Source organism: Notolepis coatsorum (genome assembly GCF_963971535.1).
Source record: "Notolepis coatsorum genome assembly, chromosome: 1".
NCBI classification, from domain to species: Eukaryota; Metazoa; Chordata; class Actinopteri; order Aulopiformes; family Paralepididae; genus Notolepis; species Notolepis coatsorum.
Genome location: NC_140165.1, coordinates 34,253,674 through 34,325,762, shown reverse-complemented (window position 1 = coordinate 34,325,762; position 72,089 = coordinate 34,253,674).

The window sequence follows — 72,089 nt, the reverse complement described above, 5'->3', positions numbered from 1 at the left end:
GTTGAACGATGGATAGTTGATGTCAAATGAGCCATAGTATTGTCTCCATAGCTATAATATAGAATATAGATATAGCCCTGCAAACACCGCCACGCATCCCTATCTCTTAAAGCGGTGGCCCATTGAGTACAAGGATGGCTTACACCGCTGGCGTCCAAAGTGTTAAGGGGTGAGCTCCTTCTACATGTGCACAGGGTCAGTCCTATGGTCCCACAGCCCTATGTTCCCACATTTCTAAGAATTATTTTTCACTCAAAATTAGGCCCAATGGTCCCACAGCCCTATGTTACCACATTTCTAAGATTTTTCTCAAAATGAGGCCCTATGTTCCCACATTTCTAAGATTTTTCCAAAAATTAGGCCCCTATGTTCCTACAGCCCAATGGTCCCACAGCCCTATGTTCCAGGACGAACCCTCTACTATAGTTGGATAATAGGTTGGGTGTAATTGGCTACCAAATTAAGAGAAAGGGGGATAAAATCAGATACAAATGTATGAAAAAAGGAAATATGGGAACATAGGGCTGTGGGAACATAGGCATGCTCCCCATTTGCACTAACGGGTGTTATGATGTTATGGTGTTTACTTTATTATACGGATGTGTGCTAAATTACTAGGGATGTCCGATATTATCGGCCTACCAATATTATCGGCCGATATTGGCATAAAAATGTGATATCGGAAAATATCGGTATCGGTTTAAAAAAAAATATTTTTTTATTTTTATTTCTTTTTACATTTATTTAACCTTTATTTACCCAGGCAAGCAAGTAAGAACAAATTATTATTTTATTTATTGTCAAAGTATGCATAATGTTGTGTTAATTACACGACAAGAGATATGTAATGTTAATTACCTGAAATTATTCCGTTTTTGGGGGGGGGGGGGGGGGGGGGGGGACCCTGCATATATCGGTATCGGTTGATATCGATTGATATCGGTATCGGAAATTAAGAGTTGGACAATATCGTATATCGGTATCGGTAAAAAAGCCAATATCGAGCATCCCTATTACTTTTTAAATGTAAACTTATTGTGAATGTGTTGTGATGCCGAACACAAGAGATTGGCTCAAGGTAGCGAATCTCCAGAGAAGTCAGGTAAGAATTCTGAAAGTAAACTAAATAATATTATTCTTTTACAGGGCAGGGCCTGTTGCTAGCATCAGCATCAATGTAAGCCGTGAATCTGACATTGTTGCATTGTAAGGGCAATGTTAGGTTTAGGTTCATTGTTATAAGTGTCTTCTTAGCTTATAGATAACATAAAAGTTAGGGGCTTTACAGTAGCTTAGAAGACATTATGCTAGATAGATTACACATAATTTACTGTGTACTGTTTGTTTGCACTGTGAATGTAACCTATAAGAACATTTTAAGGAAAGAAAACACCTCCCAATATATTGCTAATTATGTACAATACTGTAAGGAGGGATGTGATTGGTTCAACAGTTTCAACAGAAATGTTCATATTGAGGCTGTATTTCATTAGGTCATTATACCATGTAATATCAGACCAATGATGACAATATTTATTTTTTATCACAAAATAGTATTTTTAGGCTATTTTTATTTCTTTATTTCGCACCATTTCAACAAAACAGTAAAAAACATTGATCATGACAGGAAGTATATAAAGGTGCTGAGTAAGGATGAGTAAGGATTTAGTATGCTATACAGGGACGCAGGAAGTGCTCCAGCACCCCCTGCTGGCGGGGAGTTGTAACTGCCTGCAAGCAGCGTCAAAAGATTTACTAAAAATGAATACAAAACTTTAATTTTAGTTAGCATTTTAGTGTAAACAGTCTAAAACATGGTTGTTTTTTAAAATGGTTGAAATCCACTATTTAATGATATTTCCTGTGTATCTGATCTGAGTCTAACGCACAATTGCAGCGCACAGACAGTCACACACACATCGGCGACGCCTACTACGTGAGGGAGAGGGGAGTTGGGAACTGCGGCGGCGCGCGAGGGGCCGGAGCCACCCCGCGCTCAGGTTTTATGGTTCTCGTTAAGTCGGGCTCGCCCCGTCTTCCCCGGCCCCGGCTCACCCATCCTTTCGGGGGGGATCCGGACACCGGTCGGGACAGAGCCCTGGGGACTACAGGTATTCACTCTTGGTCGACGGGAAGGGGAGGGAGGCGCGCGCCTCAGCTCCTCAACAGACCCGTCCACCGTCTACCTCGGAACGGGGGACGGCAGAGGTAGACACTACTAATATTGATCTTTCAAATTAATGGAAAATCACGAATGATGCGCTTCGCGCATGCATTTAATATGACGTTATTATATTATTTATCTCCGACTCCGACCGCACCCCCAACTCTGACTGACTTCCCGCGGCCCTGATGCTACAGTGACATTTGTCTGAGTGGCCACCATGTTGATGGCAAACCATCACAGTGTGAGCATGTAACGTTCTACCAGATATGAATGACTTTGGTTTTGCAAACAAAAGATAGCAGCGCTAATGATGTACGTAATGTAATAACAACAGTAATTAGCCAACTGAGTAACCTGATGTTTGATTTGTCTTTTCCTTTACTGTATGTTATGTAGCTTGTGTTGGTTGTTGGCGATTCATATCTCAGATATTTTGCTGATGGAGTCGTGAACATCGCCTGGTCGGTCATGCCCCGTAATACAACAACGTTGTGTCTTGTGGTACTTGTAATCAGTAGGGGTTGGAGCAGGGGCGGAGTCACAGGCAGATTACACGGTTACAGACCATGGATCGAATGAGTGGTTCAATGTAGGACAGTGTCTAGGACCTCGATCTTAGATCTAGACCTAGCACTAGAACTATAGAGAACAGCACTGAGTAGGATGAACGCATCAGTGGAGGACAGGGGGGTAGTGTTAGAGGGAAAGAAGCTCCAGATCTGTCCTTGTGGCTGGCAGAAAGTAACAATAGTAAAAGGCTTCAGAATACATCAGGGATGTCACGGTGTGGAGGTGTAATATGACCCAATAGCAGACAAGTGGAGGCACGCAGCAAGTCCAAGGGTTTTTAATGAAAAAACAAGACTAATAACAGAACAAGGGAACAAAACTAACTAAACAAAACCTCTCAGTGACAACTGGAAGAGGGGGAAACAAAAGGTAAACACAATCGCAAACTCTAACTACTAACATCTAACACGTAGAACACTTATTTGAAATATGGAATTAGAAACATGGAACGTGTAACAACGACAGAGTAACAGAGACGATGAACCGACACAGAGAACAGGAAACAGGGAACTCAAATACACATGAACAAATGACAAACGAGAAACACCGGGGATGATTACAACTGGAGACACCTGGGAGGGGAAATAGACTGAGAAGAACTACAAGAAAACAACACAAGGAACTACAACTATGGTAGACAAGACAACCAACACCAGACACTGGCACAAAACAAACACTAAACTGGGAACCTAATACAAGACAGAAACACTAGACTAACAGGGGAACATGAAGGAGAGCAAGAGAGAGAAAAAGAGAGAAAAGAGAAAGAACACAAAGAGACAGAGAGACAAGGAACACACATCCATGGACAGGGAGAGGTAGAGCAAGGGAGAACAGACCATGGATGGGTGGAACGTCACAAGGGAAGGAAGAAGTGCTTGGTAGAGGGAGTGCAGCCGCACTGATCAGTACATCTTGAGAAGTCAGTCAAGTCAGTCAGATTCAGATTTTATTTAATTGCCATTATGTTTACCAAACACATAGGAACGTGATACGGCATATACAGTTTAAACAAACACACTGTAGCACCCACTCCCCACACTTTATATTTATTGATGAAGGATTGCACTACAACTCGTACACCTTACTGTAAATTGTACCTAAATTGTACCTCATCCCATTTCTGCTTTGCACTATATAGTACTGTACATTAGTACACTGCATAGTATTGTATATTATATGGTAACTCAGTTACGTCTATTCTGCATCGAACATTGTACATATGTCTATACTGAACACTGTGACCTCATTTTCTACTTCTAAATTACATGCTATACTATGTTATTTGATACTATCTTGTCTAGCACAGTCTCTGGAGCGTAACAGTAAGAAGCATTTTGTATGAAAGTATTCTGTACTTCTGTATGACAACTATTAAAGAAACTTGAAACTTGAACTTGAACTTGAAACAGTGCATAAACCTTTTTAACAAATAAAAAAGTGCAAAACAGGACAAAACAGTTATACAACGACAAGACAATGAAGTGCAATGGCTAAGGACATTCCTGGGCAGCCGTAGCCATTTGCCGTGGGGAAGCAGGGTGAAGAGGTTGTGACCTGGGTGGGCGGGGTATGCCATGATCTTCCTTGCCCTGCTCAAGGCCCGGTGGAATGTCGGGACTCAAAGGGAGGGAAGGGAGCAGCCGATCACCCTCTCCGCCGAGTGTATCACCTGCTACAGCTTGGCCTTGTCCCTGACCGTGGCCGCAGGAAACCAGGTGATGATGGATAGGGTAAGGATGGACTCAATTATGGAGGTGTAAAACTGAGCCATCATGGTCCTCGGCAGCCTGAACTTCCTCAGTTGACGCAGGAAGAACACCTCTTCCGGGCCTTTTTATTGAGAGCGTTGATGTTCACCTCCCATTTCAGGTCCCGGGAGAGTGTCATGCAGAGGAAGCGGCAGGACTCCACAGAGGCCACCGGGGTGCCTCCCAGAATGATCAGAGTGAGGGGGGCTGCTTTCCGCCTGAAATCCATCACCATCTCCACTGTTTTCTGGGCATTTAGGTCCAGGTTGTTGCAGCTGCACCAGCTCTGCAGCCTCTTGATCTCCCTCTTGTAGGCAGACTCATCCCCCCTGGAGATGAGACCCACCATCGTCCGCAAACTTCAGGAGCTTGACCGAGGGGTGCAGAGAGACGCAGCTGTTGGTGTACAGGGAGAATAGTAGGGGGGACAGAACGCAGCCCTGCAGGGAGCCTGTGCTGATGGACTTGGGATCAGAGATGTTTTTTCCCAGGAAGTCCGTAATCCACCTACAGGTAGAGTCCGGCGCCTGCAGAAGGGACACCTGATGCTCCAGGATGTGCGGGAGGGTGGTGTTGAAGGCCGAGCTGAAATACACCAACAGAATCCTGGCGTAGGTCCCTGCAGTGTCCAGGTGTTCCAGGACGTAATGCAGAGCCATGTTCACAGCATCGTCCGTTGCATCGGTTGGCTCTGTACGCAAACTGCAGGGGGTCCAGCAGAGGGTCTGTGATGGACTTCAGGTGGGCCAGGACAAGGCGCTCAAAGACCTTTATGACTACAGACGTCAGGGCAAACGGTCTGTAGTCATTAAGGCCTGTGACCTTGGCCTTCTTTGTGACAGGGATGATGGTCGAGGCCTTAAAGCACGATGGGACCTGACACAGCTCCAGTGAGGTGTTAAAGATGTTGGTAAACACTGGGGACAGCTTGTCGGCGCAGTGCTTCAAGGTAGCAGGTGTGATGGAGTCAGGTCCAGCCGCCTTCCAGGGGTTTTGACTCTTGAACAGGCGGTTCACCTCCCTTTCTGTGACAGAGAGGGAGGAGGGGAGGGGGGAGGGTAGGGGGTGCGGGAGAGGGGAAGGGGTGCGGCATAGAGGGGGGAGGGGGTGTGGTAGGGGAGACAGTCCATCCCCTCCCACACCCCACAACAGTCGGTTGATGTCCAGCGGCAAGTAGAGAACCACAGTAAACAGGATAACACTAACCCTGTCACTGAGGAGGATGGGGAAAGTGCTGTAGGAGGGGATGGAGATGGTACTGAGGTAATATTGTTATCAGGAATAGTTCTGTTTTAGACATACGGAAGAAAGGAAGTTCTGCATGGTGGGTATTATGGACAGTGGGAGCTAGTATGGAGGGGAGTGGTTCTGTGATGCTGGAGTGAACGGTTGCGCTAACGGTTGCGCTAACGGTTGAGACTTCCTGAGGTGTCGTGAGCCTAACTTGAACATCGGTGAAGGGAGGTGCCCACTTGTTAACCCTGGTTATATGCTGGCTTTCATTGACTATCTACATGTTGGGTTTTGGTGGCCATTAGGGGCCATGTGGTATGGTATGTATCATCTATCTATCTCATGTTGGGTTGTGGTGGCCATTAGGGGCCATGTGGTAGGGTATGTATCATCAGCATTGTCAATACCTGAAGCTCACATCAGTGCTGTTTGGGGGCCATTATGGGCCATGGAATACATCCATAGTGTGTAGTTCCATAGATAGGCATGTTACACACACCATCTCGTGTGTGTGTTAAACTGCATGACAAATAAAAGACTTCTAGTCTAACAATTATTATTATTATTATATTATATTAGACTCTCTTTTTGCAATGGCATTGGGTTTCTTCATTGAGCGCTTATCCTTATCAAGTGTCTTGTGTTTTTTATTATAGATAAATACATGGATGTTTGTAGACCTAACGAGCGTCTAGATCCTATATGACCTCTATGGAACGGCTGTGATTGTCTGTAACGAAACGCAGACGGGACACCTTGGCTCCACTGAGTCTTTCCTTTGGCCTCGCGTTTCACTGTTAAGGGGAAAACAAATCATGATTCCATGTGACGGTCCAGACACAAATCACAGGGCCAAATATCAGATCTGTATCAGATTAATTCAGTCAGACAACTCGCATATTGAAATAAGAATTTTATTGAGCATGAATCTAAACAGATTTAAGTTTGGCGTCAAGGCTCTGTTCGTAAATCACTCCCTGCTGAGCCTGATAGAGAGCCAGCTAAACGTAAGATTAGGGAGTTTATCAATTACAACGCCCACCCTCCCTTCCCAGGGGGAACCACATAGAGTCATGTCCTTCTTGGACCATAGAGAAACAGAGCCCGCAGGTGGATTCCGGGGTGGTGATGGGAGCAAGATAGCATGAGCAATAGCAGCAGCAGTCTGGAGGCAGCAGGTAACAAGCAGCAGAGCCTGCAGTTTAAGCCTGAGCGGTCCGGTGGTGGACCGCAGATGACATCACGCCATAAATCCATCTCTACTGAATTAATGTTGCATTTTTTTTTTTTTTTTTTTTTTAATGTAGCCAACAGTAAAGACCCTATCCCTGTCAAAACAGCAGTCATAGTGTATATTTTCAGCAATGCGTTTGTTTACCAATAGGTTAAAGTGTTATTATTGAAATATGAGTTTGGAAAATGTATTCGGAAACCGGCAAATATAGACGTTTGGAAATGCGCGCCGCTATTTTGTTTGTAGTCATATGAGGAGAGGGCTTTCAATGGGCGTTGGAATTTTTGAAAAACGACACTATCCAGCTCAAGCCAGCTCATGTCAATCAAATTACTTGTGGATTAACTTTTTTATTTCTCTTATTTTTCGGGATTATCTACCACAAACCTGAACATTATTGCCATAAATTAGACGGCAGTTAGTTTCTCTACCTTTCTGTGAACGTCTGGCAAAAAACTGCGTTGCAATCTGATGAAGAATGGCGGAGAAATCGTCATAATTAAAAAGTAACTGTACTTACAGTAGATTTCATTCACGGTCTTTGCTGCTCACCTGGTGATACCAAATCCAGATTGAACTATGCCATTGGAAAGAGGAGATTTGGCCCGATCCATAGATGTGTGACTTGGCTATAATAAGGTAATTTATAGGGCTGCTATTCTATATTCTATAATCCTATTTCAAATAGCATGTGTCCGGATGGCAGAATTCAATACTGTATCTACAAAACCTTCTGTTTAATCATCTTCCCTTTATTCATTTGCTTAGATTATTTTTGCTGAACGAGCTCAGTGGCAGTTTTTCATGTCTGGTCATATTTAGCATATTCACTGTCAAAGATGAAAAATAAAAAGATAAAATATATAATTGATATTCTCCTTTGGTTCATTACAATTTACTCACGCCTACAGTAGTAACAGACACAATATTTCTGACACTGGGAATACATTCCCTGAGATCCATAGATGGCCCTACTGTAGATAGATACCAAGAACATGAAAATGGACCTTGTAGAAATGGAGCAATCTTCCATTTACTTAGGTATGTATTTTTAGGCGGATTTTTTGAAAATAGGGCTAGGGCTCAAGAGGTTAAATAAACCGCCTGTTAGATGACGTAGTCGTAGTGTGTGCAGAGACTGGTGTGATAGGCTCACTGACACATGCAGACTGGTGTGATTGGCTAGCTGACACATGCGGACTGCTGTGATAGGCTTGCTGACACATCACCACTCCAGTTGACTGCCTGAACTCACGTCGCAGGCCACGTATAATTTCAAGTCACACAAGTAAGTCACGTAATTGAAATGAGAATTTTATTGAGCATGAATGTAAACAGATTTAATTTTGGCATCGAGGCTCCGTTTCTAAATCACTCCCCGCCGAGCCTAATTTAAAGCGGGCCAAACATAAGAGCAGCGGGTGCTAAATTACAAAACCCACAGAACCACAGAATGAGAACCAGAACCCAACACCAATGACACTATATGTGTACCAGTGGAGCGCCCACCGTACGTGTCTTTGCTGATGTCCCTCTCTCTCTCTCTCTCTCTCTCTCTCTCTCTCTCTCTCTCTCTCTCTCTCTCTCTCTCTCTCTCTCTCTCTCTCTCTCTCTCTCTCTCTCTCTCTCTCTCTCTCTCTCTCTCTCTCTCTCTCTCTCTCTCTCTCTCTCTCTCTCTCAAGGGAGACAGTGAAGAAATGCAAAGCCAAACCATAGTCATTCTAGCCTCGTGTGAAGCCCACAGACATTGTAAGCCAAAGTAGACCTTTCCTCAGATCGATGCGAGCCGTGTCACCAAGCGGAATTAATAGAACCATGAACCATCTACCGGTGAAAATGTGTTCTACTTTTAAGAATGCGCTCTGGCAAAACCACCCGCTGTGCAGCATGAGCAGCAGAAGACTATACAGCACGAAATAGCTCACGAAATTCAGATCAAACTGTTAAACTATAGGCGCTGCAGCTCAAATATGAATCAAGATCCAGCAATTGAATAGCCTAAAATGTTGTCGGAAACATAATTTGAGTGAACCCTTTAGGTGGAAAAATAGAATGTTTATGATTATTATGAGCAAGCCTCCAGATACACCTATTGTCAACACCACTGAGTATCGAGTTTGAGGCCACTCCAGCATCACCCCGGTGTGATAATAGGCTATAGCGGACACACGTCACCACTTGGTGATGCAGCGCCACTGGAGGCCACTGCCTGAACGTTAGCGCTGTAGGCTTCACATCATATACACTGTAGGGGAGAGTGGGGTAAGTAGTGCCACCCCTGTTATCTAGAAAACCATAGAAGAAGTTGGTCATCTGACAACATATTTTTGAAGAGGCATCCATTTCACTCAACCTGCAAAGAAGGGAGACACATTTAAGAACATTTAAGCACATTTAAGCACATTTAAAAAAAAAAACATGGTTTTGCCCTCCAAAGTAAAAATGGTATGATCAAGGTTTTTTTATTGCTGTGTTTGAACAATTATAGACAACTTTGAAAACAGTTCACACATGTTTTAGTGCTTTAGTAAGCTACACCATGAGTCTATACAGTTAGCATGATGCTAGCTCAAAACAGCTGGGGGATGTGCAACAGGGGTGCAACAGGGGAAGACTATACGTCAGGTTGGAAAGGAGATGAAGATCTGCAGGATGCTTTTACCGCTTTTGAGATTAAAATTATCTGTTTTACTAAAAAATTATCAATGGCACAATTTACCCCAGTGTGTTCTCTCTAATGGCACAACTTACCCCGCACCGGGGGCAAGTTGTGCCACAAAACCACTTTCTTTTCTAAAGCTATATTTCTGAAACAGTTTATTTAAGATCCAAAGTGATTGTCCCCAGGGATGCACAACATCCTAAACTATATGTACATATTTTAGTTGGGGGCATTACTGTAATCACCTTGCTTTAAAGGCACTTAGGCAATAGGCACTTCTCACCCCACTCTCCCCTACACATCTGATACCCAAGAAAACATTAAACTACGTCTGTTTAGACAGCAACGAGAAGATCAAATCTGTGCCACATGTAGTCAGAAGACCATGTGTGTGTGTGTGTGTGTGTGTGTGCGTGCGTGCGTGCGTGCGTGCGTGCGTGCGTGCGTGCGTGTGTGTGTGTGTGTGTGTGTGTGTTAATCCATCTTATTACATTAATCAGAAGTCCATGTGAATCAGACCACATGACATTACTGTTTATCTTGTGGGATCAAGAAGCAGACTGTTAATAATAGACACTTGATTCCTCATAAACTCTTCTATTTCTGTCTTGGTCACTAGCGTTAGATCTAACTGATCTGGATTCAGTCTGAACCAAAGTATGTGGGTGACTTTACCCATGATTAATAAAATACATTGCTGACAGGTGTGGGCTTTGATGTGTCCACCTGAAAAGTGTGAACGCTAATGTTTGGGATTCAAACAAGCCACTTACCAGGGCGTTCCAATTCAAAGACATTTTTAGCTAGCGGGCGACGCCCCACTTTATGTAATGTGTATGAGAGCAGAATATTAGAGCAGCCAATAAAGCGATGCCATCGGTACAGACAGTGTTGTGCGGCGTTCACACCGCTACAGACACTGCTCAGTCCGCAAATATGCATGACACGCGTCAGCTGTCACTCTCTGTGATTTATTACAGGCCGCCTGTCGAGAGAGATGGGGAGGCGGACGCCACCCTCAACCGAGCGGGTGATGGACCTGTTGGACTGTGGCCTGCATGGGCTCATGTGTTACGATACACGCTTAACTTCAGGCCAGGCAGCCAGGGATTCTGTTCCCGCGCTGCGAGTGGTAGTGTTCACATGGTATAATGTAGCCAGTGAGACAATGTAAGGATTTTTAACGGCAATCTGTACTTAAAGGAACACTCCAACATTTTGGGAAATTAGCTTACTGTCTTCTCCAGAGAGTGACAAGAAGATAGATACCAGTTTCCTCTCTGTATGTTCAGTAGAAAGCTATCTGGCTGCATGTTAGCCTAGCTTAGCACAATGAATGGAAGCGGACATGGCCGGTTAGCCTTCGGGAGAGGTGTTAGTTGGACAATGCCTAGGCTAACCGGCCATGCCCGCTTCCATTAATTGTGCTAACTAAGCTATAGGCTAACGTGCAGCCAGATAGCTTTCTACTGAACGCACAGAGAGGAAACTGGTATCTATCTTCGTGTCTCTCTCTGGAGAAGACGATAAGCTAATTTCCCAAAATGTTGGCGTGTTCCTATTAAGTACAATTTTCGAGGTACTTGCACTTTACATGTACTTTGACTCCTCGTTACATTTCAATGGAAATATTGTACTTTTTACTTCACTACATTTATCTGAACCCATCAGTTACTAGTTGTACTTTGAAGGAAAATATTTTGTACTTTCAAATTTGAAGCCTGACAACTTCAAGATGACATAATCAGAGCAGCTAACTGGACCACATACCACTTTAACACAACCTTTAATCAGAGCAGCATAACTGGACCACATACTGTACCACTTTAACATAACCTTTAATCCGAGCAGCATAACTGAACCACATACCACTTTAACCCACCACTGGGCCCAATTAGTAATTTGGGTAATAATTATTTGTATTTTCAGGCTGTATAGGCGCCTATACAGCCTGAAAATACAAATAATTATTACCCTTGTGTGTCGTGTCATCATCACATACCGCAATATACTGAGCACACATTAGGAACAAACACATTTTCAAATGTAAAGTTAGCGGCGCCCACCACATCAAGTATACGTCTACACAACAAGAGTTGTAGGTCGGAAATGATGGAATAGATTTACCAACAAAAAAGGTGTTTAGCCTGCTCATACCTTAATAAAGTGGGGCAGCACGAATAACTTGGCTCTGCTAATATACAGTATCGTGCTTCCATTCAAACAGACGGCAACAAACATGAAGTCAAGTCTCACTCGCGTGAGACTTCCATCTACACCCTGGCCAGGGTACTCCTGGGTCATAGTGCCCACCCACGTTACACTATATCTCATGCACATGTATTTTATATGTTAATAAAATTGCATTTATCTATAGTCCTCCTAATTCTGTCACTGTTTGATGTCACAAAGAAGGGTGTATCCGAAAGCTGTCTACAATATTTGTAACAGGTGATGAAAAAGTAAACAAATAATTAACTATTAGACATTTGTTAATGATGAATAGGCTTCACTTCAGATTAGGGCACACAATAGCATCTGCAAATGATTTATAGATGTTTTATAATTGTCTTAACAAATCATTTGTTGAACATGAACAAATAAATGGAGGTATAGTATAGTCGTTTTTTCATTAAAAATTTTCAAAGCATCTACAAATGTGTTACTACACATTAAACAACATTATTTAATGATGAACAAATCAAGTACAAAAAATGTTGACAATGAGTTATAAATAATGTAGAACTAATTTGTAAATGTTATACAAATATAGTTATAAATGATAATACCAAATAATAATTTACGAATGTATATAAATTATTTGTTCATGATTAGTTCCTTATCTACAAATACCTTATAAAGGTCTTATAACTGAGTGTTATTATAAAGTGTTACCCAACTCTCTTAACCAATTAAAATACAGGTCTCCTATATTTTACAAATATAAACAAACCTTTTACAACCACAGAATGAATATAAAACTCATGTTTAAAGGGGGCAAAAAATCCAATAAATCAAAAGCCAATAGTGGGCCATACTGCAATCACAAATTGAACAAAGACTGTTTCAGAGAGGAGAGGAGGCGGAGGTAGCCCATGGCAGTGTCTGTCAAGCTTGATAAGAACTTTGTGCCAAAGATCAGTGATATAAATATACTATTATTCATCATGCACATTGTGCGTGCAGGTTGAGTAACAGCACCTTTCACTTCATTACATTTCCAAGAAGATCTCAAGCGATGACACGGCAATAACAATTTATTGCCCGGCATTATATTCTGGCAGCCATATGTATCGTACATATTTCAAAGGGTTTCGTTTGATCGATGGCAATATTTTCAAAGAACTTCTATTTGGAAACCATTTAATGTGAGGCAGGCAGAAAATGGAAACATACAGTATAGTGTCTGAACTAAGCCAACCTCCCTATATGCATCACACACACCTTAGTAAGGTGGTGTGACCAATCTTTAACCCACTCTCAGGTGTAGAAGCTGGATGTTTATTGCATGTGTGGAGGTTAGCGTTCCACCTTGGTTCCAGGTGCTTCACATCCAGAACAGTGTGAGTGTGCATGTATGTGTATGTTGTATGTGTGTGTGTGTGTGTGTGTGTGTGTGTGTGTGTGTGTGTGTGTGTGTGTGTGTGTGTGTGTGTGTGTGTGTGTGTGTGTGTGTGTGCGTGTGCATGTGCATGTGCGTGTGTGTGCATGTGCGTGTGTGTGTGTGTGTGTGTGTGTGTGTGTGTGTGTGTGTGTGTGTGTGTGTGTGTGTGTGTGTGTGTGTGTGTGTGTGTGTGTGTGTGTGTGTGTGTGTGTGTGTGTGTGTGCATGTTGGAGTCAGGAGTCTTCTCTCCAGACCTTATAACGCTGTAAATCCATCACGTCCTGACCTTCCCCTCTCGGAACAGATACCTGCCCCTCACACAACAGAAATATACGACAGTCACGCTCCCGACTTCAACCACAAACCATATGGATCTGAACAAAGTTTCTATTACTACATTATGTTGGAGTCAAGGGGACTGTTGTGAAGAGGCCAGATTTAACTGTAAATCCATCACACGCCGTCCTTAAGATTCCTTTATGTACTCTAGCTCTAACTGGCCTTTTTGTACAACAGCGTGTTTGCCCTCAAAATGGTTTGGCATACTCACAAAACTAAGTTTAATGTACAGCCTATCCAGAATGATGGATGTAGTGCAGACAGACCATCGGCATGGGTCCTTCAGGCCATTCCACTGCCTTAAAACTCAACAATGTGTCCTTTTGAAATCAGTGTTGTTGTTTTTTTGTAAATATCCTGCTCTAATTCGACGTCAACGGAGAGCGTGAATTAATAAAGCTGAGTCGTTCTTTCTATCAGGCGTTCGCCATCGTGGCCCATAGATCCCTGTGGCCCCTCCACCCGCCAGAGGACTTCAGGCTATAGCCAAGTCAATATCGTATTTGACTAAAGACATTCTTAGTCAACTAATTCATAGTATTCTCTGATATTTTGAGCTCCGAGCCTTGACATTTAGCCTTTATCCTATTTTCATACTAGCGCTCGTTTTCCCTATGCTTTCTCTTTTGTTGTTGTTGTTGTTCTTAACTCTATTCTATTTAAATCTTTCAAAAATGTTCTTATGTACCCCAGTTGCTATTGCATGTACATATTTGTATTTTATTACATGTATATTATGTACATACATACCAACTATTTTGCCTGTTTTATTCTCCACCTATCGATCATCCATAGCAAGCAACACTACTATCACCGACACATCCAAGAAGGGGGATCCCCCCTTGAATGGCCCTTCTAAGGTTTCTCTCCTCCACATTGCCTGAGGTGCTTTTTTCCTATTATACTAGGTTTTTAGTGAGTTTTTCATTACCTTCGCTGGGGTATGTCTGGGAGTGTTGCATTTATTTATTTTACATTTATTTTGGATTTCTTTTTTGTTCTTGATTTATTGTGATGTTTCTTCTTGACTTGTTTAAAGAAGACTTGTCTGGCCCATGGGGACATTAACGTGTGATTTGATTTGATTTATGATTTGATTCTCATGGCACTTTTAACTTTTTTTTTGCCATGCTATAATATGGCACAATGCCACAGCTCATTGGCCACGGTTGTCATTTCATGATGATCACCTGTTATTTGATTACAATCAAGGTTGGCACCTTGCATGGTTGCCTCCGCCATTGGTGTATGAATGGGTGAGTGAATGGGTGAATGTGAGGCATAAAAAAACGCTTTGGAAAAAAGCTGTACTACTACTACTACTACTACTACTACTACTACTACTACTACTACTACTACTACTACTACTACTACTACTACTACTACTACCAGTACTCGAGTTGTGAAAAAAAAACAGGGGGGATGGTCAGGGCTGCAGATCTGCAGAGTTTGGGGGGGACGCAGAGAAGGGGGTCCGGGGGCATCGTCCCCTGGTAGAACATTGTTATGATTTTAATACACAAATGAAGCTTTTAGGAGTATTTTGAAACTAGAATTATAGAGCGGGAGTAGATACACTACTCTTGATAGCACATATTATTGGGGGGGACAATTCATATTTTTTCAAATTTGGGGGGGACATGCAAAAGTGGCTGTAATGGAAGTATATGGTCTTGTAGGTTAACAGTCCCAATTTACCATTTTGTTCAAACCAACAAAGTAAAATGTGTTTCTAGAATATTGAATTATAGTGTATTTAAAAAAAACCTGTTACTGGTATATGATCAAAACTGGTATCTAAAGGGTTGATTTTCAATTGTGATTAATTAAATCATTATGTAAATTAAACAATAACCCCTTCTGAAAAAAGGAGGAAAACAATGAGAAGAATATTGATCCATCATCATTTTATTGCAGTTCAAATACAAATATTTGATCTTACCATTCCCAAAGTTAGTTTTTTTAACAGGGCATCAAATGCTAATTGAAACTGCTTAGAAAAACAAATTCAAAATATATTCAAAAGTATACAGAGAATACAAAATAGGACCAATCTTGTCAATGGCTACCTACCCCACTCTCCCCCATCTCATAGAAGTTTCCAAAGATTTCCATAATCATGCTTTTCGTCCTCAATCTTTCTTTCGGTATAAAGATTCAGCACTATGGACAATGTCTGCTCAAAATAATTTATTTGTGGATGACAAACAAATGCAATGACTAAATACAATACGGAATAAACTAAATAAACACATTTTGCATATCATATCCCAGTCTGAGCGCAGTTGGTATATCCAAACATGGCAGTGGAAAAATATGGGTGATTTTGCGCAAGCTCCCACACACGCGCCCGTATTCCGATCCGCGCAATAATATTCACAGGGGTAGGTATCCTCGTGGGACACAAGTTGCCAATGCATTGTCCTGTGGGATAATGCCCCCTGCGGCGATATTAATTGAGGGCCGGTTTTGCGGTGGAGAAATTTATCAGAATCAGATACAAGGAATTTGCTTTGGTCATTTTCGGTGCGACATTACAGACAGACATTTACAGACAGATAATACAATAAAGATGTGGAGTCAAATTAAATGAAATATGAACTAAGTTAAGCACAATAGAATAGAATAGAATTATGAAATCAAATATAGGCCAGAGTTGTACAAAAGAGATTGAATCAAATTAAATGGGATATCAACTAAATTAAATATAGCACAATAGAATATAGTACAATTATAATAAAAAAAAAAAAAATTGGAATAGGACAGACAAACTGCAATGATGAAAGATAGTGAGAAAAACAAAGGACGCAGTGTGTCATGAAAATACAAATTAAGCAAGGTCTATACATTATGAAGTAAACTAAATAGAATACAAAATGAACGGAATACTAATGGTAAAAAATACTGTTATGTCTATGCCTCATTTCGGGTTTATTTTTCCTCTTCCTGATATCTGCCAACAGTGCTGTCAGGTGCAGACTGCTCCACGAGCCAACTGCGCTGGAGCAGATCAGGAGCAAACTGCACACATTAGGGCATGTCTGCGCTAGTACTTGCTATACTTATTTTATTTTATTTTATTTTATACTTATCTTTTTTGTCTAGCACAGTCTCTGGAGCGTAACAGAAAGAAGCATTTTGTATAAAAGTATTCTGTACTTCTGTATGACAACTAATAAAGAAACTTGAACTAGTATTTCATCCGTCCTTTGTGGATAGCTTGCAAAGACGGAGCAGATAACGCGCACTAAACTCACGCAGTTATTGGTGCAATTAGCACCGCACAATCCATTCTTTGTGGATTCTGCCCTGAATGTTGAAATAGCAGTAATACCATGTTCATTGATACAATGACATAAGGGATGGAAGGGATGGAAAGGGGGGATGGCCGTTTTAGAAGGGGGATGATATTGACTGTTTTTATTTCAAGGGGGATGCCATCCCCCTTCATCCCCCCTCAACTGGAGTACTGACTACTACTACTACTACTACTACTACTACTACTACTACTGCTACTACTACTACTGCTACTACTACTACTACTGCTACTACTACTACTGCTACTACCGGGGGTGTAAAGTACTTGAGTAATTGTACTTTGTTACAATACTTAAGTACTGTTTTTGGGGATTTGTACTTTACTCAAGTATTATTAGGTTTGTATACTTGTACTTTTATTCAATTATTAATCCTGCGGCCGCACTTTATTTAAAAACAGCCAATCAAATCCCCATCAATGGAAAATTAACCCGCCCATACCCATGCTGATTGGTCCTTGTGCAAGACTAGAAAGCGGGGATCTTTGATTAAACACCTGCTATCAGAAAAATAGACAGTCAGAGTGACAAGCTACAGAAGGTGGCCACAAACGATAGTACAAGTGATGAAGAGGACGAAACGGAACATTTCATTGCCCCCGAATAAAAAAAAATTTTACTTTTACTTTTTAGTACTTAAGTACATTTAAAAGTAGAAACTTTTTGACTTTTACTCAAGTGTGTTTTTAGCCAGATACTCTGACTTTAACTTGAGTACGATTTTGAGACAGTACCCATACTTTCACTTAAGTATAATTTCTGGGTACTTTTTACACCCCTGCCCCTACTACTACTACTACTACTACTACTACTACTACTACTACTACTACTACTACTACTACTACTACTACTACTACTACTACTACTACTACTACTACTACTACTACTACTACTACTACTACTACTGTAAAGATTTACCATGGAATATAAAACCTTTTTGCTGAATGGTAAACTACTCTTTCCAATGAACTTATAGTACAGTTACACGGTCGGACTATCGCTATTCTGTATAAAGGTGAACACATTCCAGAGGAAATGTCTTCCATCTATGGGAGTCGTCTCACCCAGGTTTGACCTTCCCACACAGTCGGTTCCGTGGCTTTGGAAAAACCTGACCGTCGGTACATGTGGACGCTATTGGAGTGTAAATACCTAAACAAGGGAAAGTTCCCACTCCGGCCTTATCAAATGGAAACATCAACCCTGTTTGTTTTGGGTTGCCGCTCGTTATCTGGTATCTCCCAGTTTTTCTTTTCTTTTTTTGTGTTTTTTTTTTACAAAGTCGGTCTTGTGTATCTTTTCGGAAGAAAGCAAAAAAGATTAAATGGTTTAAACACACAAACAGGTGCTTGCTACAAAAGGTCCATTGTTTATGTTTGCCTTTCAAGATAAAGTGTCGTGCTTTACTGTTAATAGATTTATGGGTAATCAGTTGTAAAGGTAGAATCTGTAATACTGTCAAACTGCAACCTTTAGGCAAATGTTTACATGTTCTGTTTTGATCTGATGTGTGGGTTGGAGTTGAGTGGTGATGGGAGAAGGCTTGCTAGTGCTGGCTACACCTCAGGTTCTGCCAGGAGAGGTCTGGAGGAATTCACAGTATTAAAAGTGACTAAACTCCAGGGGCACAATTGGCAGTGTAGAGGTCTAAGCACTCGCCTAGCAACACAGAGACCCGGGTTCAATTCCCGGCAGCAGTACCTCCGACTTGGTCTGTTGTCCCTACGAACACAATTGGCAGTGGTGTTGGACGTCGGTGGGGTATGAGTCCTGGTTGTTGCAACAGTGACTCCTACTGGATGTCTCACGGCACTTGTTCAGCAGGGAGGGGGAAAGAAGCGGCTGGCAACTCCAGATGTATCGGAGGACGCATGTGGTAGTCTACACCCTCCTCAGACCGACAGTAGGGCACCATGTGGTAGGTGGTAGTCTACACCCTCCTCAAACTGACAGTAGGGCAGCATGTGGTAGTCTACTCTACACCCTCCTCAGAATGACAGTAGGGCAGCATGTGGTAGTCTACTCTACACCCTCCTCAGAATGACAGTAGGGCAGCATGTGGTAGTCTACTCTACACCCTCCTCAGAATGACAGTAGGGCATCATGTGGTAGTCTACACCCTCCTCAGACTGACAGTAGAGCAGCATGTGGTAGTCTACACCCTCCTCAGACTGACAGTAGGGCAGCATGTGGTAGTCTACACCCTCCTTAGACTGACAGTAGGGCAGCATGTGGTAGTCTACACCCTCCCCAGACCAACAGTAGGTCCACATGTGGTAGTCTACACCCTCCCCAGACCGACAGTAGGGCAGCATGTGGTAGTCTACACCCTCCTCAGACTGACAGTAGGGCAGCATGTGGTAGTCTACACCCTCCTCAGACTGACAGTAGGGCATCATGTGGTAGTCTACACCCTCCCCAGACCAACAGTAGGTCCACATGTGGTAGTCTACACCCTCCTCAGACCGACAGTAGGGCAGAATGTGGTAGGTGGTAGTCTACACCCTCCTGGCCTCCTCAGACCGACAGTAGGGCAGCATTTGGTAGTCTACACCCTCCTCAGACTGACAGTAGGTCAGTGCAACTACCAGGGGGGAATTGGCCTAATGACTAAATTGCGGGATGGGAGAAAAAGGTAACATAAATAAATAAAACTCCAACTCCAAACTCCAACCCATACATCAGACCAAATTTAAACAAAGCTCAATACCAAGCGAGGCTCTTTTGCCTAGAGATCATTGATAGATGGCATTGTTGGCGACATTGGCTCGGGGGGTAGAGCAGTCGTCTGGCAATCCGGAGGTTCCCAGTTCGATTCCCGCTCCTCCCGGGCAGCGTGTCGATGTGTCCTTGAGCAAGACACTTAACCCCTAATTGCTCCCGATGAGCAGGTTGGCACCTTGCATGGTTGCCTCCGCCGTCGGTGTGTGAATGTGTGAGTGAATGGGTAAAAATGTGAGTAACAAATTGTAAAGCATAAAAAAGCAGCCATTTACCATTCCAAGACACGTTCTAACGCTATAAAACCGACTGTCACCATCACATACAGTAGCCCCAGCTATCCGCCATGAGCTTTCATTTAACAAACTCCATCTTTGGAGTCGTATGGCTCAGATCCTCCATGAAATATCCATGTGGATAGATGTCATAATGGCAAGTTGTGCAACAAAATCAGATGGCGGAGAAGATAAAGGGCATGCCAACAGAAATACATTCACAGGAGGCATGTTGGTCGAATCACAATTTATTTGAAAATTAAACCCTATATACATAGAGAATGGATTTGAAGAGAATCCTCCACAAGCTAGGCTCCTTTGTTGGCGGCCGGGTAGCGCAGCGGACTAAGCGTCTGCCTACCACCGCAGAGACACTGGTATCGAATCAAGCTGTCAGTGGTGCCTCCGGCTTGGGCGGTCGTCCATACTGACACAATTGGCAGTGTCAGCGGGTGGGAAGCCGGTGGGGTGTATCCTGGTCGTTGTAAACAGCGACTCCTACAGGTCGGTCGGAGCGCCTGCACAGCGAGGGAGGGATTCGGGGGAGGTAGTGTGATCCTTCCACACGTTACACTCCCCCGGTGAGAGTCCTCGCTGCCAGGTGAAAAGAAGCGGCTGGCTGACTCCGCATGTATCGGAGGAGACATGTGATAGTCTTCAACCCTCCCTAGACCGGCAAGTAGGGGGCAAACGCGCGCAACTACCAGGAAAGGATGGAAGGGAATTGGCATAATGACTAAATTGAGATGGGAGAAAAAAAATACAGAAAAAGGAGGAGAAAAAGTAGATACAAAAAAAAAGCTATAGGCTCCTTTGTAACCCTTTCACAACCACACTACAGTTAACCGTCTGTAGTGTGGTAGTGAAAGGGTTACGCCTTTGGTAGTGTGGCAGTGATGAAAGAGTTAACCTTCTGTATTGTCGCAGTGAAAGGGTTAACCCTTTGGTTAGTGTGGTAGTGAAAGGGTTAAACAGAGCCCCTGAGAGCTCATCATGGCATTGCCTCAGTCTGTGCTGTTTTCGTTGGCAGCGAACCTTTAATAGCCCTGCAAGTGCTCGCTGGCCGGGTGAAGATTTGATTTAGGTCACTTGCGAACGGAAAACTCCCTAAATGCCGGTCATATCCGGGACTTGACCGATTCACAGCTCCTGAGGGTTTCCTTACGATAACAGTGGTGGGTTTGGGCTAATTAGAGGTGGAAACAGGTCCGCTCCGGGGCCTCTCTCCTCCTCACATCCACATGTTGATCAGGAAGGAGCCAGCGGCTCGGAGGCTGAAACGGCCCAGCTGTTCTCCTGCCAAAGCTTCTCTCTGTCTCTCCGTCAGTCTGATACCCCCCCCCCCCCCCCCCTTCCCTATCCTGCCTTCACCGCCTCCCACAGGGTACAGACCGCCGCAGTGAGAGGTCACTGCAGAACACTGGAGGTACCCCCCCCCCCCCCCTCTTAGGGTTACCATGTAGCGTCGACCACATTCTAAAGAGCTGTGTGTGGAGTGAAGGGGATGCACACAATTCCATTCATGCGGTTGCGAGGACCCCACACAGGCATTTGGGGGGGGGGGGGGTAATTCAAGCAACAACAACAACAACAAAAATAAATCCTGCATCTAAAATCTTTAACATGCAGGGGTGGTGCTCCCTTAGGGTTCCTCTGTCTTAATAAACAGACTGTATATATCCCCTATTTTAAGTGGAGATGATGGTAAGTAGTAAGTAAATTCCATATGCAAAAAAACATTATGCCTGTGTGGTTTATGTCTTGTGTTGCCAAATAATGTCATATTTGGTACGTTGATTTCCATGTGATGTATTGTAGGTGTTATTAGCCACAAGCAGTGTTCATTAGTGTTGTTTAGACTAGAGAGTGCAGTTATAGTACTACAACTGTAATAGCATAGAGTACAGTTATAGTGCACTTAATTTAGTTTGTAAACTCAGTATGCATTTATAATTGTGGGAGCAAAACGCATAAAAAAAAATCCCCAAAAATAAGAAAACTATAGATAAAATAAACCTCCACATTTTTAAGTTGATTATGAAGCCCTTGATCAAATAATCTAATAATTGATTATTAAAGGGGTGTGAAAATGCGAGCAAGTTTTAGGATACCTTTAATGGAAAGTGTCATAAACACACAACAACAACAACAGCAACGACAACAAAAAAAACAAGGAGCTCACTGTTTCCAAGGTAACACCCCACTAATAAAGGAATTCCAACCATTGCCGGAATGACACACTTGACACATGGTCTACACGGAGCACTGGAGAAAAACAGGGTGGAGGTTCACACGCTCCAATGGAATGCACCGCCTAATATTGGGGAGGGAAAAAAGTGGACTTTCCTAAAAGCAAATATTCCCTGAACTGAGTCATGGCAGGCAGTGGCGGAAAGTATTTTAACTTGAGTAAATCTTTTTAGTACATAAATTGTATGGAACTTTGTAATGTGTACACCACTACATTTCAAAGGAAATATTGCACTTTTTTAACTTCTACATTCATCAGAACCCGTTAATTACGATTTACTTTGGAGAAAAAGATGTTACATAGAAAACAGGGCATAAGTTGATGAATTTCGAAGCCTGGCCACTTTATTAAGAGGATGCAGTCAGAGCAGCATAACTGGACCACATACCCCTTTAACATAACCTTTAGAGGTCAATGGATTGAGGATTTTAATGCTCCCAAGCGATGAAATACAATGTCTAGGCTACTTTTACTTTTTATACTTAAGTACAATCAATATCAAACACTTATGTTCACACTTTAAGCCTTAGTGCTCAATTCTGATTTATTGCTCAGATCAGATTTGTCAGATCTGTTCACAGTCTTTTTTAAATGTGGCCAAGATCAGATTCCAGTGCGAACAGGTCACGCTGACCTGCATTGCGCAAAATGAACAATAACAAAGATGGAAGTAAACATGGAGGACACTGAAGTCACATTTATGGTTTAATTTCTAGTTGATGTGCAGTGGAGGCCAGCCAATTCCGTAAGCCTTACATAATTCGTAAGCAAGATGATAGTGGGGGTGAGGAAGAGGTGAAAGAATAACTCCTTCTTTCAATATGCTTTCAAACACAGACCGGTTATGATATGCCCCCTCATGTTTTGCTTGTACAGACGTATCACCCCAACGTCACTGACCACCTCCATCACATGTGTCTTCCATGTTTGTATTCACAGAGTGACTCCCAGCGCAGAATTGTGATGAATGTCAATCTACAGTGACATAAAGGTCACATGAATTCTGTGAACAGGTCACACTGACCTGCATTGCGCAGATGAACAATAACAAAGATGGAAGTAAACATGGAGGACACTGAAGTCAGCGTTTATGGTATAATTTCTAAGTTGATGTGCAGTGGAGGCCAGCTAATTCGTAAGCCTCACATAATTTGTAAGCAGATGACAGTGGGGGCGAGGACGGAGGAGGTGAAAGAACCATTTCTTCTTTCAATAATATTTACGACATGAAAGTCACATGAATTCTGACACGACTGTTCAGAAAATCTGACCTATTTGATTTGATTTGATTTGATTAGGGATCCCCATTAGCTGGTGCGATAGCAACCAGCTAGTCTTCCTGGGGTCCACACACCTGTATCTGATTTAGGGCCGCCACTGATTTAGGAAAGTGGTCCAAATCATAATTGAAAAGATCCGATTCCATGTGATTTGTGCTGTTCACACTGTCATGAAATAATCAGATCTGAGTCATATACTGTATGAGTCTGATTTGGGCCACTTTCGCCTGCAGTGTGAACATAGCCTTGTACTTTTACTTAAGCCGAATTTTGAATGGAGGACTTTTACCTACAGTATACCAGAGGACTAATTTATCTGGGTATTTCTACTTTTACTTAAGTAAAGGAACTGTGTACTACTGTACTTCTTCCACCACTCATGGTAAGTGTTCTCTTTTTTCACGGGTCCTCTAGGAGCCTTGGGGGGCAGGGCCGTCCTCACAGGCAGGAGTGGTCCTCTAGGCCAGGGAGCCTGGGGGGCAGGGCAGGAGCGGGCCTCTAGGAGCCTTAGGGGGCAGGGCAGGAGCGGTCCTCTAGGAGCCTTGGGGGGCAGGGCAGGAGCGGTCCTCTAGGAGCCTTGGGGGGCAGGGCAGGAGTGGTCCTCTAGGAGCCTTGGGGGGCAGGGCAGGAGTGGTCCTCTAGGAGCCTTGGGGGCGGGGCCGTACTCACAGGCAGGAGTGGTCCTCTAGGAGCCTTGGGGGCAGGGCCGGAGTGGTCCTCTAGGAGCCTTGGGGGCAGGGCCGGAGTGGTCCTCTAGGAGCCTTGGGGGCAGGGCAGGAGTGGTCCTCTAGGAGCCTTGGGGGCAGGGCAGGAGTGGTCCTCTAGGAGCCTGGGGGGCAGGGCCGGAGTGGGCCTCTAGGAGCCTGGGGGGCAGGGCCGGAGTGGGCCTCTAGGAGCCTGGGGGGCAGGGCCGGAGTGGTCCTCTAGGAGCCTGGGGGGCAGGGCCGTCCCCGCAGGCAGGAGGCTTTTAAAAGCCAATATTGACCCTGAGGAGTCCACAGAGGTGGTCATTTCCCCTCCTGATCCGATGTATGGAGTTACTGAACAAGCTTTCAGACGCTTCCATTTCTTATGCCTCCCGTTCATTTCTGAGATCCTCTTACTGACAGGCAACATTTTTCTAAAGATTAGAAGTAATGGCAAACGTCTTCAAAAAGGCCGTAGAGAACCTCGAGAGATGTGAGCTAACTGGAAACACACTGTCTATACGGCAACATTTGAGATGGAGTTTTGCTCAAAGTAGACGTTGATGTAGTCAGTTTCTCACCGATGTCTCACCAAAGGGGTTGTCCATAGAGGGGGGAAAACCTAAACGGTGTCTCTCTCAACCAGCCAGGCAGCCGTGAGTGGTTCACATATTGGATCGATGCAACACGATTCGCCTCTTTCCAAAGTTAATACTTGTTTTACTTTGAGGGATTTCTGTCTTTAAAGAGGGCACTAATTACCGGCGGGATGAATGAACACGCGACCACCATTTTATTTCCTATGTTTTGTCAAGAAACATTAAATGCAGTGCCGGGTTCCATTGCATAACCAGTATTTAGTCTGTGTTTTCTGCCAATCCCAATAAAAAAAAAAGAGACAATCTCTTCCACGGTGGAACCTCTACCCTTCCCACCCCGTCCACTCACCCATGAGGCTGCAGCCGCTGCTGAAGTAATTGTTGCAAGAGAGAGAGTGCAGACCATATTTTCATTCCTCCCATCGGAACATCCACCCTTCCCACACACGTAACGTACATTTATCGTTGACATAGGCCTAAAAATGCTGAAACCCACTCCACAGTGCGCCCCAAAGGAGGTTTCGACCATCAGGCTTGTACAGACCGGACCCCGTTCTTCTGTGGCTGACGAGCGGGTGCTGCGGGTATCCTGTGTGGAGAACAGCGTGGACTGTGCTGAGAAAGGACTCCACCGATCCACTAACATTCTATAGTAAGTATAGGACATTTGTAAATCAAAGGCCACGAAGATCCCCAAGTTGCCTACATACATTTAGTCATTCAGCTGACGCTTTTATCCAAAGCGACTTACAAGTTCTGTACGACAAGTCATCAGGAAGGGCACAACTCTATCGGCTGAGTAACAATGTTCATCAAAGTGTTGAGTGCTACAGTGTAGGTTAGTATATTATATATAAGTGCATGACAGTAAGGTTAGTTAGGGTTATTCTTTTTTTTTTAGCCTACTGATTGATGACTGTGTGTTTGTCCCTCACCTATAGCCTGCCTGCCTGTTTATAGCCAGACAGTAAACACACACAGGAATGGTCGTTGGGGAATATTACTCCACTATCAAAACATCACATGGTCGAGAGGTACAGCTGATCCTGGTCTCAGTCAAAAGAAACACAATGTTCTCCCGGAACACCGTGAGTGTGTTTGAGGCTGCACAGTCGATGTACAATTTGCACGTAGCGAACGTTCCTCTGCGTAGGGGAAAAATAATGAAAAACTAACAAACAAAAAGATATTGATTGTTGGGGGGGAGGGGATATTTTCCTCTTTTATAAAAACAAGAACTAGATCCAAGAACTTAGACTGTCTCAGCCTCAGCCTTTGGACCTGAGATGAACTCAGTGGCCCATCTGCCAAGGAGGCTTCCAGAGGACACGGCGAGGTCCGTCTCCCCCTGTATCTGATGATCTGATGAGGTATGATATGCAGTGCTGGGGAAAAAACAACACTGGTTAACTTCTGGAAATGAAGTGCCACTCAGGAATCCCCTTAAATATCGGCTTTCAACTTTTCCTAAATGATCCGGTGAATGGCACTAGCTTTGCCCACTTGGCGACTTTTGGGACCTTTATTCAGAGATTTTGCAGACTTCCTGTCCTTTTCTATTCCTCAGCACATTATTTCTCTGATGTGTGAAGATGTCCAGCAGTGTGGCTACACGGATGGGGCTCCGGGCTCACGGATGGAAGGTTGCGGGTTCGAGCCCCAGCCAGGGTGCTGTTGGGAAGTGGTTTTGTTGTCCCTTGGACTTGGCAGCAGCAATGCCCCTTGTTAAACCGGGCTGACTCACCTCAGCTGTTCAAGAACCCAGGTCTTGTAGAGCAAATTCAAGTTCAAGTTCAAGTTAAAGTTATTTTTTTTTATCCACTTTTTTCTCCCCATTTTCTATTTTTCTCCCATCCCAATTATTTACAATTCTTCCCTCCCCTGTCTTGAACGTTGCTAGACTATGCCTCCCACTGGTCGGCTGTAGTGAAGATAGAAGCCTTGCATCACGTGTCCCCTCCGGTACACGAGGAGGCAGCCTGTCGCATCTTTTCACTGCAGCAGCTCAAACTCTTAAGTGGCGAGGAGTAACGCGTGGGAGGCTCACGCTGCCCCCGATACTTCCTGTTTCCGCCGCACCGGCGTCACTCAACCGACCTGTAGGAGTCGCTGTCCACAACGTCCAATCCCCACCCACCGGCGTTCCCACCTTCTAACACTTGCCAATTGTGTTAGTATGACGGCCGGCCAAGCCAGTAGCAACGCCGAGAGCTGGGCTCGAACCCAGCATCCCCTGCGTTAGTGGCGAGCGCCTTGCCCACTGCGCCACTCAGCCGCCCTAAGTTCAAGTTCAAGTTCTTTATTTGTCAAATACACAACAATACAGTACATAAGACCCAGTGCCTCATCCGTAGCTAACATTGTATTGCACTATCGCAGGACCTTAGCATGTCTTACCATGCTTTTTGTAAAATGTATGTACATTATACCTGTTATGTCTTATTCTTATTCCTTGTATTATTGCACAAATGTCTTATTCTCATTCCTATTCTTATTACTTGTATTATTGCACAATCGCTGCGGGCATGACCCCCCGCATTTCACTGTATGCTTGTATGCCGTGACAAATAAAACTCTTGACTTGTTCTATTTTATTTAAATTTTAAAATGTACTTTAGATACTATTGTTACCATGTATGTATGTATGTATGTATGTATGTATGTATGTATGTATGTATGTATGTATGTATGTATGTATGTATGTATGTATGTATGTATGTATGTATGTATGTATGTATGTATGTACAGTATGTATGTATGTATATGTATGTATGTATGTATGTATGTATGTATGTATGTGTTTCATTACATGTATATATACATACATACCAGTCATTCCACCAATCCAGTCCGATTTGGACTTTGGGATTATTATTTTTTTACCAAGAGGTATTACTTTCATCATTATTGTATGATATGGACACCATTATTCTTCAACCCCGTTATGGACACTCTGGAAGCTCTCTGAATATGATTAAAACATGTATTTGTGCTAAAGTCAACATTTCTATAATAATTAGATGTCCTTCACACCATTTCTATAATTGCTCGTCTAAAAATTACGTAAAATCCTACACTTTTGCTATTCTGAACCCTGAAATTTGCCTTTTTTTGACAGCGGCCCCAAGCTTTTTCATCAGAAATGTGATATTCTTATGTTTGCTCTAAACGTTTCAGACAAAATTATTCAAAAGTTGAATTTGTTTTTCATAAACTTAACACTATGATCGCCGTGGACGAGTTAAGACGTCATTCCTAGCCATGCTCATTCTGCCGAAGACGCCGTAACTCGTCTTTGATGTCAATATTTCAAAAATCTGTCATCGAAATCATATTTTCCCTCCGGAGCCCTGAGACACACTGCAAAGCTCCACTCAACTCTCTAGCGGTTCAAGAGCGCCATCTGGTGGCGGATCGGCAGATCGCCAACCGGAAATGACCCTTTGAACCGGTAGTGCTCATCCATATGTGGTCCGGGCACTTGCTATCGTTAGAGAGACTCCGTCTTGACACAGTGGACATCGATCGGTGCAAATAACTCGAAAAAACAACATGATTTGGACGTATATACTATTATACAACCTGGAAATGGATCAGGCATTTCTCCATCCCATAATAGAAAAAATTCTGTTCCACGCTCATCTGCCAGCGGCGCGAGGAAGCCACGGTAAGATTCAGCGTTATATTCTAACGTGTTCCATATAAACTGCTATGATGAACATATGACCCACTCTGGATGAATCATCTAACGCTGCCCACGGAATTATAAACGATCCCCCGCCCATCCGGTCATCATCAGATGATATGTAGTAACTTCTAGAAGCACATCCAGTTGAAATTTTTTATCTCGCACAGATTCCTACCAAACTGTATTTGATCATCAATATAATGCATTTAGGGCTATAAATCACGTTCTGAAGAAAGCTGCAGAAAACGATAAAAACATACTTATACTTTAGACCATATTTTAATATGAATATGTGAATGAAAAAGTTTAACGTTGCTACACCCTGAACAATACATATAGGACATTGAATGGGCCATAATAATGGCAATTTAGCAATAGAATTAAAAAAGTTATAGCCCTGCAAAGAAGGGGAACTTCTCCATAGACAAATAGAGATGGCGAGGGATGGTAAATTATGAATTTAACCCATGGCGATCAAAGATCAAACATGTAGCTGTAACAGGGTTGAGTCTAGGGTAACGTGTGAGCACACACACACAGCAACATGCACATAACAATTAATATGTAAGCATGTTGAAAAAGCTCAATAATTAATTTAACTATTATTGAATAACTTCAAAATCAGTGTTAAAATCACAACCCCGTTACAATCTCACAACTCCGTTACATTCAAACGTTACATTCAAACGTAACGGGGTTGAGTGTAACAGGGTTGTGATTTTTTGCACAAAATGGTTGCTACTCCACATGTGGTGAATACCAGGAGAGCACATGGCATGCATGATATTAAGAAAGCATCTACATTTTTTTAATAACAAAGATCATATTCACAAGTAATAGTTTGCTATATTGTTTTCAAGTAACGGTGTTGAGTAATTATGCTTGACTACCATAATATTACATGATAAATGACTGAAAACATAGTACAATGAGGTAGCTACTTGCCTGTTCCTGGTGTTGTGTTTTCCAAAATACTTCAAAGTTGTCACTTCCTGTTTCACATGCTTCTATGGATTGAACCATTATTTTTGTGGGGGGGGAGAATGCTCAGTGTAACGGGGTTGAGGGTTACTGAGGGACAGACTGAATAATGTTATTTTAATGAATAATTATTCATTTTGAAATAAATCATTAACAGCATTAACAGCACAGATGGATGTGTATGTTCATGGAAAAAAGTATGGACTTTTTACAAATTTTCTTAGTCATATCCCAAATACATTTTCATGAAATGCCACGAGGGACATGTCAAAATACATGGTGTCAACTGAAATAACAACATAATGCATAATAAAAATAATTACATTCATGCAATGTTTTTACACTTTATTAAAGAGGACATTGCAACTGAAATAAATAGCATTTCAAAGCACATTTTGGTAACTGATTAGATAAAAGACACTTAAAAACATCAGAGGGACTCAAATCGGACCGGATTGGTGGAATGACTCGCCAATTGTTAGCTTGTTCTATTCTCCAGCCATCTATCATCCATAGCAACACTTTTATCACAGACATCCTGTTGGGGGATCCCCTTTGAACAGCCCATCTGAGGTTTCTCTCCTCCACGCCGCCTGTGGTGTTTATTTTCCTATTGCTTGTTACAGCCACAGCCAGGGCCTTTCTCTCCCCTGTCTATCAGCAGGTCCCCACTACCATATATGGGCCCCTCCATGTTCCTGCTTCACCCTCAGCCTGCCTACCTGGGCCAGTCTACACACCTGAGGCTCATCTCATCATCACTGAGCCAGGGTAAGAGGCCTGCACCCCTGCCACTCCTGGTCTGAGTGTTGTTTCACTTGTCTTGGTATTAGGACTCTTATCTGGACCTCAATACTCATTTACAACAAGCGTTGCAGGGGTAAGGCTAAGAGAATAATCAAAGACTCTAGACACCCAAACAACTGCCTCTTTGAACTGCTGCGGTCAGGCAAGCGATACCGGAGTCTCATGGCCAGTACAGAGAGACTCAGAAGCAGTGTTAATTTTGGCAGCTATTTTCATTTCGTTTTAGTCTTAGTCATGTGTCAAGTGCTCCTTTTTCATTTTCATCATATTTAGTCGTCTGCATTTATTTTTCGTTTAGTCAGTTTTAGTCAACTAAATGTCTGAGCATTTTAGTCTTAGTCAGTGTTAGTCTCGATTTAGTTTTTTAGTTTTTGTCTAGATTTAGTCGCAGAAAACTGATGATTTTTGTCTAGTTTTCGCTAATGAAAAAAGGGCATTTTATATTTTTATATTGTAAATAATGCAATTCTATTTATTAAGTATAGTCTAGCCAAAACCCTATCAGCTGATTCACAATAAGTTCAGTAGAAGGCTAGAAGCCCAATAGTAACCAAACATTCCTTGAAATGGTCAATAGATTCAGAAATAGTCAGACATGGAATGGAACATATGATTTAAATTGCTTTTTTTCTTTTTTTTTACCAACTAAGGAACATTAGGGATTGCAATTCTCACTGGGACCTACTGTACAAATTTCACACACGTCACACACACATTCCCTTTTGTCCCTCAAGTCGTACCGTAGATTGCTGATGTCACTTTAAACTTAAAATGGCGCCCCCATCAGAGCATTCGGCTAATAACATTAGCGAACCTGCCACCGCACTTCTATGTGCATAAAGTGTGGTAACAAAATATCACAGCCCCTAAGACTGGGAGCGTTCTAACTCTACTGAGCATGTACCCAACATTATATGAAAAATAAAAAGTCATTGCGATGTTTTAGTGCACTTCAAGCGCTAAAGGGATTCATAACAACTTATAGCACGGTCAATCTCAGTGTTAGTACTTGTCTGTTTCTTTTCTTTTCATACCAACATTACCTTTTTAAGTGAACGTGGTCTTGTCCTTGTTGTATCCATGTGTAATGTTGATAGTAGTGGGTGTACACAGATGAAAGAGAGCAAGCCTGTGTCTGGGATATAGGTTCCAGGCTATTAGCTCTTCTCGCAGCCTAGCCATCTTCTCAGCCTCCGTTGTGTTAAATGCTATGTTCTTTTGGTAGAACTCTTTGGCTGGGGGGAGCTCCCGTAGCTCACCGCATATCTCGGCGCTATTTCTGCGTCGGGGAAAACCGTGCTCGTCACGGATCTGGGGGACATGAGTTCGATTCCCGGACCCGCCGTCATTTCTCAGAATGTCTTCCCCTGATCTATATCCCATTTTCAACCTGTTTCTGTCGGTCATGCTTGACCAGAAAAGCGATAAACGCTAAAAAAAAAAAGTAAAAAAAAAAAAAGAACTCTTCGGATTCCGTTCATGGTTATTGGTATAAGCTGTAGTCACGAGAGACCTGGGACGCGGTTTTTAGCCTCACGTATGTTATGTAGCTTGGCTTTTAGCCATAAACGCTGCTGAGCTTAACCCGGAAACGGAAATGGGAAATGCTGAAATAATAACATGACTTATTCTAAAAGTTATAATTATTTTGTCTCATCTTGTTTTAGTCAACATAAATTAAGAGATAATTCATCATGGTTTTTGTAAACTACATTTTTGTGTCCTCAGTTGTGGTCAACGATATTTAATTAATAATTTAGTGACGTTAGCGTCACATGGTCTTCAATAACGTGACGTCACGTCTCGTTGTCGTCGCGGGAAAAAGCTTTGTTGACGAAGATCTTTCGTCATCAATTTCGTTGACAAAATTAACACTGCTCAGAAGGAGCTTCTATCCCCAGGCCATCAGGATGCTCAACGACAATAACACTATGCAACAACCATCAAAAACACTCACAGCACACACATCCACACGTACACACTCACTTTAAATAAACAACTCACTGTAGCACCCACTTGACTCACTTTAGACACTTTAACACACTTTATATTTATTGGTAAAGAGATTTGCACTACATGTCATACCTCACTGCACCTTACCTTAAGTTGTACTCCATCCCATTTCTACATTGTACTGTATACTGTATTGTATTGAAACTCAGTTACTTTTTTTTCCTACTCTGTATTGTATATTGTATGTATATTGATGAACACTTGTTTACACTTTGCTTACTTTGACTTTCTATTTTATACTTTATCTATTTTTATTTTCATCTAGCACACTCTCTGTAGCAAAACGGAAAAAAGCATTTCATATAAAAGTATTCTGTATTTTTGTATGACAACTAATAAAGAAACTTGAAACTTGAACTTGAAGAAACTTGAATCAATCCTGTCTCTCAAGTCTCTCCACCATTGTGTACTGTACTGTATGTGTGTTGGGTGTGTCTGCTGCCAGTGTATGGCATTCATTGACCTCATGTAGCCCAAGGTTGGTTGCTACACATTTGTGGTGGAGGAGCAGATTTCAGCGTAGAAAGATGCTAAGTAATTCAGTGATTCATTAGTTCATAGTAAAGACAAAGTAAACTTGTAGCCTACTGGTCACTACTATACTATCCAGCCATAGACTTATCCCCCCCATGACGCACCACAAACCGCCTCAGCCAGTCCTTCGTGTCAGTAGCCATCAGGCTCCACAACTGTGGGAACGGACTCCTGCCAATTGCTGGAGAGCTAACGGCTGGTGAACTTGAGAACTGTTAGTGCTATATGACTCTTAATAATAAACACTGCACGGACTCTGGTGCAGTGTGGTACTATGGTTTGGACCATGTATACCATCATCACTATTACTACTGTCTGATTGAATCCTGCCACTCACTATACTGTTCACAACTGTTATCACTATTGCCACTACTACTTACACTTTGTTCTATGTTCTATTCGTATTACTACCTATCCTACCTGTACCCCTCCCCCCCACTCAAGGTTGTTAAATCTGGGGGTTCGATTTGACCCCCACCTGACCTTCAACATCCACATAAAACACCTCTGCAAGACCTCATTCTATCACCTAAAAAATATATCAAAACTCTGTCCCATTCTAACCCTGTCAGATGCAGAGAAGCTTGTCCATGCCTTTATCTCCTCAAGACTGGACTACTGTAACGGACTCTTCATCGGGATTCCTGGCAAGAGCATCCAAAAGCTGTAATACATCCAGAACAGCGCTGCCAGGATCCTGATGAGAGTCCATAAACACGATCACATAACCCCCATCCTCCACTCACTACACTGGCTCCCCGTCTCATCCCGGATCAACTACAAAATCCTGACGCTCACCCATAACTGCATAAACGGACACGCACCCCTCTACCTTCAGGAACTCATCATTCCACAATCCTCCACCCGCACCCTCAGATCCGCAGGTAGCCTGCTCCTTCAGGTCCCCAATACCCGGCTCTGCACCATGGGTGACCGAGCCTTCTGCACGGCTGCACCACGCCTGTGGAACAGCCTCCCCATCCAGCTGAGGGCACCACAGAGCCTGGACTCTTTTAAAGCAGGCCTGAAAACCTACCTGTTCAAAAAGGCCTTTGACTGTTAGCTTTTTATTTTTATTTTCTTGTGCTGTTGTTTTCTTGTTTTGTTTTGTCTATACTATGTTTTTAATTAACTATGTTCTATTTTTATCTTATTTTTATTCTGTATTTTATTTTATTTGTTTTACTAATAACTATTTTATTTTTTTAACTATGCTTTAACCCTGTAGTGTAGCACTTTGGGATCCCAGCGAACAAAAAGTGCATTACAAATTCAATCTATTATTATTATTATTATTATTATTATTATTATTATTATTATTATTATTATTATTATTATTATTATTATTATTATTATTATTATTATTATTATTATTATTATTATTATTATTATTATTATTATTATTATTATTATTATTATTATTATTATTATTATTATTATTATTATTATTATTATTATTATTATTATTATTATTATTATTATTATTATTTTATTTGTTATGCCACTTGAATTTCCCCATGGGGGATTAATAAAGGAACAATTGACTTGACTTGAACAGCAAAGAACAGTGTTTTATTTGACATCATTACTGACGTTTACATTTTGTTAATATCTTTTCGAATCAAGAACACAGTAGAGTGTGGTGCTTATTAAAGGTGATCTGAAAACGGTACTGTAGATAGGAACTTATCTAAATTACATTAGATTAAAATGTATTGACATTCAAAGTTTGCCATCCAACCAGAGTGCAAATGTAACACTAAAGTGAAATAGTAATATACAATGTACAGGTGATTAAACTGGATATAGAATAATTATATAAATGAGTACTGAGTAATAGAGCTAATCAGATGTATGTACAGAGGTGTAGTACAGTGATACAGGTATAAAGACACTAAGTCATACTGGCCAGCAGCGTAACTAGTACGAGTAGGTAGGGATATGTACAGATGTGTAAAAAGGATTATAAGCAGGTATGTACAGACAGAGTGAATAGATATATATACAGTAAGAATATATATACTGTATATATATAATGTATAATGTATATATACATTATATACAGCATTATGATACAGAGTTATATTGGTTGTATGCAGGTGTACAAGTATGTATATAGAAGGGTTATATATAGGTATATTCAAACAGATAGGATATACAGTATGTGGTAAATATAAATATATATATACTGTATATATTTCTTTCCCATAATGTCCTCCACTTTGGGGGCCACATTGTCCTAGGTATGCATGGTGTGAGGTGGAGGGAGATGGTTAATCCAGCACAGGCCTGGACAGCAGGGGCCTCTGACTATGTGTTAAGTAGACTATGGTTGTTTTGTCTTCCATCCGGCCCCCGGTGGAAAGGGCCTGTTGACGGACACTTTGATGACAGCAATGTGACGTGTGCACAATCCTGACGAGACCATCCTGGAGCATTTAATGACCGGTCTTGTGTTGTCCAATCACGAAGCGGCTCCGAAAGTCTCAAGCTACGATATCATGATGAGAGTTGAGTCCATTTGTCTTAAATTATATATATATATATATATATATATATATATATATATATATATATATATATATATATATATATATATATATATATATATATATATATATATATATATATATTTTTTTTTTTTTTTTTTTTTTATGATAATGTGTTGAATAGCTCTACATTCCAAAAGCAATCACTGACAAACTGGTGTTTGGTTAGTAACATGGGTCTCCAGGTCCCTCCTCTCTGAAGTAAACAGAAGATAAATGTCCTGGTATTCCCATATTTATCCAATCCAATCCCACTTTATCCAATCCAATTTGTTTACTTGTTTATTGCACAATGTCGCTCTATTGGTTGGATTCTTATTATATATTATTACTATTGTATTATGCCCATCGTTGCAGGGCAAGACCCCCCGCATTTCACTGTATACCTGTATGCCGTGACAAATAAAACTCTTGTATCTTGTATCTTGTATCAGCAGAGAGAACCCTATTAGTATTTATTTCAAGACATTTAGCCAACCCAAATTAGCTTATTGCACTGGTAAATCATTTTACTTGTTTCAAGCACATATTTGCTTAAAACTCATTTATATGATATTGTTTCTATTGGAGAGACTGGGAGACCCATGTTACTGACCAAACACTCATGTGTTGGCTGTCAGAATGTCGAGATAATATTTTAGCATGTAGACCACTTATGAGCCCATGACAAGGTCGTACGATACCACATGTTCACACATGAAAAGAAGCTAATCCTCCAAACGCCAGATGTACAACATCTTCACCGGTGTTGATGTAACAGTTATATAATCAGAAGCCAACTTCAACATCTCCCGACAGCCTCCCAGCACATCTCTATTTATTCATAACACTGATACAGAGATGATGAATACCTGGACCTATAAAGCTCAGGAAGCCCTTATCTTATCCCTGGGGTAGGGCGGCTAGGTGGTGTAGTGGACAAGTCACTCGCCACCAGTGTGGAGACGCTAGGATTCGCGTGTTCGAATCCAGCTCTCCACATTGTTTTCAGTTTGGCTGGTCGTCCGCAGTAATACACATTGGCCGTATTACGGGGAGGGAAAACTGAAGGGTGGGGATCGAACGTTGTGAACAAGCGACTCCTACAAGTCGGTTGGTGCGCCTGCGCAGTAAAAATCAGGAAGTGTCGGGGGCAGCGTGAGCCTCCCACGCGTTACTCCTCGACACTGAGAGAACGAGCTGCGCAGGTGAAAAGATGCGACTGCTGTTACCTCAAGTACCGGAGGGGACTTGTGCTATGTATGACTTAGTCCACATTGCAGCCGGCTTGTGGGAGGCAAGAAACAGCGTTCGTGACAGGGGAGGGTTGAATTGGATGATACGAAATTGGGATGGGAGAAAATATGGAAAAATGGGAGAAAAAGTGGATCAAAAAAAAAAAAATCTTATCCCTGGGGTCAAGAGGTGGAACACTGAAAGGACAGAGAGAGGAGGTAGAAAGGCTGACTAATTATATCAACAGTAGCCATTGGAATTTCTTTCATTGGGGAGGGACGGCCCTCGACACGTCACATCCGTTAAAATAACAACGTTTCTTAAACTATGGGTCGGTCCTGGTGGGTCCCCAAATGACGAGCGTTTTTAGTGTGTTTTACTGTAATGGGCTAGGGTTCTTCTGTTTGGGTCCCGCGATGAACAAGGACACCGAGCGTCATAGATGTGGAGCACTGAAGTCGTACTACACAAAGGGTAATGCATATGAACCACCACTAGGGGCAGAGTGACTAACAGTCACTGACTGACGGACTGACGGACTGACGGACTGACTGACTGACTGACTGACTGACTGATTGACTGACTGACTGACTGACTGACTGACTGACTGACTGACTGACTGACTGACTGACTGACTGACTGACTGACTGACTGACTGACTGACTGACTGACTGACTGACTGACTGACTGACTGACTGACTAATGACTGAGTTAGTTGCCAGTCAATGATTTACAGTGCACGACAGCTGGCTTCACAAGATCATGAGATCACGTAAGAATTCCATCTTATTGAGACCTCTGATGTGCTGGCTAGACCCTGTAGAGGCTGTATCTTGGCGCTCCTTAGAAGCGGCGGCGGTCTCACCGCTAAGATTGCAGGATGTAGTGTACTCCACTGTCCCTATTTCGAAATGCCGACTGAGGTATGGGCCGATCATAACTCACGTGATCCAAACATGGCGTAATGTACAGAAGTCGTGTGGGGTTAAATGCCCATGGCACCTGGACTCTCCAATTTTTAAAAACCAGCAACTACTTGTTGGGCACAAGCCGGTTAGTATTCCTCAATGGCAAAGGAGGGGAGTTCATACTCTGGAGGATATTTATGATAAGAACGGCCTTCGTGCGTTTCAGGACTTAAGAGAATTTTATGATCTTCCCGGCGAGTCCTTCTTTCTTTACCTTCAACTAAGGTCAGCGCTGAGGGCGCATGGCGTGCCGTGGGCTCAAGCTTTGCAACCACACCCCTTCCTCAGGCTCATAGTGGACAGGACGACCTCCAGAGGGTTTGTCTCAGACTTTTATACGCTCTTAATTCAATCCACGTATAAAAATTTGTCATTGGATACAATCTGGCGTGTGGATATCCCGGAGTTGGACCCCGAGTTTGACTGGGATGATGATTGGGCAAATGTGGTATTGTCTTCCTGCAACCCCAATCACCAGCAAATTAATTTTAATTATATTCATAGGACCTATCTTACACCTAGGAAGCTATTTGCTATGGGACTGGTAACCGACTCTCGGTGCACTTTGTGCTCTAAAAGGGCCGCTGGCACTTATATGCATATGTATTGGGATTGCCCACCAGTGGCCCGCTTCTGGAGGTCAATAACGGACGAACTTTCAGATTTGTGTGGCTTAACTATCCCATTCACAGCTGTTACGCTACTCCTGAACGACATAACGACACTGCCCGCGTCCGTGCAACTAAAAAGGGTTGTCCTAGCGGGCGTCACAGCTGCGAAGAAGCTAATAGCATTGAGATGGAAGGAGCCTGAGAAGCTCACAGTGATTAACTGGTCCCTAACACTGTTGGATGTGATTTATCTTGAGATATCCACGGCGCGGGTGATTGGGGTGGGGCAGGCCGGTATTGACCTGTGGTTTGCAACAGCTGAGAAGGTCAGGACCGCCGTGTGCGGCTGAGCGGGGTTGAGGTGCTTGTTCGGGGGAGCCCGGCGGTCTCGTGGTAGGGGGAGGAGGAAATGTCTTGTCTGTCTTGTCTTTTGTCTTGTCCTTCTTAACTTTAACTGGGGGATTTTATTGGGGGGAGCTATTTTGCTATTTTGCTATTTCTTCACTGTTTGGGCACTTTTGCACGGTTCCTGTAGGTTTTTGTTTTTCGAAAAGGTTCATTGTTTTGTATTTCTGGTCGGGTACTCAGGGGCAGCGTTTTTCTACCTCAGGATCTTAGGCCGTTTTGAGGCTGGGCTCCAACCACTGTGTGGCCTGGTGACAATTGCCACATTGTTATGCAGCTGGGAATCTCTGACATCACTGATATGCACGTTTTGAGATGACTCAGTTGGTGAGGGTGAGGGATGTGAGGGGAATTGGAAGAGTGCGCCAATATGAGAATTAGAGACATAAGTCTTATTGATATAGAACCACACGGCCGGGAAACGGTACTGAATACTGGGGAAGGCCAATTGTAAGATAGTACCCCTTTAAATTAAAATGTTGTACTCTGTTTTTATAAATTGTTATTTCTTTTATTATTATTGCTCTGTTATCTCCCTGTGAAGTTCTGTGTATTGTTATTATGGTTATTGTGTTGTCTTGTTTTCATGTTAAGTAAAATATTTGATAAAAAATTAGGCCAATATTGCGGTCTGGTGGGCCGTGGTGGAAAAACTAAAAGAACACATATGACTCTGGAAATTGAGTACTGAATAAGGTATTATATTGATGGCTCACGTTGGGGTCCTGGGGCGAGAGGGGGGGGGGGGGGGGGGGGGGGGGGGAGATAGAGAATATTCATGTATGTTGATGGTTATGGTGTTTTTGTATTTTTATTTTTGTTTTGTTTATTATTTTTCATTCAATATTGGTCCTATGTATATTTTCTGACCCCCTTCTGATCTGGGTCTGGTGATCGTGGGCTCTGGCTGGGGTGGGCCGCGGTTCGGGGTCTCTGCGGGTCGAGGCACTAAAGAGGCACGGTGCTTTGGCTCGCGGGGGGGCCGAGCTGTGGGTCCTCCGGGACTGTGGCTTGCGGTTGCTGGACCTGGAGGTGGAGGGGGCTCGGTAAGCACTTTTTATAGTAAAGTATAGTATTTTATTTTGTTATCCTTTTTTCTTTGTGACAACTTGTATTGACTGGTTGTGTATCCGATATATAATAGGTCTAATTTATTGTCTAGTCATTGTTGTGTTAGTTTGTGTTCTTGGATGTCTGTTATGTAATATTGTCATTATTGTGCTGTGTTGTTTCTTGTTTGAAAATATGAAAATAAAAAGATTTGGTCAAAAAAATCCATCTTATCAGGCTTCAAGTTATGCGCTCGATCGGGCTCCTTTGAGGAGCTACTGGCGGCTGCAGGTCGTGGTTCAGGTCACGCTTCAAACGCTTCAGAGGACGACCTCCCAGGTGGTTCTGTGTAACGGACCACCAATTTGGCGATTCAGGTTAATCAATGACGAAGTCCTTCGCATCTAATAGCAAGTTTAATAGTCCTTGTAGTTTAATATAGACGCACATTCGCTGCAGCCAACCACACGTGACGTACTACATACCATGTGTATTAGCCCTCTAAACTCTTACTTACATCTTGTCACTCAAGCGCCACCCCCCCTCCCCTCCCCCTCCCCCTCGTCCATCATCATGACACTGAGAGTGCTCTGTGACTGACGACACAGGAAGCCGTTTTGTCTCGGTCGGCAGCCAGCATCAATGGAATAATGGTTATTTACAGGAAGGGCACAAAGACAAGTGTTTATGTACAGTATACTCTCGTGGGGGGCCTCTGTGGGGCCCCTGGCTTTTAGAGGCCCTCATGTAACCAAATCCTTTTTCCTTCTTGACTGTGGGTGACAAACTTGATGGCTTCTAAAGGTTGTGGCTTCTAATGAGTCACAGAGCCCCCGTGCCTGTCGCCCCCCCCCCCCCCCCCTTTCCCCCCTTACCTTTCACCACAAAGCCCATGGTTTTTAACTCAACCCTTACGTTGACCACAGTATCAACAAATAGCCGTTCACTGAGATATCACACACACACACACACACACACACACACACACACACACACACACACACACACACACACACACACACACACACACACACACACGCATGATGATGACACACAGTGGGATCATAATATTTGTCTAGGGAGTATTTCAGGGCTATTAGGGCTAATGATGTTTTGTCAAAGGCCTGATTCGAGAAGAGGCATGTTGTCGACGCATCACCGACCGGTACCGCGATTAAAAGAAAGCGCTCCACTAGGCCTGCCTCTAACGGCTGTTGCCATAACCCTATAGTCTCGATCTGGTGATTGTAAAACATTAAGAAAACGCCTCTTGCGTCTGCAGAGTTCTCCCTCCCTGCTGTTTGATCCTTTAGGGCCACATTGCGGCAAAGGGACGAATGTCGAGTAATAATCCACAGCCTTAAAGGAACACGCCAACATTTTGGGAAATTAGCTTACCGTCTTCTCCAGAGTGAGACAAGAAGATAGATACCAGTTTCCTCTCTGTGCGTTCAGTAGAAAGCTATCTGGCTGCATGTTAGCCTACCTTAGCACAATGAATGGAAGCGGACATGACCGGTTAGCCTTCGGGAGAGGTGTTAGTTGGACAATGCCTGCAGCCTGAGAGGAAACTGTTATCTATCTTCTTGTCTCTCTCAGGAGAAGACGGTAAGCTAATTTCCCAAAATGTTGGTGTGTTCCTTTAACAGTCTGTCACTGAGGAAAGCGTTGTCAGTCAACTTTGACTCCATCATCCAAAACGTCAACTCATTAATATTAGTTTATAATTAGTTAGATATTATTAGTTTCCTCTCCTTTACTTTTCTATCTGCCGTCTATTTCCATGTAACGTTTCTCATGCGATGAACAGCACAGCAGTGGTTCAGTCCATGACGTTCCCATTTTGTCTCCACATCTCGTGTCTTTTTTAAGTACGCTTATCACACAAACACACAAACACACACCCCTCATTCCCCATCCGTTAGGGTTCTTGGGAGCGAGGGGCCCCAGCAGTGTGCCACATGCGACATTGTGGGTTTGAATGATAACCTCACGTCGCCTGCCTCTCCCATCCCATCACTCTTCACTGCATACTGTCTAATGAGGCAGAAATGCCTTTAAAGTGGCCCTTCACCATTTTATTTATTGATTTATGATTTATTTTGCACACAAAACGCTTGCACGTCCGGAAAAACTCGTTAGGCAGTTTTGCACACGTTCATTTATTTTGACAGTCATTGAGATTAAATGAGTTTGAATGTGGTATTGCTATTGTCTTCATCTACATAATTCCATGGCGCTGTCATTGTGATTCAATGTTCCCGATGACATCACCAGTGGCCATATTTACTCTCAATAACTATTAAATGAATTTGTGCAAAACAGAGTTTTTGAATGTGTGTTGAGATTATGTGCAAAATAAATCAGCATTGTTTTGTTGGTGAAGTGCCACTTTAAAGATCATAAAAAAAGATATATATTTAAAACAGGATATGGTATCTTGCATGTATACGACTCTCCACTTCCATCGCTAGAGCTACTTTACGAATTGATATGGTGTTATGATGTATGTGTCAAAACTCACAACCTCCCACGCAACCTTCTGCTGCTGCTGTCTGTCAGAGAGAAATTCTCATTATACGCACACGCGCACGCACGCACACACACACACACACACACACACACACACACACACACACGCACACACGCACGCACGCACACACGCACGCACGCACGCACGCACGCACACACACACACACACACACACACACACACACACACACCACACACACACACACACACACACACACACACACACACACACACACACACACACACACACACACACCACACACACACACACACACGCACACAGATCCATTGGATTATGAAAAACCTTTCCTGATCCTGGTTGCAGACTAAATCATCCTTGTACGTCAGCGTTATACTGTGTATAGCACAGGAAATGTACTACATGATGTATTCATGTGCAATATTTTCCCATCGGGCCGCTCGTGAGAAATGGAGATAAAAAGTGAATTACGATGCTGCAGCATGGCTGTTAACAGACACCGCTGTCTCTCTCTCTCTCCTCTCTCTCTCTCTCTCTCTCTCTCTCTCTCTCTCTCTCTCTCTCTCTCTCTCTCTCTCTCTCTCCCTCCCTTCTCTCTCTCTCTCTCTCTCTTCTCTCTCTCTTTTTCTCTCTCTCTAGCTCTCTCTCTCTTTCTCTCTCTCATATCTCTCTCCCTCTCTCTCTCTCCCTCTCTCTCTATCATTCTATCTCTCTCTCTCCCTCTCTCTCATTCTCTCTCTCTCTCTCTCTCTCTCTCTCTCTCTCTCTCTCTCTCGTATCATGTACGTATGCACGCATGCAGGTTCTCTCTCTCCCTCTCTCCCTCTCTCTCTATCTCTCTCTCTCTCTCTCTCTCTCTCTCTCTCTCTCTCTCTCTCTCTCTCTCTCTCTCTCGTATCTCTCTCTCTCCCTCTCTCTCTCTCTGTCTCCATATCTCTCTCTCTCTCTCTCTCTCCCTGTCTCTCTCATTCTCTATTTCTCCCTCTCTATCTCTCCCTCTCTATCTCTCTCTCTCGTATCTCTCTCTCCCTCTCTCTCTCTCGCCCTCTCTCTCTCTCTCTCTTATCTCTCTCTCTCTCGTATCTCTCTCTCCCTCTCTCTCTCTCTCTCTCTCTCTCTCTCTCTCTCTCTCTCTCTCGTATCGCTCTCTCGCTCTCGTATCTCTCTCTCTCTCTCTCTCTCTCTCTCTCTCTCCCTCTCTCCCCTGTAAGAGGATCTGTACGGGGCCCTCAGATTTTTGGCATGATCACTGTACAAGGCACCAAGCTTCCAGCAAACACGCTATATCTGTTTGCTTTGGATACTGGGCTTGTTGTGAATCTCCCACAAGAGGCTAATATTTCTTTGTAATTAATAGCAGCTTCTGCTGTCTTTGGCAACGAGGAGGCAACCGGTTTGCGAGGAAACTTTGCTTCCTCGCACGCCGTAACTCCAGCGTATCCAGTCCGCCGGGGCGGTGTCCTCTTCAGACAGCCATTCATACCCAAGCCTTTCATGTGACAGTTCCTTTGTGGCATAAGCAAATTAGCAAGTAAACCCAAACCTCTCATACCACAATGTGTGTGCACGTGCGTGCATCTAGATACTTGCATATTGCATGTGTGTGTCTGTTTGCATGCAAGTGTGTCGTGCATGTACATCCATTATGTGTGTGAGTACAATGTGTGTGTGTGTGTGTGTGTGTGTGTATGTGTGTGTCTATCTGCATGCATGTGTGTGTGAGAGTAGTGTGTGTGTGTGTGTGTTTGTGTGTGTGTATGGGTCTGTGTGTGTGTGTGTGTGTGTGTGTGTGTGTGTGTGTGTGTGTGTGTGTGTGTGTGTGTGTGTGTGTGTGTGTGTGTGTGTGTGTGAGTGTGTGTGTGTGTGTGTGTGTGTGTGTGTGTGTGTGTGCATGCGTGCGCGTGCGTGCGTGCGTGCGTGCGTGCGTGCGCGCGCGCGTGTGTGTGTGTGTGTGTGTGTGTGTGTGAGATAAGATAAGATTGATCTTTATTTATCCCTGTGGGGGAGGTTAATAAAATACAGGCAGGATAATAAAGAATAAAATATAATAAAATAGAATATAAGAATAAGATATAGATAAGAAAAAGAAAAATATCTGATCTACAACTGGGAGTGAACAGGTGAGACATATGTATTCTCTATCAATAATATCACTATGCGTGTACAGCCCACCCTGATATAATATACAGACTCTGTCCTAAATCAACCCCAGGTACAAATACAAACAATACAACCCAAGCCTGGCCTGTACAAATATACAATATTCCATACTAAGTCCCAGTCTACTCTGGTAGAAATAAACAGATTATCAATTAATATAAAGGTTAGGTTCAGACGTCTCTGAGGTTATCTCTAGCTAAAAGCTAGATTCAAGATTGGATATTGGATATTACCAGTAAACTCTATTTCAGTTTATCATTTCAATGGGTAAATTTTTAAACATATCAATTTAAACCTTTAAATGTGCAGGGAACGCAAATACCTTACTAAGTGAAATGCTCCTTTAAACTCTTCCTTTGAAGGTGTAACACAACAAAAGTACCAAATGGAATATTCTAGGTGTGAGCAAGCATTCAGAAAATAAAAGCTATTTACCATCTTTTATCGCTTCATCATCTTTTCATTGCTTTCAGAATGAATAATCAATCAGGATACTTTTAGCTATGCTAAGCTAAAGTACTGTAGGCTGTCTCATCCCAGCACTTGGGATCATATGCCACATGCTAATTTAGGCTAAAGTGCGCTAGCATGTGGAACATTCCCCACATATAAAACTCTCAAAAACATTCAAAATGTATATAGACCTTGTTCTTAACGTACAGCATATCAATACAATTATAAGTACTTCTGAAATGGTTCCTTCCTAGTTTTCATTTAACCAAATTGAGCTTGGGGTAGTTCGTGTATGACTCAGAATGAAGCTACGGTATCGTTATTAGCTTGTAGCATTATTAGTTTGTAGCATGGAGCTAACCATTTAAGCTATTCGACAAAACAGTCAATGTTGACAAACTCACCAAAACCGCAGGCTACTTTAACTGCAACGCTTCTTCGGTTTTGCAACTGGGGGAATCTTTTATAACTGTTTGATAACTGGTTTTATCATGCTATCTCATCTCGTTATCTAGCTCTGTTCAACTGCGTGTTGAATCTACAGGGATTGTGTCTGCATCTGCACAGTAGCAAGACTCGCGCGCCGTAAAGCAAAACGTTGCTGTTTGCGACATCTACCTCACTCACGTCATCTCACGTCATGACGCAATTAAAGGGCAATGCTGTAATTCAAAGGGACTTGGTACCCAATAATATTAACTACTTATGTTCCTACATAATAGCCTTAACTATTTATGTTCTTATTCAATGGCATTAACTATTTATGTTCTTATAACTTAAATAGTTATGAATCTGAAACCTGGGTTACAATTGCATTTCAATATTCTGAGTAATTTAATCTTCGTTGTTGATGCACGTGTTATCTTTGATACACTGTATCATCCCCCTCAATGCAATCCGTAATCATAAGAATTCGACACTGGCAAACGTGGTACTATTTCTTGGAAAACGTTGTTTATTCCATAAACAAAGCCTCTGTGCCAGATGGAAAACAGTTCTGTATTGTCCTTGAAAAGACTTAGAAGGAACTAAATTCATTATTCTAACGATCTCTCTCCTGTCACCCCGCTCGGTGGTCGTGCAGCCTAGCTGTCCAAAGGCCTTCCCTGTCAGCCGAAGCCAGTGATGTCATGGCACTCCATTCCCCCCCCTCCTCCTCGCGAGGGGAGGGGGGGAGGTCGTTTCAAAGTCACTGTCAACATGTCTGCTCACGTCTGCTTCGTGTCTTAATTTAACTTATCCCAGAAGAAACTCACATCATAACGTCCATCATAACGTCTTCTCCCTAGCAACGGGGGCCCGCCCCCTTTTCTCGTTACTAAGTGACGCGCTGCCATGGCAACTGCTCTTCACCTTTAGCATGGTTCTATTGATGTCAAACTATCCCCCTAGTTCTCTCTGACCAAACCTGCCTGCTCTCAGTGCTTATCAATGTTTTGGTTACAAACCTGCTGACAACCTTGGCATTCACACACCCTGCTTGCTACCGTGGAGACACACACTGGCTGCCGGCTACTTTTAAGATCTATAGATCTGTCTGAGTAGATGCTGTCACCCACCAATACATTATATACACATTGAAAAACATAGATTCCTTCAAGTTCTAACAGGGTTCAGTAGTTATTAAAAGTATATCAGTTCTAACAGGGTTCAGTATTTAAAGGTATATCAGTTCTAACAGGGTTCAGTAGTTAAAGGTCTATCAGTTCTAATAGGGTGCAGGGTTCAGTAGTTAAAGGTCTATCAGTTCTAACAGGGTTCAGTAGTTAAAGGTCTATCAGTTCTAACAGGGCTCAGTAGTTAAATGTCTATCAGATATATCAGTTCTCCAGCAGTTAACCAAGTCAGGCCAAGTCCTCTGTTGTGGAGCTTGATGACTATTGGCAATGTGTGTGTGTGTGTGTGTGTGTGTGTGTGTGTGTGTGTGTGTGTGTGTGTGTGTGTGTGTGTGTGTGTGTGTGTGTGTGTGTGTGTGTGTGTGTGTGTGTGTGTGTGTGTGTGTGTGTGTGTGTGTGTGTGTGTGCGTGCGTGAGTGAGTGCATGTTTGTGTGTGTGTGTGTGTGTGTGTGTGTGTAGGTGTGTGTGTATGCGTGCGTGCGTGAGTGCGTGTTTGTGTGTGTGTGTGTGTGTGTGTGAGTGTGTGTGTGTGTGTGTGTGTGTGTGTGTGTGTGTGTGTGTGTGTGTGTGTGTGTGTGTGTGTGTGTGTGTGTGTGTGTGTGTGTGTGTGTGTGTGTGTGTGAGTGAGTGAGTGAGTGAGTGAGTGAGTGAGTGAGCGTGCGTGCGTGTGTGTGTGTGTGTTTACATGTTCGGTACTGGTACAGTGTGCCAGCAGGCCGTTTTGATTGACAGGAGGCGTTGTTGTCGCTTCGGGTTTGCAGTCTATACTTTCACACCAGACTGTCAATATTACATTAGTATCCAACACCAGACTGTCAGTATTACATTAGTATCCAACACCAGACTGTCAGTATTACATTAGTATCCAACACCAGACTGTCAGTATTACATTAGTATCCAACACCAGACTGTCAGTAATACATTAGTATCCAACACCAGATTCAGTCAGTAATACCGTATTGTGCCAAATATAAGACGTTTTTTTCCCGGGTCTAGACTTTTCCAGTAAGTCACTATAAATTCACAACAACAGATCGCGCCAAACGAATGTTCCGCAAGCGAGTCACCGTCTTTCTCTCTGTCTCTCCCTCTCACGCATACACGCAGCCTGCAGTGACAGGTGCAAAGAAAAGAAAACACACACGCACACGCACACGTGCACACACAGCAATGGGCGCCTGGAGAGATGGAGAGACACAGCGACCAGCTCGAACAAAGTGTCTCAAAAGTCGGGCATGTTAACAAAAAACAGAGGAGGAGTTACGATGCCAATTTTAAGATCTTGGTGATCAACGAAGCAGAGCAGCCAAGAAATATGACGTTACAGAGTGTAATGTTAGAAGATGGCGAGCCCAAAAAGGCCGCCTTAAAAATGCAAACAGAGAAAACATGTTAATTAACCAAAATATGTTAAAAACAACAGCCTATTGTTTTATTCAATGTGTTTTCTTTTAGTTTTAGTTATTTTCTATAAAAAAATATGCTTTTACCAAAATATGATACAAATAACAGCCTGCGTTCAATAAAACAATGTGTTTTATTATTCTTATTTTCAAATAAAATACATTTCTTTATAAAAACAAGATTTGGTCTTAACACTTTAACTGCCGGAAGACGTGTTTAGGCGTCCTTCCCCGCCATGCTCAAGTTGCCGAAGACGCCGTAACTCGTCTTTGATATCAATATTTCAAAAATCTGTGATCGGATTCATATTTCCCATCCGCTGGCCTGAGACCCACCAAAAAGCCCCACTGAACCCTCTAGCGGTTCAAGAGCGCCATCTGGTGGCCGATCGGCGCAATCGCCTAACAGGAAGTTACTTGGACGATGTGCTGTTCTCCCATATTACTTCCGGGCACTCGGTAAAGGTCCCGGCACTCTAGCTCGTCACAATACATAGCGATCCGTTGCCAATAACTCGATAAACAACATGATTTGGACGTATATACCATTATACAACCTGGAAATGGACCGGGTATTCCAACATCCCATAATAGGAAAATGTATACTCCACGCTCATCGCCCAACAGCGCGAGGAAGATACGGTAAGATTCAGCGTTATTTTTCAATGTCTTCTATACTAACTGATCTGATGAACATTTGACCCACATTAGATGAATGGTATAACGCTGCCCACGGAATTATAAACGCCCCCTCGCCCATCCGGTCAACATCAGATGACGTGTAGTAACTTCCAGAAGTCCGTCCAGTTGGATTTTTTTATATCGCGCCGATTGCTATCAAACTGTATTTGATCATCAATATAATGCATTTGGGGATATAAATCACGTTCTGAAGAAAGCTGCAGAAAGAGATGAAAACATACTTATACTTTAGATCATATTTTAGTATGAATATGTGAATGAAAAAGTTTAACGTTCATACACCCTGAACAATACATATAGGACATTGAATGGGCCCTAATAATGGCAATTTAGCAATAGAATTTAAAAAGTAATAGCCCTGCAAAGAAGGGGAATTTCTCCATAGACAAATAGAGCTGGCAACCTATGGTATATCGTGAATTTAGCCTTAGGCAATCAAAGTGTTAAAAAAAGTATTATTCCAAAAAGTCTTATACTCAGGGTCATCTTATATTCTGATCAATTATGGTAATTATCGACTTTGTCCTGACTCTGGGGCAATAGAAAGAGGACCAGGGCCCCGTTCCTCGTACGTGGCTAACTGAGTTAGCCGGATCATTTTCAGGATAACTTGACATAAGTCAGGCTTTTCGGTTCCACAAAGCAAGTTTGGAAAAATCAGTATAGCAACACATCCATACACTTGAACCTGCTCCAGCGCAGGCTAACTGAAGTTAGCTGGATAAGCTTGACACTCCCTCGGAAAAAAAGGGCAGCTTCCTTCCTCAGAGATCCCATTGATGAAGGAGCAATATTAGTCAGATTAGCGTTTTACAGGGAGAGAGTTCTTCGAGATTGCCAAGATCTGTTATTACATCATGATGACTTCCTATACGAGCGCTATCGATTCCACGACAAGGAATAATTTATTTACAAGACCTTCTCGATCGCAAATACCACACGCCGCAGCCGAGCATTGCCTGTCTCCCAGACTGTATGCATAGGCTTGCGCTTTTTTGCGAGTGGTACATTATTGTACACTGTCGACGATGCAGAGAACATTGGCAAAGCCGCTGTATGCCATGCTGTTCGTAAGGTTTATTTGATGCTGAAGAAACTGATCGATGTGTTCATTACATTCCCTGGCCATGTCCGAGTAAATGCAATCAAAGAGGGCTTTTATGGAATTGCAGGTAATTTAGTTATTCAATATTTCACCATTTAATGAAAATGCATTCCTATCACTATTAGGGATGTCCCGATCCGATCACATGATCGGGATCGGCGTCAATCACGTGCTTTTCAGAGGCTCGGGGATCGGGAAAAAATTATAATAAAAATCGGCAGTCAAAAAAAGAAAAATTTTATTCAACAAACTGACCATGTCCACGTCTTAAACTCATACGGAGGCCTTAGTTTTGGTTTTAAATTACATATAATATATCATCATTAATGTATTTATTGTCACACAGAGCAGAATAATTGTCCACAACAAACACATTCCCCTTTAATTTACACCGCTGCAACAAACACACTCCCTTTAATTTAGACTGGCTACACGCTCCACATCACAACAACAGACTCAAGGAAGCATGCCACGAGCTAACGCTAACACTAATGCTAACGCTACTCTCTGCTATGTTGTGGAGACTCAGGGAAGCATGCCACGAGCTAACGCTAACGCTACTCTCTGCTATGTTGTGGAGACTCAGTGAAGCATGCCGCGAGCTAACACTAACACTAACGCTAACGCTACTCTCTGCTATGTTGTGGAGACTCAGTGAAGCATGCCGCGAGCTAACACGGTTAATATCCACTGACTTGAGCAGCTAGACTTAATGTCAGAGGTTTGGAACTAAGCATTTTAAAATAGAAAGTCAAGCCAGTTGCAATGTTTGCAAGGAGGACAGGCTGGAGGCGAAGTTTTCAGACTAACTTTTCACCTGGAGGATAACGTTACGTGACAGAGGATTATCGTCGGCGTTTCAGACCAGAATGGACCATTACGTAAGTCGAACACTGAATGTATACTAATGTGCAAACATATATTGAAACTTTTAATATTTCTCATATGAAGCAGAAGCACATTTCTCAGGGTGAATGTAATAACAAAAGCCCCAGGCTTGCAAACCGAAAGTCACGAAAGGGGCTACAGAGGGGCTTGTCTCGCTCCGCCAGTTTCTGACAAAAATGCGTCAAAATTGATTACTAATGTGAAAGATCGGATCGGGAACGATCGGATCGATAGATATTTAAAATCACATGATCGGGATCGGATCGGAAGCAAAAAAAGGCGATCGGGACATCCCTAATCACTATTCATTACGGAGCTTATTATTATTATGCAGAGTTTCCAAATGTCATTGGCTCAGTGGACTGCACTCAGATAGATCCCCATCAAATTGCCCTCTGGCCCAAATCGAAAAGGCTTTCACAGCATTCATGGGCAGGTAGGCCTACTTATGACATAATTTTCCTCAAATTACATTGCCGCAATGACTTGACTGCAATTCATCTTAGATGATCTGCGACTCCATCTGCCTCATCACAAATGTTGCGTCCAAGTGGCCGGGCTCCAGAATATTCCGATAGTCTACTCTACACTGTGCCCCAGCTTCAAGCAAGGTATAGCAAATCTCATTTAAAAATTGCTTATTTTATGTAGAGGTGATCTAACATTGTACATATTATATACTAAGTAATTACGATGGACTCTTAATTGGAGACAGGGGTTATGCCTGCAAGCCCTACCTCATGACCCCCTATGCAGAGCCAGCACCAGGGCCTCAAGCCGTTTCAACGGGGCTCTTGGTCGAACAAGAGCCTGGATTGAGATGACCTTCGGCCAACTGAAGGCCAGATGCACGTGTCTGCGGGGCTGCGGGTGGCACCAGACAGGGCATGTGACAATGTGGCAACACTCAGGAGAGGGTCCCAGTCATCATGGACCATCCTGAGGATGACCTACAGCCAGTCCACTTGGACGAGCAGACCGGACGGGCTGCAAGGGACAGAATTGCCCACCATCATTTTAGTTAGGTGTTGAGATGAATTTGGTTAATGTTGGATTCATTTTATGTTTTTCTCTTAATGTTTGCATGTTTCATTTATATGGTTAATGGGTATATGGTTTGCCACCCTCTTTGCTTTTAAGTTACCCATTAATAGAGGAACATGTACAAGAATAATTTAAGAGATCCATGTTGTAGAATAAAGCCTTTATTTGTACTCTATTGGTCAGCCTGTAAATGAAGGTGCACAAGAAATAAGAATTTCAGTTCAGTTACAATTCATGCCAAAGCTCACAAAGCTTACACTTACTGTACATCCAGCTGCCGATCAAGCAATGCAATCTCCTTGTGGATCTTCCTCATTTTGAGCTGGCGGTAAGCGATTTCTGTCCGCAAGTACCGCTTGTACAGAGTCCGCACATCTTCACGGTCGTAAACAAATAAATAAAAACATTCATAACTTTGTTCAGTGTGGTGGTCAGATGCCAACTAAACTCAGACCTCCCATCACAATGTGAGGGTATATGAGAACTCACCTCCCCATCCCCAGTTCTAGCAGAGTGAGAGGGGCCAGGCTCCGGCCGTGGTCCAGCAGTACTTGCCTAAAGGAATGCATTGATTTAGTCCAAATACCACTCACACGGAGTGAGTTGGATAGGAGTATTAGTTTCCACAACTTGCTTTTACCACATCACCGCAAAACGCAGACACAGTCTCCTCATCGTCTGGACTGGCCTCCTGTTAGTGAATTAGGAATTATTAGGAACTTTGGAAAATTGTCTTTGGTTTTAAAAGACACACACAATGAACATGTATAGAATCATTACACAATGATGCAGCAATATCAACTTACATCAGTGGGCTCCTCTCCTCCGACCAACACTATGGGTGGTGGCTGCAGCAATGTGACAGAAGGTCCAGCCACTGCAAAATGTGACAATGGTTAACCAAATGACTAATTAAGGCTGTCAAAGATAACGCGTTATTACAGCGTTAACGCAAAATAATTGTATTCTTTTTTGTGTGAGTCCTCAGCCCTTGTATGGGTGAATGTAACAAGTTCCTAACTTTTTCTTTCCCCTATTATTTCATGCACACTTTATTCATTATTTTAAATTATAATTTTCTTTTAAGTTATTTTGTGCATCACTCTGTTTGTTTTGAATTTGATGCAAATTTGCAATGCACGAGGGTCATCCTTTTGTGTTAAATGGCTGCTTAAACAAAAAGATGGAGATGAATAGTTCAAGTGTAAAGTTCAACACACTACTGTGTTAGTAATCATTACTATGTAATGTTACAGTTAGTAAATTGGCATGGTATTGGTATTTTTTATTTGAATTTTTTTTCATTTAGTTTTACAATGCAGTTTGCACATCTTAGTTACTTGAAGATTCTGGACAGTATTTCTCATTGTGGCAATAAATAAACATGCATCTTTTGCATAAAGCAAGCATTTGTTGACTCTCGTGTTGATAAGAGTATTAAAACATGAAAAATATCCGTTTAAGGTAGATTTAGAACAGATAAAAAATATGCGATTAATTTGCGATTATGGACAATCATGCGGTTAATCAGATTAAATATTTTAATAGATTGACAGCCTTAGAAAGAAACTCATAGAATGAAGTGCACCTACCTTTGAGATAAGGGCTCTTCACAGTACTGCCAACCTCTCCAGAGGAGTTGCCCCCAGCTATGCCTTCCATTATGGGCCCCCTTGTGCTGGAGTGCCAGCTCCTCAGCAGGAGTAAAATCCGGAGTCTTAGGTCCTCCCCCCGTCTTGACCATATCAGCCCTCTTTTTGTTTGCTAAAATATGAAAATATGGAATGAGTGCATGTGGGATTGATGTGGTGATACTTCTTGACTTGTAGCCTATTGTGTCTTGGCAGTAAAGCTGTGAGTGTTGGGGAAGTGTTATTTCTGAGCATAAAATAGAACGTGGCTAGATTTTTTTGTGTCGTTCTGAAAGGTTGTAGCAGGGAAGTGTGAGAGTGCAGTACAGTGGTGAGTCCAGGGTGGACATTTACCATGCATTTTATAAGCTCTTTTTGCATGAAATTGCAAAGAAATTGCAATCGAACAGGAGGGCTTCACGGTGGTGCGCGCCGACCGGAGTAAACAGAGCGGCAAGCGGAGAGGCGGAGGGCTTGTTGTCTTTGTTAACTCCAAATGGTGCCACCCGGGGCACATCACCATTAAGGAACGTATCTGTTCCCCCGACATTGAACTATTGGCACTGAGTCTGCGGCCATACTATTTACCGCGAGAAATAACACACGTCCTGGCTCTAACTGTTTACATCCCACCCAGCGCGGCGGCGGCGCAGGCGAGTGACGTCATACACTCCACCGTCGCGGCGCTTCAGACAAAACACCCGGATGCATTTATTTTTATCAATGGGGACTTCAACCATGTCAGACTGAACAAGACCCTGACAAACTTCACCCAGTATGTCACCTGCAAAACCAGGGGAGACAAAACTCTGGACCTCCTGTATGCTAACGTGAAGGAGGCTTTCAGTGCGACTTCCCTGCCCCCCCTCGGACAGTCAGACCACAACCTTGTGAGGCCTGTATCCACATACACGCCTCTCATTAAGAGACAGCCTCCGACCACCATGTCTGTCCCACAGTGGTCTGACGACGTCGAGGAGGAGCTACAGGAGTGTTTCAGGTCGACAGACTGGGATATGTTTGAGAGGGCCCATGGTGATGACATTGATGGACTATCCCACTGCATCACAGACTACATCAGGTTCTGTGAGGAGAGCATCGTACCCACAAAGAAGGTACGCTGCTTCTCAAACAATAAACCCTGGATTAGCAAGGACATTAAACACCTGCTAAACAGGAAAAAGAGGGCCTTCATGGCAGGGGACACTGAGCAGGCCAGGGCTGTCCAAAGGGAGCTCAAAAAAGAGCTAAGGGCAGCCAAGGTCAGCTACAAGGACAGGCTGGAGGGCAGACTACAGGCCAACAACACCAGGGAGGTGTGGGCGGGGGTCAGGAAGATCACTGGTTTCAAACAGCAGGGCACAGCTGTGGAGGGCCCTCCAGAGCGTGCAAACGAGTTCAACTCGTTTTTCAACCGCTTTGACCAGAGTGGCCTCCCCACACCCCTCCCCCCACCCATCGACACCAGCACCAGATCACACCTACAAAGCAGCCCCCCCACCCCCCACCCACCCACACCCATCAGCAACGGCACCCCACCCCCAACACCAGCAGACTGCCCACCACCCCCAACCCTGACGATCACAACCAGTCAGGTCAGTAGGCAGCTCTCCAGAATTAACGTAAACAAGGCCAGAGGACCGGACAACACCAATCCCAGGGTGCTCAAGGTATGTGCAGAGCAGCTGGCAGCACCGCTCCAGCATCTTTTCAACCTCTCCCTGAGGCTGGAGAGGGTGCCCCAGCTCTGGAAGACCTCCTGCATTGTCCCGGTGCCCAAGAAGGGACGTCCCAGCACCCCCAACGACTACAGGCCAGTCGCTCTGACGTCACACGTCATGAAGACGTTTGAGAGACTGGTCCTGCAACACCTCAAGCCCCTGGTGCGTGACTCCCTCGACCCCCTGCAGTTTGCATACCAGGCAAACATCGGGGTGGAGGATGCCATCATCTACATGCTCCACAGAGCGTACACGCACCTGGAGAAGCCGCGCAGCTCAGTGAGGATTATGTTCTTTGATTTCTCCAGCGCCTTCAACACCATCCAGCCGTCACTGCTAGCGGAGAAGCTCTCTGCGATGCAGCTGGAGCACGGCTTGGTGGCCTGGATCAAGGACTACCTCACTGAGAGGCCACAGTACGTCAGACTAAAGGACAGTCAGTCTGACGTACTGGTGAGCAACACCGGCGCCCCCCAGGGAACTGTGCTGTCACCCTTCCTCTTCACCCTCTACACCTCAGACTTCTGCCGCAACTCCAGCGGGTGCCACCTGCAGAAGTTCTCAGACGACTCCTCCATCGTAAGCTACATCACCGACGATGATGAGGAGGAGTACAGAGCCCTGGTGGAGAGCTTCGTGGGGTGGAGCGACAGCAACCACCTCCAACTCAACACCAGTAAGACCAAGGAGCTGGTGGTGGACTTCCGGAGGGGCAAGAAGAGGCCCCCCCCGATTCCCATCTCCATCCGAGGGGTGGATGTGGAGATGGTGGACTCATACAAGTTCCTTGGGGTACACCTGAACAATAAACTGGACTGGTCGGACAACACAGAGGCCCTCTACAGTAAGGGACAGAGCAGGCTGTTCTTCCTGAGGAGACTCAGGTCCTTCAATGTGTGCAACAAACTGCTGCAGTCTTTTTACCAGTCTGTTGTGGCCAGCATCCTCTTCTATGCTGTGGCATGCTGGGGAGGCTACATCAACTCAAGGGACACCAACAAGCTCAACAAGCTGGTGAGGAAGGCTAGCTCCGTGGTGGGAGTCGAGCTACCTAGACTTGAGGTGATGGTAGAGAGGGGGATGATAAGGAAGCTGGATGCCATCATGGAGAACCCCTACCACCCCCTCTACGACGAGCTAGTCAAGATGAGAAGCTCGTTCAGCCACAGACTCATCCCCCCCCGACACTCAACTAACCGCCTCGGACAGTCCTTCATACCAGCGGCCATCAGGCTCCACAACAGTGGGCAGCGACTAGCAGCCTCCAGGCCCCACAACAGGGGGCAGCGACAGCGACTGCTACCAGACATTGACCTGGGACTTATAGGAACCCAAGGGGGACAAAGTAGACTACCCTGGTACTTTGATTAATGTATACTCAGTAGATAGTAAATTATAACACTACCTCATGCATACTGCACCTTATGTGACACTGTGAATAATGTGAATATTCCTCAGCTAGTCAGATAGTAAATTATATTGACCATATTGATCAAATTGTTTACACTGCCTGTGTTGTCTTTTACTACCTGTATACTGTGTTGTTTTACTACCTGTACCCCTCCTCCCCTCCCCCCCATGCTGCTATGATGCCTGAATTTCCCCAAGGGGATCAATAAAGGAATATCTTATCTTATCTTATCTTATCTTATCTTATCTTATGTAGATGTGTTTGAAACAGTGAGGATGAGAAATGGTCTGATCTTTCTGTAAACAAATAGTTTTTGATTTGCCTTCTTGACTAAGCTATTGTTGTGATGTGTGTAAGTAAGGTGTGTGTCAAGAGTTACTCAAAGGTATTTACTACTAGTGCCTGTTGTCTTTAACTGTAGTGTCTGTCTGCTGTCTTCATAACCACACTGTGTCTGTACTTCTTTATTAAATTATTTTATCTCTCCCGTCCTCCCCAATTTTTGAACTCACCAGCCACTACTGACACACACATTGGGGGATGTTTTATAAATATAATATAATAATTTGTGCTTCACCAAAAAATTTGGTCAGCAGCCTCCACTGGGTCCCAGTCATCATGGACCATCCTGAGGATGACCTACAGCCAGTCCACTTGGATGAGCAGACCGGACGGACTGCAAGGGACAGAATTGCCCACCATCATTTTAGTTAGGTGTTGAGATGAATTTGGTTAATGTTGGATTCATTTTATGTTTTTCTCTTTATGTTTGCATGTTTCATTTATATGGTTAATGGGTATATGGTTTGCCACCCTCTTTGCTTTTAAGTTACCCATTAATAGAGGAACATGTACAAGAATAATTTAAGAGATCCATGTTGTAGAATAAAGCCTTTATGTGTACTCTATTGGTCAGCCTGTAAATGAAGGTGCACAAGAAATAAGAATTTCAGTTCAGTATACAATTCATGCCAAAGCTCACAAAGCTTACACTTAGTGTACATCCAGCTGCCGATCAAGCAATGCAATCTCCTTGTGGATCTTCCTCATTTTGAGCTGGCGGTAAGCGATTTCTGTCCGCAAGTACCGCTTGTACAGAGTCCGCACATCTTCACGGTTGTAAAATAAATTATAAAAATATTCATAACTTTGTTCAGTGTGGTGGTCAGATGCCAACTAAACTCAGACCTCCCCTCACAATGTGAGGGTATATGAGAACTCACCTCCCCATCCCCAGTTCCAGCAGAGTGAGAGGGGCCAGGCTCCGGCCGTGGTCCAGCAGTACTTGCCTAAAGGAATGCATTGATTTAGTCCAAATACCACTCACACGGAGTGAGTTGGATAGGAGTATTAGTTTCCACAACTTGCTTTTACCACATCACCGCAAAACGCAGACACAGTCTCCTCGTCGTCTGGACTGGCCTCCTGTTAGTGAATTAGGAATTATTAGGAACTTTGGGAAATCGTCTTTGGTTTTAAAAGACACACACAATGAACATGTATAGAATAAATTACACAATGATGCAGCAATATCAACTTACATCAGTGGGCTCCTCTCCTCCGACCAACACTATGGGTGGTGGCTGCAGCAATGTGACAGAAGGTCCAGCCACTGCAAAATGTGACGATGGTTAACCAAATGACTAATTAAGGCTGTCAAAGATAACGCGTTATTACAGCGTTAACGCAAAATAATTGTATTCTTGTGAATGTAACAAGTTCCTAACTTTTTCTTTCCCCTATTATTTCATGCACACTTTATTCATTGTTTTAAATTATTATTTTCTTTTAAGTTATTTTGTGCATCACTCTGTTTGTTTTGAATTTGATGCAAATTTGCAATGCACGAGGGTCATCCTTTTGTGTTAAATGGCTGCTTAAACAAAAAGATGGAGATGAATAGTTCAAGTGTAAAGTTCAACACACTACTGTGTTAGTAATCATTACTATGTAATGTTACAGTTAGTAAATTGGCATGGTATTGGTATTTTTTATTTGAATTTTTTTCATTTAGTTTTACAATGCAGTTTGCACATCTTCGTTACTTGAAGATTCTGGACAGTATTTCTCATTGTGGCAATAAATAAACATGCATATTTTGCATAAAGCAAGCATTTGTTGACTCTCGTGTTGATAAGAGTATTAAAACATGAAAAATATCCGTTTAAGGTAGATTTAGAACAGATAAAAAATATGCGATTAATTTGCGATTATGGACAATCATGCGGTTAATCAGATTAAATATTTTAATAGATTGACAGCCTTAGAAAGAAACTCATAGAATGAAGTGCACCTACCTTTGAGATAAGGGCTCTTCACAGTACTGCCAACCTCTCCAGAGGAGTTGCCCCCAGCTATGCCTTCCATTATGGGCCCCCTTGTGCTGGAGTGCCAGCTCCTCAGCAGGAGTAAAAAGGAGTCTTAGGTCCTCCCCCCGTCTTGACCATATCAGCCCTCTTTTTGTTTGCTAAAATATGAAGGATATGACACTGACAAGCTGTTCAATACAATACCATGGCACAAATTGTATTGACTCACCATTCTGAATAATGTTTTTGTGCTTAGTTTTTACTTGCGCACATGTTCTCTTAATGGCTGGGTTGCAACTACATGGGGGTTGTCATAATGATAGTACACCATAGCATATCATTATTGTAGAAAATTAAGGACTCATAATAAGAATAGAGAGAATCACACACAATTTCGTTTCACTGCTTCAATTTATTGAATTTATGATTATGAATAATACATACATTGTGAGGATTCTGTGAGGATTGGCTCGTTCCCCGCCACACGCTTCTTCAAGGTACTGTGTTGATTGGTGCATTCCCCGCCACACGCTTCAGGAGCGATTACCAATTCCATCACACACCTGTCGTAGTTTGTGATTAGCGCTCCAGAGGCTTCATATACTCGGACCTTCTTTCAATCGTTGTCGCGTCGTTTTGATTACTACTGCTACTGCCTGTTCCCCCCCCCCCCCCGTTGTTGTGCCTCGTCTACTTTCCCTCCAGGACATCTTTGGATCGCCGCTGGTGAATATCTTGATCATCCGTTTGGAGCTGCGCCTCGTTGCCCGCTTTACGCGTTTGCGCTTTGGTGAGTTTTGGAAACAAACCTTTTTGGATTATCTGTTTTTGTTTTGTACTGGACTCAGCTAAATTGTGTGTTTGGATAACACTGAAGAAGTACCGTTTTGTTTTGTACTGGACTCAGCTAAATTGTGTGTTTGGATAACACTGAAGAGGTACCGTTTTGTTTTGTACTGGACTAACTTGTGTGTAGTTTACACCGAAGATCAAGTCACTTGTATTTCATACTGGACTCAACTAAGGAAGGACTGAACTGCACTGACTCTGTGTACTGTTGGACTGTTGTTGATCTCTCTCTCTCTCTCCGTTTCCACTCCGAGTTGGATCTGGGAGTATCTGGAGAGCCGCAGCGGCGCCTACGCCGATTCCCCACCTCTAACACCGGGAGGATCTGCAGAGCCGCAGACAACTCTGTCGAAGGCATTCTCCTTTTTTGTTGATTCAGATTTGTTATTTGGCTCTTTTTGATTCTGTAATAAATACGCCCTAGTGTTTGGCTAACTCTGAACTACCTGTCTGTGCCGTGCTGTTGAGGTCGGTTTCAAACCCTAACATACATACATACATACTGATCCGCCCATACACAGATTTGCACACACATATTCAAACTAGTGCTGTCAGGCGATTAAAAAAATTAATCTAATTAATTACAGGATTTGTAATTAATTTATCTAATTAATCGCATTTTTATCGCATAACCATTTTATGCCTGATATTCTATATTCTATAATCATATTTCAAATTGCATGTGTCCGGATGGCAGAATTCAGTACTGTATCTTTAATCATCTTCCATCTATTAATTTGCTTAGTTTTGTCAGGTCTGGTCAATTTGAGCATGGTGTTATTCACAGTCAAAGATTAAAAAAATGTATTGATATTCTCATTTGGTTCATTACAATTTACTCAAAATAAAATGTTATTGTTATTAACAGATTGCAGAATTTGTACAATACAGTACGGCTCAATACACACAATTGTTAAGGGGATGCAGACCAGAGAAAGACTTTCGTCTTGTTTACATCAGGGTCCCCCATTTTCAATTCATAATGAATTGTAAGTAAGGGTGCAACTTGCACCGTGCAATCCATTCTTTGTGGCTCTAGCCCACAGTATTTCTGACACTGGGAATACATTTCCTGAGATTCATAGATGTCCCTAGAATCAGATACCAAGAACATGCAAATCGACCATATTAAAAAAAAGTCTGTAAATGTGTATTCTACATTCTTATGGAATGAATGAGATAAAAAAATAAATAAAAAAATATTTAAACGTTTTTTTTTTATTTTTCTTTATTTTTTAAGTAAATTTTCATAACACGATAATTTGCTGTGTAATTAATTAATCTAATTAACGCAATAAACTGACAGCCCTAATTCAAACTCCTACTTCTTTATGGTAATCTACACATACATGTATATTTAAGCATTACATCACGCACAGGAGTGTGTTATACTCATTAGATCACGCCTAGGGGTGGTTGTTAGGCCCGACGCGCAGCGGAGGGTCGTTAGACCCCCTAGGCGTGATCTAATGAGTATAACACACGACTTCAAGTGATGTAATGCTTTTATACAATGGCCCAATTCACCCAACCTTATTGCTATACAATAAACACACAGTAATTGAAGCATAATGGAGATTTATTCACAAAACCATCCACAGAGAAAGTAGATCCAATAGTAGATCCAATGGTCTGACAAAAAAGATTATAAATAAATCGACGGCCATTTTTTTATTTATTTTTTTAAGTCCCCGGTTTTTATTTTGTTTCACAATGGGTCATGACAAACCAATTACATAATCCAACATATGTGTAATGAACTAACATATTCCAGTTGACTGTATCTTTTTTGGAGGATTCGTTCAAAAGATATTCATACTTCCATTTGTCTATCAATGGCGGACTCATTCAGACTCATTCAAAAAAAATAATAATAATTCGGTTGTGGGAGGGATCTGGGGTCACGTGGAGTGTGTTATACGAAATAACAACGGCTAACTCCCCAAGGTTCTTCACAACATTTAGACCACTGAAGGAAATGAGCAGATTTATTTTTTATCTTGCAAGTTAGCGTACTTAATGTTACATAGTTCATGTTAGTGTCGGCCTAGAGGAGGGTGATTATGTAAGTTGAGTGATACAGTAGTAAAGAGAAATATTTTAGATAAGATAAGATGTTCCTTTTTTAATCCCCACGGGCAGATTCAGATGCCATAGCGGCACAGGGGGTGGGGGGTACAGGTACAGACAGGGTAATAGAGAGGACAATAAAATTATAGATAATAAAAATGTCAAGACTACTCTGCAGAACAAGATGAGATATTCTCATATAGATAGAGAGTGCAGTCTCTATCGATAATAATAACACACTGCGCCAGAGTCCGTGCAGGGTTCAGTATTCCAGAGTCAGAAGAGTTCTAACAGTTCTAACAGTTCTAACAGTTCTCCAGCCGTTGGTCAGGTCAATCCTCAGCCACGGTTGTGGAGCCTCATGGCTGCTGGCACGAAGGACCGATCAAGCAGGGGTGAAAATCTGATATCAACTTTAGGGGGGACAATTACATTCTCAAGAGCAATTCCTGGGGGGGGGGGGCAAAAGTAGTGCTGTAACACATAGCCTACGTTGTAATATCTTAAATGTATATTGAGGAACAGAGTTATTTTGTATATTAGAAGAGACTTAAGTTTAAGTCAAGCACGTTGATATGTTATGTTGACTGTTTAAACAAATCGTGGTTCAGTCACCAGTTTAAGTTTAAGAGTAGCAACAATCCATGGCATTGTCCAATTATGTTCAAATAAATATTAAGAATGTATTCTTAATTGCTTTTCATAATGTTGCCAAACAAAAACTCAACAAACTTACCTGAGACTCCCTGTCTCTGCCAGTCTGTTCCTGCCTACTGTATCTGTCCCCAGCTCTGCTGTCAGTGTCTGTGTACCATTTATTGCCTGCTCTGCCTAATGACATCATTATCAAATGATTTTAGCATTTCACCTCTTTCGTATGAACATTTTTCAACCTCTGTAGTCTAAGTCTTTTGAGATATTAGGCTACTAGGGTTCTTACTTTGCGTTTTGGTGTACTGAAATAGGCTCTGATGTCGGTCTTTTTTCTGCCATGTTCTACCTGACTGGCTGGCTAGACACACACACACACACACACACACACACACACACACACACACACACACACACACACACACACACACACACACACACACACACACACACACACACACACACACACACACACACACACACACACACACACACACACACACACACACACACACACACACACACACACACACACACACACACACACACAGTGTGCAGGTTATTTACAGTAGGAGATGGGCTTCTATCATATTATCTTCTATTATTCTATAATGGGCTTCGATCTACCAGGTAGCTAGCTAGTCAAACACTGGTTGGTGTTACTAGCAGCTAGCAACGTCAGCTAACCGCTAGCTAACATAAATAGTGACCTGTAATTCAATGCAGTGAAAATTAAGAGAAGGTGGTGATTATAAATGTGTTTTATTGTATTGTGTGGTAGAAGTAAAGACATGTCTAACATATCCTTTGTTTGAACAACTTACTGGAAAGGTCTGCGACCAATGACAGACTCGTCACAGTGATATTTACACTGAGCCTACCTGCACCACTGACTGCGTGCTGAGGGTGGGACTCGGGAGGCAGTTGATCAAACCATTGTGAAGGAAATGCGGGGGGGTCGCAATCTCTGGAAACTTAAAAACTCACTCTATTAAGTGTCTATAATCAGCACAAGTTATTTCATTGCATATTATTTATTCTATTGAATTACATAGTTATGTTTACAGTGATATATTGGGGGGGACATATACTATTTTTCTCAGGGTGTCCCCCGTGGGATTTCCGCGCCTGCGGTCAAGACGATAATATCATACTAATATCATACCATATTATGTGGTGTTTTCGGTGAGTGGTGTGGTGTGGTGTGGTGTCGTGTGTGGTGAGTCTATGGCTGAATGTGCTCCTCAACTTCAGTACCTAGCTCCTCATAGAGGGGGTGGGAGGGGTTCACCAGGATTAGAGTCTAGCTTCTTTCTCGTCCTCTTCTCCGCAAACCACCTCTAGTTTGTCCAGTTCAACTCCCACTATGGAGCTAGCCCTCCTCACCAGCTTGTCCAGTTCGTTAGAACAAGATGGACAAGATGTGATACTGTCAACTGTTTTCCAGGACGGTGCTGGAGGAGGCGTCAAGAGGCACCACAAGCAGCAAGCCTATCTTCTAACTATCTTAGCTACCAACTAAGGCTATACGTGGTCGACCTCTAGAGAGGATTGCGAGGTGCAGTGCCGATGCACCACTTTCGGTCAGAATGTCTTGTCAGTGCAGAGAAGTATGTTGTGGAACAGTTTACCTACCGCCATTTGAGAATGTCTAACCTTTACTACTTTTAAACTCAAAGTAAATTCTTTTTTTCTAGAACACCAAGCATGTGACCATATAGGACCTTTATGGTATTGGTCCTTTTAGCTTTGTAGCCATGTTTTTGTGAATGATTGTTCTTTTGTTTTAACATGTTTTTGTATTTATCTGTTTTTGTATTTTATTTGTTTTATGTTGGGGGACTGAGGATGAAAATTTGCATCTCTTGCTAAATCCTGTGTATTTACAGTGCATTATATATATTGTCCATTAATACATGTTGTCCCTTCCAAATAAACGAATACATTTAATTAAATGAAATTTCCACACTGCAGGCAAAAGTGGCCTGAATCCTGCATTTTTTCATGACAGTGTGAACAGCACAAATCTCATCGAATCTGATCTTTTCAATTCTGATTTGGGCCACTTTCATAAGTCCTAAATCAGATACAGGTCAGGTTTTTGCAATGTGACCTCAGTCTGAACAGTCTGACAATTCATGCAACTTTTACGTCACTCTAGATTGACATTCATCACAATTCTGTGGCGGGGGTCACTTGATACACACATGTAAGACAGCTGAGATGGAGGTGGTCAGTGGAGGGACAGTGAGGTGTTTACCTTATAATTATTCTGTACAAGCAAAACTTGAGAGGACGTATCATAACCGCTCTGTTTGAAAGCATAGTGAAAGAAGAAAGGACTCTCTTTCACCTTCTCCTTGCCTCCATTATCATCTGCTCATGAATTAGCTGGCCTCCACTGCACACAAACGTATAAATTAAACTATAAACTGTGACTTCAGTGTCCTCCATGTTTACGCCCCTCTTTGTTATTGTTCATTTGCGCATGCGAGTCAGTTCAGGAGCGTGACCAGTTCACACTGGAATCTGATCTTGGTCACATTTTTTAAATAATGTGAACAGCAAAACGAAAAAATTAAATCAGCATTGAGCATTAAAGGCTTGCAGTGTGACTGCACCTATAGCCTAAGGGTCAATCAGAAATCAAAGGATTATTATTTATATTTTTTTTACTATTTAAATTATAATTATTCTTTAGCATTTTTGACATGTAGAAATATGTCAGATCTTTAAATGACAAAAATGTATTATAATTTTTTTTTGTCTGCACTAAATAATGCTCCTGTTGTAATCACGGCGAGAGCCTTCCTCACCCCTCCTCCTTCCTCACCATCACCATCACGGCGGAAGCCTTCCTCACCCCTCGTCCTCTCACACCCTTATATGGGCAGCATCCGACCCCCGGGTTCCCACGCTGCCAGCACACTAATTGACACGGCTGAGAGGAATCCCCTCATCAGCGAGACGCAGGGGAGGAAATTAGGCCACTTTACTCGCCAAATGCGAGTATTTTTTATGTTTGGCGAGTGATTCATGAAGACCACTCGCCACACTGGCGAGTAAACAAAACAAAACAAAACATTCTGCAATCACGGTCACTGGCAAACGGTGCGCGTCTTCTGAGTGCTCGCTTTAGTTGACAGTGCCACGAGAGCACTGCACAAGACCTGCGGATATATAATGTTTAATAAAAGTTCCCGCAGTACTGGCCAACCCGCGGACATATAGAATGTTTAATAAAAGTTCCTGCAGTACTGGCCAACCCACGAACATATAGAATGTTTAATAAAAGTTCCAGCAGTACTGGCCAACCCACAAACATATAGAATGTTTAATAAAAGTTCCCGCTGTACTGGCCATCAGTCAAGGGAGCACTCGCAAACAGATAACGTTAAACACAGCAGAAGATGGAAAACAGACAGACTGACCAACGGGGAACTGCATCCATCCCTAGTACAACCCTCGAGTATAAGTTACTAAGGACACATTTAAATCACAGAGGTGTAATGTTAGTCTATTGGAACTGTATACAGTAGTTAGCTTCTAGTTAGCGTTTTAGCTATAGCTGCTTGCTAGCTAACGTTAGCCCTGTGTGCGCGTGTGCTCAAAGCAGCCAGCCCCATGTTAGCTAGGTGTATCTGTTATATTGACTATAATGTTTCCAAAAATGCACCGGACTATGACGTAAGGTTAGACGTTTTATTGCATGCTCAACCAGTGCACAACAGCACACCAACCCAACTGACGATACCACAACACTTGACGGTATTTCACAGCCCTGTCGTAAGACCACCGTGCCGTCTTAAAGGCACAGTGAACACCGTTGTGATGCCTACCCAGATGCATACACAACATTGACGCGGCTTGACAACCGAGGTTCAAAGTTAACTTCACAAGACATACCTCGGTTTTTTTGTTTCACTGCCCAACCCAGTCCAGCCCAGCATCTTTCAATGCCCAGTTCAGCCCAACCCAGTCCAGAATAGTTCCCTCTTTCATGTTAATATGTTTTATGCTAATATTGTGAAGAGTAGAGACACTCTTATTAATGTTTTATGCTAATAAATATTTTAAAGAGTAGAGACACAGTGTGATTATTACTATGATTGAAAATCTATTTAGACGAAGACATACAAAGAAGTAATTATCATGGGGCCAGCTGGTGCACCAGGGAGACAACCCTCCAAGGAGGTTGATCCCTCAATCCAGGTCGACAGGTCTTAAGAGCAGAACTCGACCTGCGCCCGGAGCACTGCGGACTAGACAGGCGCCTAAGGGGCTTACTGTAAGAACAGTATCCCGGCGGAAAGGGTGTTCGGTATGTCATGCACCATGTCACAATCTCATGGGGCCACGAACCTCGCAGAGTCGGAGTTAGCCAACTCCGCCAGCAAACAGATTCCACCACGAACCCTGACCCCGCAAATTTATTAATCCCGCGGGTCGAGGTTCAGAGAAAGAGTTTGACACAATTGGCAGACGTCATGAAAGATGCGGGGCATACTCTCAGGCAGCCGGGGTCAGACCCGGGCTCAACCAGAGAGTCGACTCTGCTACCAACACACCGGGGAGACAACCACCCCCCTATGTTTATTAACAGAAAGTGGTTGCTCCCAGTGGTTGCTCCCACCCACTAAGAAACCCCGGAAACATAACTGCGTGTATACACAGGCTATACAATGCAATTCAAGCGTTTCAGGTTTAAAAAGGGTTAACCCAGGCCAACAGGTCAATGAGGGGGAGTCCCAACCTGGGCCTGGAGGACCGGGACCTACAAAGGGATGCATAGAGGAGTTGACAGAAGCAGCCTCCCCCTGTTTTATGCTAATATTGTGAAGAGTAGAGACACTCTTATTAATGTTTTATGCTAATAAATATTTTAAAGAGTAGAGACACAGTGTGATTATTACTATGATTGAAAATCTATTTAGACGAAGACATACAAAGAAGTAATTATCATGGGGCCAGCTGGTGCACCAGGGAGACAACCCTCCAAGGAGGTTGATCCCTCAATCCAGGCCGACAGGTCTTAAGAGCAGAACTCGACCTGCGCCCGGAGCACTGCGGACTAGACAGGCGCCGAAGGGGCTTACTGTAAGAACAGTATCCCGGCGGAAAGGGTGTTCGGTATGTCGTGCACCATGTCACAATCTCATGGGGCCACGAACCTCGCAGAGTCGGAGTTAGCCAACTCCGCCAGCAAACAGATTCCACCACGAACCCTGACCCCGCCAATTTATTAATCCCGCGGGTCGAGGTTCAGAGAAAGAGTTTGACACAATTGGCAGACGTCATGAAAGATGCGGGGCATACTCTCAGGCAGCCGGGGTCAGACCCGGGCTCAACCAGAGAGTCGACTCTGCTACCAACACACCGGGGAGACAACCACCCCCCTATGTTTATTAACAGAAAGTGGTTGCTCCCAGTGGTTGCTCCCACCCACTAAGAAACCCCGGAAACATAACTGCGTGTATACACAGGCTATACAATGCAATTCAAGCGTTTCAGGTTTAAAAAGGGTTAACCCAGGCCAACAGGTCAATGAGGGGGAGTCCCAACCTGGGCCTGGAGGACCGGGACCTACAAAGGGATGCATAGAGGAGTTGACAGAAGCAGCCTCCCCGACAGCCCCCTCCCATCCCCGGTTTAGCAGGGAGGGAGGGGTGAAAACGAATGGAGAAGGACCAACCCACCTAACATTGTGCAAAAAAGGACATAGTATGGACCAATGCACACCACTGTTAAGGGCAACTCGTAGTGGCACCTATATGACACACACATTCATGACATCAATCCCTGTGACGTCCGGCCCGCCCTGGCATTTTCCCCCCGGAAAGCTCAGGGTCCTTCGGGGTACCAGAACTCGTCTGCGCCCCGGCAGACAACGGATTAAACTGATCCGGTCCGGCGCAACCAGGACAAGTCCTGTGCCCTTGTCACACCGCCGCCCCCAGTCGTAAGAGGGGGGTAGGTACGTGTGTCGATCCAAAACATCTCAGAGGGCGCCACCAAGACGGTCAGTACGCGAACGCACTGCTCCTGGTGGCCCACCTAACGGGTGTGAAACCCCCCTGCCAATGTTTTGTTCTACTCCGTCATCTCCCCCCGGAGATGTACGCGAGTCCTCGAGTCCAACCTAGTGCACTGGCGCTCAGTAGAGACAAAAAATCCCCTTCCCAGCCGACCGCATAAAAAACGCCGTCTTTATGATGTTGGGCAACCAAGGCGCGCCGGTCCCAAAAAGCGGATTCAATCATTGAAAAACACAGAGTGTATGCTCGTAAAGAACCCGAGAACAGTGACGGCGAATTTCTAACAAGAAAGAGCCCCACAATGTTTCCCCTCGCTGTCTGGGACGAGCAGCAGGAAGCCGGTCTAGAGACACAGACACGGGCTCTCATACGACGAGCCTGGGAATAACAACCGTGTCAATTCTGCTCTTTATGTAAGAGGGGAAGACAGCGGTTTTCCTTGGACTAAGTAGACAAAATGGCCCAATATACACTACTGTTAGAGAGCAAAGCAGAAGAACCAATAGTCTTGACTGCATTGCATCCCCTCCTTTACAATGTCAGCGGCCTGTAGCACAGGCCCCATAACTCACGGACATGTCTCTTGGCCAATAAGAAAACGCGCCTGTGACGTCTTCAAATGGCCGGGGGAATCCCACCTACTAATTTGGTGTGGGAAACAGGGAAATCCCCCCCCCCCCTCCCCGTGACGAGAGAGAGAAAACACCCTTGTCAGGGAAACTGATAGGTAGAAAGGCACAACCTCCCGGCCAATCAGTTACGTAAGAGATATAACCATATCCAGGGGGGAGGTTTATTCTGTCCACCCCCCTCAACACCTCACCCCTGATACGACGCCATAAAAAAGCAGAGCCGCGACACCAGTTGCATAGCGCGCTACATGAAAGCACATACTTCTACCTGTAGAGTAAAAGCTTTACATCATGCACGCCAACCTCAGCCGATAACCTCGTTTGTGTAAAAAACAGGCTTTATCCACGGCTCTTCTTATGTGCGAAAAAACTTGCCACCTGCTATTTTTTTACTTTACCCTTAAGAGAAAAAAAAATTAACAGACTGAAGAGAGGGACCAAAAATCCTTGGTTCACATGCTACATACATACGTATAACTCTGTAAGCTAACACTAGCACACCAGTTGTGGACTCAAAGCTACGTTTTAACCTAAAAACTTATTTCATGAAACACACACAACCCTCATCATACAATGAAGCCGTCAAGTTCACTCTTAACATGTAAGAAAAAAACCCTGGCTTATGTAGAGAAAGGACATAAGCCCTGGCTAAGTGCTAGAACACAGCCTTGCAAGTTATACAACAGCAACCAAGCATATTCCAGAGAAATCTGCACAAACTCCAAGCAAGAAGGCGCCCCCAGCATTTGTAGCTGTGGGTTCACATAGCACACGTCATATCCCCCAAAAAACTGTGAAGTAAACACACGTTTTGTTAAGCAAAAACATTGTTATTAACCAGTGGGGCATAGTGTAATGTGTCCTACCTGACCCCCGGACGCAGGATGAATGGGCGCAACAATGGCTGGTCCAACTTGTTGACGAGGCCTCTTGCTGGCGGGCCAGAAGTGGCGACGGCTGGAGTCTCGCTTTGGCGTTTCGCCCAGATCTTGCGGCCGGCCATGGTGCAGGCTGACGACATCTTCTGCCAGAAATTATGCCGAATCAGAGTATTCAGGGCCCGCTACCTCCCCACGGCTAACGCCAACGGTTAGCACAAGCTAACGGTTAACTCCAGGCTGACGGTTAGCACCAAGCTAACGGCTAGCCTTCACAGGCCCACCGTCGGCTCCGACCAACGGCCAGCTACCGGCTAACAGCTAGCTCTTACCGGCCCACCGATAGCTACCGGCTAACGCAGCAGGAAGCTAATGGCTAGCTCTCACGGGCCCACTGTTAGCTACCGGCTACTACTGAAGCTGTGTAATGTGAGGAATAGCGATGCAGGCCTGATCACTTCAGACAGCCGACTGCCTCTTCTTTAGCCCAAAGAAAAAAAGGGCAGACAACACCCACCTCCCTCACAGGACGGCGTTACCAGAGATACAGTGGCGTCGGCAGCGAAGCCCTGTTTTATGCGGGCTGCTGCCGCCTTGAGCTCGGGCTAAAAAACATGCAAACTCGCACCCCTCGCGCCGGGAGGCCAGCCAACTTTCTTCTTGAAAGGCGGGGGCCAACATCCAGTGCGGCTGGCAGAGGGCATCCCTCCTCAGAGACTTGGGACTCGAACCCTAGACTCGGAAACAGGGCTTCCAGGAAAACAAAGCCTCTGTTTTTGTGGGGCGTCAAACAAGAACCCCTCGTCCCCTCCATACAACCGTGATGGAGAGGCAACGGAGGAATCCTCGCTTGGAGCCGGCTGTTCTGCGGGGCCGCAAGCCTGCACAGCCGACCCCGCACAACTGACACATCTGAGGCCCGCGTCACAAGACACCACCCGCCCAGAGAGACCGTCGGCCAGCCGACTGCCTCTCGCGGCAATAGTATCCAGCTGCACAGCCGGAGCGCAACGCTGGCGGGGGAACTGCCCAGCGACGCGCACTCCCCAAATGTGAAGCGCCTGTGGAGGTCAGAATAATCCTCTAGACCAGGGGTCTCAAACTCGCGGCCTGCGGGCCAATTGCGGCCCGCTGGATGATATTTTGCGACCCCCTACTTGACATCAAAGTTTAGTGTTAGTGCGGCCCACGCGCAACTTTTTGCCACGTCGTTGTGCAAGTTGGATGTTTTATTTATTTTATCACTTGTAGGCTACCATAGTGCAGGCTCATGACAGCAACGTTACATTAGTGAGTTGGTTGAAACGTGATTCCGGAGTGATACCAAGTGGAAGGAAAATATATCCAGTGCGTATGGCAGGCATCCTCGAAATTCTCCGCTATCTCCTCTGCAAGCAGTGCTCTGCCTGTCCGGCTGCACTGCTCCACACTGTCTGTGTCTGTCTACTCTGGTCCAATCACATTCAGCGTCCCGTCAGCGTTTCCCCCCCCCCCCCACCCACAGTCTGCGAATCAGAGACAGAGTAGGGCGGGTCTTCACGGAATGCGTGCCGTTCAACCGGTCCGAGTCAGAGCGAGAGTTGACAGCGCATCTACAGGTAGTCTAATCTGCAGGTACTGTAGCTAGTAACCTCGTTCCCAGTTTTATCTCCGTGAGATAAATGTAGCTAGTAGCCTAGTTTCGCCAGCAGGCAGTTAGTAGAAAAATGTGGCATGTTCAAAGATGGCCAGTAAAAGAAAAGTCGACAGTGAAAATCGCTGCAATTCAAAGGTGAATGGACTGAAAAATATGAGTGCATCCTCCCAGCACCAAACCAATGTGCCTAATATGCCAAGAAACGGTAGCTCTTGTGAAGAGTGGCATATTTGAAATGCCACTACGAAACAAAACACAGTTATTTTGATGCAACCTTTCCTCAAAATTCAGTGCTAAGAACCACAAAAATAAATGGAATGAAATCATCATATCAAGCTGCAAGCAGAATTATTGTTAAAGCTATGTCACAACGAGAAAAAGCAACCAAGTCCTCACTCAGTGGCATGGGTGTTGGCTAAACACAAGAAGCCATTCTCTGATGCATAAATAATAAAATAATGTATGACTGAAGTGATGGAGACCATGTTTGAAGGCAAACAAAAGCAAATACTCCTCAGATAGCACAGCAACCAGAATAACTGAAATACTGGCTGATGATTTGATTAAACAGCTTTGTGATAGAATAAAAAAAACAATGCACAGTGCATTTTTCCATAGCTGTGGATGAGAATGCTCAGTTGCTGGTGTTTGTGAGGTTTTAGTGAGTTTGTGAGAACATTGGATCAGTTGTAAATTGTTTTGAATACTTGAAACCCTTTTTTTGTGGAATATTTGATGCGGCCCAGCCTCACCCAGACTCAACCTCCAGCGGCCCCCAGGTAAATTGAGTTTGAGACCCCTGCTCTAGACTCTCCAGTGTTGATGACATTATCCTTTCTTTCTCTCGTAAATCAGTGAGAGAGGGAGAACAA